At 46.6% G+C, this 56,590-nt stretch overlaps 2 protein-coding genes and 1 long non-coding RNA gene across 3 annotated transcripts; 2 read left to right on the plus strand and 1 right to left on the minus strand.

Moving 5' to 3' along the window:
- The first annotated feature begins 1,744 nt into the window (after nt 1–1,744).
- FOXQ1 (forkhead box Q1) lies at nt 1,745–5,520 on the plus strand. Its single transcript, XM_038175420.2, has one exon. The coding sequence runs from the start codon at nt 2,395–2,397 to the stop codon at nt 3,625–3,627; it is 1,233 nt and encodes a 410-aa protein (XP_038031348.2). The 5' UTR covers nt 1,745–2,394; the 3' UTR covers nt 3,628–5,520.
- Nucleotides 5,521–17,464: 11,944 nt separating this feature from the next.
- Nucleotides 17,465–22,535, minus strand: LOC110353318 (uncharacterized). The gene is made up of 3 exons (XR_002403650.4): nt 22,397–22,535; nt 21,759–21,884; nt 17,465–18,979 (listed from the first exon to the last, which is right to left on the minus strand). It is a non-coding gene; the product is annotated as an uncharacterized lncRNA (long non-coding RNA).
- A 14,722-nt stretch (nt 22,536–37,257) lies between these two features.
- Nucleotides 37,258–42,832, plus strand: FOXF2 (forkhead box F2). The gene is made up of 2 exons (XM_027451692.3): nt 37,258–38,330; nt 41,909–42,832. Exons 1-2 carry the CDS (start codon nt 37,313–37,315, stop codon nt 42,073–42,075), a joined length of 1,185 nt encoding a protein of 394 aa, XP_027307493.3. The 5' UTR covers nt 37,258–37,312; the 3' UTR covers nt 42,076–42,832.
- The last annotated feature ends 13,758 nt before the right edge of the window (nt 42,833–56,590 follow it).

The following is a 56,590-nucleotide window of genomic DNA, read 5'->3' on the forward strand; positions in this document are numbered from 1 at the left end:
ACTTCACTGCTATTTACAACAAAAGCAGGAAGAGGAAAAACCTACCCTCGCCATTGGCATCATCTTAGAAAATACAAGTTTTGGAAGGAATGATGGCTTTTTCCCATACCCTTAAACACAAACATTGGCACCTACAGCTAATGCAGTGAAAGATCTGTTTACATTACAGAGAGACAACAACAAGAAACCAAGAGAGGTCTCCCTCCTCTTATTTTTGTCATTCAATTACCCATTTTTCTGAACTAGTACAGCTTTAGTGGGAACAGGAAGACATCAAATCCATTATTAAAGTTAGAGTACAACCAAATGGACAGAACGACCTCTCATTGTTCAGTATTTAAGACCCACACAAACCGAAAAAAAAAAAATGTCAAAGCTTTGAAACACTTTGCAGGTGTGTGTGGGAATGTATATATTCTATTCAAGAGAGATGGGGAAAGAAAAGTAGGACTGTTTTTTTCTTCTGTTAGCCTTTCAAATTCGACTTCTTTTAAGTTCCTCCCCAACACACCTTGACAGCCAGACCGCAGGAGCACAGTCCTAGGTAGAGTGACTCTGCAATTTTAAGCATTTATTCTAAAACAAAGTCTGATTTAGAAAAACTGCTTTGGGAAAATATGGAGCAATCTAACACTTACTCTAGGACACAAAATTCAAAGTATACATATGAGAAATAAAATGTAAGCATCACGCTAGATTTCTGCTGATATTTTTGTTTTGTTATAGTTTTGTAGATGCTAGCACTACTGCTGTAGGAAGTCAAATGGGGTTTTGCAACTGACTTTGAATGAAGAGCAGGGCAGGACTGAACTGAGTTTACAGAGAAGTTACTGCTGTCTTGCTCTCTTCATTGAGCTGTTCTGTCCAACAGACAAGGAGGATCGAACTTCTGACTGCTGAAGGAGCCTAAGACCCTGGCAAGTGCAAAGCTACAATTAAGCAGAAAAGTCATGGTCACTTTTTCTAGCAAGAAAAGTATCTAGATAAAATTACAGAACACTTTTGTGCCAGGCATTACAGAAAATTTATAGAGCCACGATGTTAAATATATATATATATATTACAGCAAATCGCTTTAAAAATAAATAAATAAATAAAGATTTTATTGGAGAGCAACAGTTATAACATTACAAACATCCGGACGAGATCAAGCAACGCTACTATATGCACAGTAGCATACCTAAAACTGAAGTTAAGGTTTTGACTACTTCTCTCCCGCAGCAAAAGCACACAGTATTGCCTACCTGTTCACATCTTACCCCTATACAGGGCGTGCTTACGACAGAAGGAAAGAGGGGCCAGGACTGAAACGACTTTGTCGGGCTACATAAATCATGAGGAATTCCCAGCTGCGGAGCAGCGTGTTATTTTCCAACACGTTGTTGAGCTGTCACATTACAACTTGTTGCTCTATGCAGCGCTATTAAAATAAATCACGGCGCGTACCAGGTTCTGCTCTGCCACCTATAAGTCGCTCCGCATTTTACACCTGGGAGGCGGGCCCGGCGATGCGGAGTCACGCCGAGCGGCCGCTTCGTTCGAAATGCCCGGGAAGGGGAGGAACCTGGCAAGGGAAAATGCAAACAAGTTTCGTAAAGTAACTTTCCAACAAGACCTCGCTGTCATCTCGGCTAATTACGGCTCTGATACGGCTTATTAGTGCGTACCCACCTTTGCTACCTTGCTTCTCCACCCACCACCCTTTCAGATCTTTGTCCTAGCTCCGCCTCTCGCCGGCGTTATAATGGGCTGGTCTGAAAGTGGTGGAGAGACACAGAACCACAGGGGAAGAGAGAGATAATGACAATAACACTAATAACCCTAATAACCCGGCTGCTCCCCGCGCCGCAGCGAGGAGCCGGCCCGGCTGCCCGGCGCTGACGGGGACCCGCAGCGGCGAGGGGGAAGCCGGAGAGAGCGGAGCGAGTGACCCCGGCGGCCCTCCGGAGCATCGCCCCGCCACCGGGGAGCGCCCGACGGGACCGGCGGCAGCGCCCCGAGGACCACCGGGCTCGGGGGGGCGCGGAGAGGAGCCCCGGCAGCCGGCCCTCCGCGGGGACCCGCTCTCCTCCGGCCCCATGGAGCAAGCCGCGTAAGCGACAAGGGGGACGGAGAGCGAGCGGCAGCCTCGCAGGGCGACGAGGACGCGGAGGGGGAAGCCTTCGGAAACACCCCGGTGCTAATCCCGGTGTCGGTGCCGGTGCCTGTGCCCGCTTAGCTGTCCGGGGCGCGGAGCCCCGGTGCCCGTCCGGTCTCCGCGGAGCTGTCCAAGGCGGTGCGGGGCCAGAGCCGCCCCCTCCGGCCTCGCCCGGCCCCGCCGCCTCCCCCCCGGCCTCGCCGTCGGGGCCGCGCCGAGGGGCGGGGGTCGCCCCCTCGGCCGATCGGCGGGGCGCCATGAAGCTGGAGGTGTTCTCGCAGCACTACGAGGACAAGCTGAGCGCCGGCAGCGACCAGGAAGGCAGCGGCTCCCTCTCCCCGGCGCCGGCAGACAGCGAGCTGGGCTCCGACGGCGACTGCGCCGCCAACAGCCCCGGCGGCGGGGCCGGGAGGACGGGGCGCCCCCCGCAGCAGCCCCCCCCGGCCCCGCAGCAGCCCCCGCCGCCGCCACCCCCGCCGCCGCCGCCGCCCGAGAGCGCCAAGGGGAAGCCCTACACGCGGCGCCCCAAGCCGCCCTACTCCTACATCGCGCTGATCGCCATGGCCATCCGGGACTCGGCCGGGGGCCGCCTGACCCTGGCCGAGATCAACGACTACCTGATGAGCCGCTTCCCCTTCTTCCGCGGCGCCTACACGGGCTGGCGCAACTCGGTGCGCCACAACCTCTCGCTCAACGACTGCTTCGTCAAGGTGCTGCGCGACCCGGCGCGGCCCTGGGGCAAGGACAACTACTGGATGCTCAACCCCAGCAGCGAGTACACCTTCGCCGACGGCGTCTTCCGACGGCGCCGCAAGCGCCTGAGCCGCGCCGCCCCGCCGCCCGCCCGCCCCGTCGCCGCCCCGCCGCCACCGCCGCCGCCGCCGCCGCCGCCGCCAGCACCGGGGGAGGCGACCGGAGCGGGCTCCGCGTCCCCCGGCGGCTCCCCGCGGTGCTGCTGCGCCTCCTCGCCCTGCAACTGCGCGCCGGGCCCCGGCGCTAAGAAGGAGGCGGCGACAGCGGGCGGCGCCGCCAAGTTCTCCAGCTCCTTCGCCATCGAGAGCCTCCTCCGGAGGCCGCCGGCGCCCCGCGCCCCCCCGCAGCCTCCCCCGCAGCCCCACGGCCGCCTCGTGTGGCCGGCGCCCCCCGCGCCCCCGCCGCACCTGCTGGCCGGTCCCTACCCGCTGCTGCCCTACCCGGGGGCCGCGCAGCATCCCCCCGCCGCCCTCTACGGGGGGGGTCTCCTGCAGCTCTGCGCCTACGGGCTGCCCGAGCCGCCGCCGCTGCTGCTGCCCGGCGGGCGGCAGGCGCTGCCCCGCGGGGAGCCGTCGGGGGAGCGGCCGCCGGAGCCGCTCTTCCCCGCCGGCCTCCACAAAGGGGGCCGGGGGGGGCCGCAGACGGGGTCCCCGCTCTACGCCCCCCTCCGGGTGCAGCCGGCCGCCGGGGGCTCGGCCCCCTTCCAGCCGTACGCCGTGGAGACCCCCCTGGCTTAATGGACCCCCCCCCTCCGTCTGCCCCGCGAGGGGAGGCGGGGAAGGGGGCGAGGAGGAGGCTCTGGATCCCGCACTTTAGCCCCAGAAGCGCCCAAAGCCTCCAAGCGAAAGCCTTCGGTGACTGTGCCTTAGAGAAATGACAGCGGGTTCGCGTCAACCCAACCCAAAACCGGCCCCAAACGTGCCGTTTCGGACGTAGCCATGATCCTCAAGTGCTTCTTACTGTTCGTCGAGACTACTTGACTTCAGCCATTCCCTCGCCTTCCCCTCCGGACCCCCCTTTTTTTTTTTTTAATCCCCGCACCTCCCGCCACCGACGCCTTCGGTGACAGCAGGGGCTGTCCCCGCGGTGGCGGCAGCCGGGGGTCGCGCTGTGCACTCGGGAAGGCGGGGAAGGGGTGGTGGGAGGGTGGGAAAAGGGGGGTGGGGGGGCTGCTGCGGAGCCGTAGGGTCTGTACTGCAAAGCATCACTGTGCCAAAAGAAGCCTTTTCTCCTGTCCGGCAACTAGCATTTCGTGGGAAGGGAGGACATTAAATTATTTATAAAAGTAGTGTTTATTTTTTGTTTTTTTCACACGAGGAGAGTGCGGCTTTTTTAATTAATTAATTATTGCTCGGGGGAAGGGGGGGACAGGGAAACGCCAGGCGTTGGCACTCCTGCTGGCTGGCGCCCTACACTTAAGGCCACGACCCCTGCTACTGGAAAGAGTGATGTTTTTCGCATTTTATTTTCGTGTTTGTATATAATAGATGTGCGTGTGCATTTTACTGATGCTCGGCCACGATGTTCCTTCTTCTTTTTTCCCTCCTCCTCCCTAATAAAAGCCTCCCCCAGGTAAAGCCTGCGCTAAGGAGAAGCGCACGATGTCTGTGCTGGGGAGGGAGGCTGCGGGGGGCACCCGTGCGGGACCCCCGCGCTATTTGGACCGCAGGAGCTGGCTGGAGTCCCCCCGGCTCAGGGACTGCCTCCAGCTTTGGAAGTCCTTAAATTCCTGGCATCAAATCGCCTTGCCCCGCTACTCGTCAGCCCTGCGAAAAAAACAAGGGCTGGCTGCCCGAACCGGGGGAGGCTTGCAGCGTGCGGAAGTCCAGCGCATCTGCCTGCCGGTTTTTATCATTATTATAATTATTGTTTCACGAAGGACAGCAGGCGAAAGGCAGTCTTGTTGTCATCTCCCGGTGCAAAGCAAACCCGCCGCAGGAAGGTCGTTAGCACGACCGCTGCTGGCGGAGCCAACCTGTCATTCTACAGGGGGCAAAAACGCAGCAGCCCGAGCTCTATTGGAGTATTTGCCGGTAATAAAAAAAAAAAAAAAAAAAAAAAAGTTTTCACACCTTGCCTCCTCCCGAAGCGTGTTGTGTTAAGGCTGTTTCGTATCGTCAGATTTGAGCAGGGAAAGCCTCAGAGAGACCGAGCCGGAAAAAGGGAAGGATTGGTTTTTAACTGCCCGTGGTACTGAATTAGAGGTTACCTGCGTCCCCGAACTCACATGGTTGGGGTTTTTGTTTAGTTTCGTGTTTTTTTGTTTGTTTTGTTTTTTTTACAAGCTCTGAAATGGTCATCTGGGGTTTGTTTGCTTTAATAATAATAAAAAGGGATGAAAACCGGCGGGCTATTTTCCCCCCGAGTCTTCTGTAACCATAGATCCCCGAAACAAACGATGGCAAACAGGATTTCGGGTGCTGGTTGTTTTCTAAGAACCCTTTTTTTTTGGACCCTGGGCTTTTTCCCCACTTCCTCTTCCCTCAGCGCCGGGGTTCAGCCCTGGCATAGCTCCTCTCCTACCCGCAAAAAACTTTGCAAAATAGCAAAGGTGGGCTCGGAAAGGAAAGCTTCAAACGGAACGATCTGCAGGCGAAAACCCCGACTTGTTTCAATAAAGCTCAAGCAGATTTCACGGTGTGTTTAGCTCAGACCATAACATTCATCAGAACACTGCGAGAGATTAGTGACTAATGTATTAAGTAATCCAACCCTTGAAGGAATTGGTTTTTATGTACACACACATGCACACATACACACACGTAGCATTTCGACATCATTTTTGCCTTCCAGGCTCTGTGCAAATATTAATCTGCTCTTCTATAATCTACCCTTTCCTCGAGCAGGCGTTGTAACATCTCTTCCTTTATAGGAGCCCGTACGAGTCGGCAGCAGGCAACTGCTAGCAGCTTTTGGTGTTGTCGACCTGCAGCGGCCAGGTTTCAGGATGTGTTAAAAGCACCTTGGCGGAGCGGGGAATTTCGTCTTACAGCCACAAGCGCGGATTTAATCGGATGTGTGCAGGCGCGAGTAGCGATATGTAGCAAGAGGATGGCATTCGGCTTTTTCCGTTGAGAAAAGCACCCTTTTTAGTAAAAAGTAGTTAAAAAGGGAACGAAAAAAAAAAAAAAAAAAAAAAAAAAAAAAAAAGAAGAAGAAAAAAAAAAGCCCACAGAGCTTGTTAGATATTTGAGGGGTTTGGATGCTCCAGGAAGCGCAGGTCCCGGCACAGTGCAGGGGGTTTTGCCTTCCCCTTTCCCCCCCTCAGCATCCCGCAGCGGAGCGGCAGAAGAGTTGGGGAGTATCGTTTCCTCTCCCCAGCCCTAAAAAGGAAGACGAGGGGCGAATTTCCCCCGTTGGGTGGAAATCTCCTCCCTCGTGAGGCTGCTTAAAACCATGCCGCGTTTCTCAGCAAGGGAGTTGGAGGGGCTGGTTCACAAGCAAGTGAATTTACAGGGAGGGATGGGGGGGACGAAGAAGAAGCGGGGTGGGTCTCGGCTGCCGCCCTGGGCCGATCCCGCAGCCCTCGGGGGCGCCCCACTGCGGGGACCCCTGGCCGGAGCGGAGCCGGGAGGCCGGGGCTGGTGCCCGGCCATAAATCCGTGCTGTCAGCTGTGACAGACGGCTGGTGAAACGCAGCACCTGTCCAAACACTTTCCAGCAGCAGGTAATCAGAGAACCGACACTTTACATTTTTGTGTGGAACAAGCAAATTAACCATTTCGCAGACCTTTCCAAAACAGCGAGGTTTGTATGTCTGAGCACTTTGTCTTTCTTAACGTCTAATAAATCAGGATGACAGAACAGAGAAAAAGCCTTTCTCCTTTTGATATTTGACATGTCAGCAGTAAACCAATACTTCTAAGCCATGTTCTTCCAGCCCCATGAAGGTCTGCATCACCCAGAGTGTGAGACCTGGTTGGGTGGGTACAGTCTGGGATACAGGAGAGGATTTTACACACTGCACAGGCACAGCTGGTGTCAGTGGGACAGAAAACCCTACTAGAAGAGGAAGGGAGCATAAAAATTTTATCTGTGTGTGAGAGGCTCTGCAAAAAAAAAACCATGCTGACAGCTCCAAACTCCCCAGTCTGTGTGCGCATTCAGTGGAAGCCCCAGCCCGAGCAGAACTGCCTGTGAATTCCAGTCCAGACCGGGCCCCGGTTTTAACTGGATTTTTTTTAAGAGATCTGTATTATCAAACAAATATATCACGTTTGAGACTTTGTTTCACAACAAGCTCATCCCTCGCAGTTCCTGAATGCCTTACTGTGTTTTAAAGAGGAAAAAAAGGATACCTGACAGCCAAAACATTTTCAACAAAGATTTCAGGGCGTTTCCCCCTCCTCCTGAAACCCCGAATTAGGTAGCCGTTAAAACCAGCTACTTGAATAATGTCGGTCCTAACTACTTTCTTAAATCTCCTAGAATTTTAACCTACTGAGCAGCAGAACTACATAATTTCCTCCTTCATGGATTAAACCTAATTACAAAGGAAAGATTTGAGAACTTCATGTGCTTCAAGAATTAACAGATGCCAAACACAAACTCATTGAAAAAAAAAATCTTGCAAAAGTTATCTGTGAATAACAGCTCATATATATTGCATAGAACCCACACGGCAGGGAGATATAATAATATACCTTTGTATCCTCTTTTGTGGTGGAGGCCAAAAGTTTTATTCCTTTACCTTACTTGGGAGATGTCAGTTGGGCAGCCTTTTGTGTTGTTTTCCTATCAGATTATCTAACCCCATTCACCAGCTACATCTGATGAAGCCTGAAACTTGCTTTCGCCTTTACACCCAATGACCCATAAAATGGGATAAATCGCCTGTTAGTATCCCTAATCCTCATTCAGGAAGAAGTCCATTCAAAGCAGCCACTTTATTCAAGAGCCATCTCAGCACAGCAGCACTAGCTAGACTCAGTTCAATGCAGATCTCTGGTGATGGCCTCTAAGCAGAAGCGCAGCCTTGGTACCAGCTTAATTTCACGCTGCTTACTGAGTAGACTGATACAAGATGGACATCAATTTGCTTCAGGATCCTGTCCAGTTCTTCTGACCCAAACTTTTTCAAAAGGGGGATTCCTAGTGGCAGGGTGCATCAGGCACAGAAGACCCTTAACAAGGAAGTTTTAGAAGCAGAAAAGACCTGGATTTACAGGTCCCCCATCACTTACACCACAACATAAGTAGTCCAAGGTGAAACTTCCTACACAAAAGCAAGGAGCATGTCCACATACGGAAGGGTAGAGCTTCTCAACCAAAGCCCAGATTTTGCACAATTCTTCATGGAGCTGGGGGAGGTGTTTTGTTTAATAACAGACAAGAGAGTTCATTTATTGTGGCAGGCTTTTTGCCTTTTAAGTCTGAAGTAGACATAAAACCAAAGGTGAAATCCACCTCCAGCCAAATTCAACATGCTACAGCTGTGATTTTGGCAAGGGTGATTGTATCCTGTTGCAACTTTGCTGAGTACTGCAATAGCACTTTAATAATGGGATGAATATGGCTCCATCTTTCATTTATGTTCTGGAAAGGAAATATTTTCTTCTTGAATAAACTGTCCTGACTTCACGGACACTCTCAGAAGTCTTGAAACCAACTTCAGAAAAGACATCTATGAAGACCAAATACCCTGTCATAAAATCAGTCAGAGGGCTAGTGAGAGCCTGGCCTTTCCTAGACATTCAAGCCAACGTTAATGCATCATTATTTAAGTTAGATAGATTGCCAGTTTCAAAAACTAGTAATTTACATAGTCTCCAGCCTTGCATAGGAGCTAAACATTGTTATTGCCTTCAGGAAGTTTAACCTCCATACATGTGGATGGACTAGGCCTTTGTCCTCTTTTCCAGAGCCAGAGGGGGTGTGTATAAGGAAGGACTGAGAGTACACACTGTCATAATATTTGTGCTCTTGCACCATGGTATTGTTTTCTTTGTTATGACATGTTTCAAAATTTCTGAGCTCTTTCAAGCAGAATGGCATACTAATAGCCTCCTTTGCTATGAGGAAAAGCAATGCTTCTGCGGGTTCTTTCCTCTCCTTAATAGGAGAGCAGAGAATATTCAAGCTGGAAGAGTACAATTCTCCTCTTGAGTATGATGTCTTCAAGAGAGTACATGGCACTATTAGATAAAAATGAATCAAGGACCATTAGATACAAAAGTACACAAAAGAAAAATAGGTTGACACCTCATTTTCCAAATTCCACTGTAGTTGTTTCCTGATCATGGCTATTTATTGAGTACATTTATAAGCGGTATGTAAGGGTTCTTTTTTTTTTTTTTTACAAGTATAATTTATCTGGTTTAGGGTACAGTAGGTTTATTTTAGCTGTGTTTGAACTATAGTTAAAGGCAGTATTTTGGCATTGGAGTAATCCTCCAATAGCATCTGATAAACAACTTGTAACCATTCCTAAGTAGTGTTTTGCTTGTTACCCTTATTACTACTAAAGGATTTAGTCTGCTGTGTAGAAGCAATGTTAATCAATATCATGCCAGACCCAAGCTGCCCTTAACTACTGGTATTCTGCGATTCCATGAAGTATCCCAGGCTACTGCACTGGATAGAAATTTCTTAAGCAAGATTTCTGTGACATTCATTTTACAGAATTTTCCCAAGTTGATCTAGAGACCTTAAAGTTTCAGCAGAAACCCGGGCGTCTGATCTCCTAACCTTGTATTTTTATCAGTAGCTGTTACAACTAGCCAGAGTAACTTCCGTACTTTAAATAGAAGTTGCAACAGTCTTACTTCAAGGCTTTGAAAACGTTTATTTCCTTTTTTTTTTTTTTGTAAGATATCAGAAGTTACCTATGGCCTTTCAAAACAGATGCATGACCAAATGTTTATTTCAATTCCTTCCACAACATTTGCTGTTAAAAATTGTGTTCTCTTATTAAAGAAAATATTTTCTCTAGATTTCTAACAGGAATCTATGAAAACAGAGGCATGATTCACTTTTTTCCAGTTTATTTTTAATAACTTAGGAGCAAGACAGTATCCAGTATCTCAAGCTATGAGGGGATGAAATGGTTTTCTTTGTGAGAAAAGTTAATATGCATCACCATGTAATAACAGATTTTTAGTACTGTTTGGTATTCCTAAACCAAGTATATCATGCAATTCTCTTTCACCATCAAACAACTGCTGTTCTGGGTACATCATACAGCCATCTTCAGGACAGTAGCATGTGTTCATTACTCATCCTCCTCACACAACACAGAACTAATTCCTCTCTTTGGCATATACAAGCCTCAATTAGTTGTATGTTATCATCACATTCCCCATTAATCACTTAGCAGAACTGTACAGATGCACAGCAGCTTTCTTGCCTTTTCCTCATAAGTCAGTCCAGGAAGCCCCCTAGTCATTTCTGTTTTTCTCTGAACTTCTCTGTAGTATCATCTCTTTCTGACTAATCAGAAGACACAGCGAAGGCATAGCTTTCTGTGTCATAATACCTGGAGTCATGTCAGGTTCTTCCCACGCCCCCCAGTTCCAGAAGCAGCAGGTTAAAGAAGGACAAAAGTTATCTTCCCAAGCAGCCAGACTAACACAGGACAGAGTACACAGACTCCAATTACCCAACCATATCAGCAGTAGCAACTAAAAAAAAAAAAAAAAACCTTCAGTGTAGTATTTCAGCAGTCTTGTTCAGAGGAACGTCCTTCCCCTTTCACCTCCCTCTGCTCCCTTATCTTGTCCTTTTCCAAGGCCATTCCTGAGGAAGCAAAGGCACTTTATCCCTTAGGTCTAGTCTACAAAACACAGAGCACAGAAAGACTGAACTTGGCGTATATAGGCACTAGACTCTTGATGCCAGCATCCTTTGCTAAGACAATTGGCCCAAGTCTTGCAGACACCACCTCTGAATGGGGAAGAAAAAGCAAGCGTATGAACTTCTGGGTCAGAGCTCCTAACCCAGCTAGCACACCCAGGCTGAGACAAAGTCTCTGCAGACACTTCAGTCAAACCAAAATAAGCATATGTCACTATTAGTGCCAGTCCCAGGAAAGCATGGGCAACCTCTGGGTCTTATATAGAGGAGAAAGTGAAACAATTGTCAGAGCTCCACCAGAGCAATCAGATTTGAATTTTCCTATTCAAAAGGAAAATCATAGATTGGTTTTTCCCTTTGCTGTAAAAGTTTCCCCCACATCATACTGCTCACAGTGACTTACTACAAGGGAGAATTACCTCCATGTTATCACTTCTGTCTCCACAGACAACAGGTTGAAACCTGACCAGTTGACTTGACAAGCTCAGCATGTTACCTTATTTCTTTCTCTCTAGCCAGCCCACCAGAGCAAGGAGCAGTAAGGCTACTTGAATTGTTTCAAATTAATGCTTGCATCAGTACCATTGGAATTAGATACAAGCTGTACATAATTCCCCGAAGACCAAGAAGTCCTGTAACTAGCTTAAGAAGTGAAAGACAGCTATTTGCATAGTTTGATTTAAACGTTGGGGAATTATGCTGGGTTTTCCTGCAGGGTGGAGATGACTCCTCAGACTGGAAAACTTTCTGAAACAGCCAGAAATCAATCAGTTGACATTGTTTTGTGAGACACTGGAACAGTGCCGAGAGCCTGTTAGTTGGACAAGTAAGCTGGTCTGGCACAGGATAAATAATTCTAGGGGTAGTGCTTGCACCAATTAACAGATTTTGAAGCTTATCTAGTTCTGAGGTACGACACATGACTTTTTATTTTCAAGTCAGTGTGGTATCAGCAATTGGTAACTAAAACAGTTTCACGTAGCGCTGCATTTAAAAAAAAAATCTGCAGTTTAATATGCAGACAAGTGAGTACCACACAGCCACCTGTTCATTCCCTCTCCTCCCAGCAGGATGGTGGAGAGAATTAGAAGTGATAAAAGTGCAAGAACTCAGTTGATATCAAGACAGTTTAATAAGAAAGAAAAAAAAAAAAAGGTTTAATAAGGAAAAAAGGGGAAAAATATTCGAGTGCTGCACAAGGCAACTGCTCACCACAACAACCCCCAAGACCAACAACAAATTTCCCCTTTTTTTTTTTCTTTTTTTTTTAAACTGAGCACACCATATGGTACGTTCTAGGTCAGCTGTTCTGGCTGTGTCCCCTCTTAGCTTCTTGTGCAGCCCCAGCCTCCTCCTTGCAGTGCAGTGTGAGAAGCTGAAAAGTCCTTCATTTAGTGTAAGCACTGCTCTGCAGCAATTAAAACAATGTTTTATCAGCAGTATTCTCATCTTAAACCCAAAACACAGTATTGTACCAGCTACTAGGAGGAAAATTAACTCTATCCCAGCCAAAACCAGTACACACACCTTAAACTTAATTATTCAAAAATAAAAATAGGACTATTGTGCTCAGACATCCATATTTTACGTGCATATACCACTAAAACATGCTGCTTAAATTACAGGATCAAACTATTTGTCTTTCTATAGGATTCCTGCATCATCCAATAACAAGTTGTGGGAAGGAATCAACCTTGTGCAACTAAAAAGAATATTGTTTGCAGGGCCCTGACTCAACCTCAGCTCAGGTGGTTTATTTCAAGTGAGGAAAAAATGAAAAGAAAAGATGTTCCAGCATTTAGATTGTAGGGTTGTAAATATGGAGGTACATAGGAAAACAAGCTAAAGTCATTTTTTCTGCCAGCTTAATACTTGTATATATAGAAACGTGTTACAAATTAAGCTGTATTTTTTTCATTTGGGGGTACTTCTTGTAGCTAGCTATATTAGTGATACATGCAGTCATTACTTTACCACAATTTGTTCTAATATAGGGGACACAAATCAAAAGGTAAGCTCCTTATGATATCAAGCACAATCTGTCACAGTATCCTTTTAGAAATGATGTTTTGCAATTTCTGAACAGTCACATGCACCGAGAGTCAAGTCTAGCTCAGATAGTAATCTGAGCCATGGGATCCTTCCCTTTAGCACAGTTCTGCTCTTCCTCACCAGGAAAAGAAGCCTGACTTAGCACACTGGTGCCTATAGGTCTCCCTGACCTGATGAGGTCTGACAAAACTGTACCCCCACCCTCAAATTCACTCTTATTAAACTGCTTGCAAAACAGGATTGAACACTGCTCAATTTATTTTGGCTGGTTGCTCTCATAAGCACGATCCATCCGTCTCTGATGCAAGGCCTATGAGCAGCATCCTACAAATGGAGACAGTCCTCATAGCCCAGATCAATCAGCCAGCACTATGCAAAGTACAGCACAGGAGCACTGCTGATATTTATGATACTAAAAGGAGGACTTGATATCCATAAACTTGTTAATAATGTCCATTCCTCAAAATGGTATATACTGTTCTTGGACCATGCTTGTTCAATGCACGCTGTTTCTACTGATACCAATTACTTCTCAGACCATATACACAACCCTTAAAAGCTGGAAGCCAAGAACATCACAAATAGATCATTGTACTTTACTGTTTCATAGCTGGTATAAGACACTTGAATTGTATCAATAACATACACCCTAAAAAGGATTAGTAGGAGTAGATGCGAGTAATGATGAATTCTTTTATTTGAAAGATTTCCTATTCATTAACATGAATAGACAACTTTTGAAAAATTATATTTTTTTTGAAAAATTATATTTCCATATATTAACCGGGAAGTATGTTGCCTATCTAGCTCCAGCTTCACAATTTCATGCCATAGCAGAAAAAAGTTAATGATACAAAAAAAAATAAACATTTAAAGGTACACACATCTACATGATAGATAGCTACAGCTGATTTCAGCAGGAGTTCTCATGGACACTAAATACCTCAGTCATTCAGGTCTTGTTGGGAGTGGCTCAAAACCCAGTAGAGCCAGGAACTAAATGTGAGCAGCTATACATTAATCTTAATTGCTATTCTATAAATAGTCTGGGAAAGAAGCTAATGGGAAACCCCAGCCAAATTGAGCAACTGGAGTCATGATGGGGGTATTTTTTTGTCCCCTGCATTATTAAAAGGCCAAATGAATGTTCAAATTAGAAGGCTCGAATACTGACATGAAACTTTGTTTTGAGCAAGAGGCTCACTTTGGCATAAAGCCAAAAAAATAAGTCATTTTAATCTGATAAATTGCTCCATGTTTTCATCTCTTGCTGCCTTGTTTCTTTAAGCTCTCCTATGTAAGACCCATATTTGAAATCTTAAGATGCTGAAAATGTTGATTACTTACATAACATTTGTGTTGTTTTTTTTTTTTTTTTTCTGTATCTTAAGTTGATTACAAAGAACTTTAAGGCCACAACAAGAAACTGTGAGGGGCCAATATGATTTCAGGGTGCTGAGTTTACCACAAGCAAGGCCACATCCAGTTTTTCCAAGGCATGTAACAAATAGGTTGAAGAAAAAAGTGTGCCTGCTTTCTTGCATTAAAAGCTCACAAACTGCGTAAGGTTCTGCCCCTGACAGGCAGGAAAAGTGTCACTTCAAGGATATCACACGATAACACCCAAAAGCTCTGCAATGCCATCTTTACCGATAACAGAAGGAAACTGGTGGGAAATGAAAGCAAAGAGCAACACTTGGATGCCAAAAGATCTGCCAGACCAGGCCTCCCTCAAATATTCTAGATGGGCATAAAAAACACTAAAGCTTTAAAACACTCTTATCCACCAGGGTGGTTCACAATAGGCAGTAGTTAGAAAGCTGTGGACAATGGCTCCTCATTCTGTACCACAATAGAGGAAAGCTGCTCCCTCATGTATGAGGGCCCAGACTCTGCAGCCAACCCTGACATCTAGAGTGATTCATTCTCCTCTTACCAGAGCTGATCTCCACAGGCTGTCTGAAGGCATAGTAGCTTTGCTCAAGTCCTACCAACCACTGCTGCCTCTTGGAATGATCAGCTGTCATCTACAGCAGCAACTGGAAGGAGCCTGAGAAAGAAGGGAATAACAGAGGGAATAACAGGATCCCCTGAAGGTAATGCTGCAGCTCTGACAGCACAGTCACAAGTCAACAGGTGTGTAAGTTTCCAGTTTAAACACTTATCACTCTGCAGCTCTGAGCACACCGCCCCGAGGGTTCCCTTCTGCCCCACTGATACAGATACGTTATCATTTTCTATCATGTAAACTTAACTACTGTTCAAGTTCCATTGATATGTGATAACCATCCATATCAGGTTGGAAACAGACCTGAGCTCCAAGATGTTTACATGTACCGACTGGTAGAGAAGTTTGACTGGTGGTCTTTTTTGTATAAGGCTCTTTCTACTCTGTTCTAAAGACTGTACATAATTATTTGATAGTATTTACATAGTATTTACATATATTTATTGAACAAGAATATAGTGAGGACAAAGCCAAAAGATAACTTTCCATTAGGAAAAACTGTCCTATTTGAAATCATTCATGTCTCAAAGAGCTTTTGAGGTATCAAAATATAGATATCAACAAATCAACAACTCAAAAGTGTTTTTATTCGGAGAGACTTGAAAAGCAGTGGCATGTATGCCAATGTCTGACATTTTGTTCTCTTCAGTAGCAGTTTTATTTACCACCTTCCTGCAAAATATATGGGAAAAATATGAAAAATAATTTTTAGGTCTGCCATTTAATAAACATAATTTCAATAGAGTTCACATCAAGGCATTCAACACATGATTTGAAAAATACATCCATACTGTTTTACAAATAGAAGTTTCAATTATTTGGCAAGTTGCCATTTACATTAACATGACAAAAATGACTGCACTTCATTTCTGGCTGCACAAACATGTATTCCAATTCACTTAAATAACTTAAATAGCTTATCTTGGTAAAAACCTGTATGCTATTATAGAGAAGGGTAGGTTACGCTTGGTCACATCTGAACTATGAACACAGGGCCCATAGACAAAAAAATAAATAAAAACTTAAACCTGCAAGTACTGTTTCACTGATGTAAATTGTACCGTGAAAAATTTTGCATGAAAAAAGGTTTAGAGATCCAGTTTCTTGCTGTGCAACCAGAGAAGGGCCCACAGGCTACAAAGAGGAGGGAATCCAGCCCTCTGACATGAGAAAGAAAGGAGTGAGTCTCCTTTCTGTACAGCAGCGTGTACCTGCACTGAGGATGGTGGAGGTGACCACACTGTTCATCACCCCATAGATTTCATTTTAACCTAAGAGGCAATGCTGTCTCTTCCTGTGCCCACAAATGATGTGGAAAAACCTCAGCAGGGCAGGTAGCTTGTCAGATACCACCAGCACACCATGTCAGGTAGGCAACCTCTTCCCCAGCTGCTCTGTCCAAGAGAACTCCACTGTATGCCATGCAGCTCACACATTTTACTTAAAGCCCAAGTTTATTTCTGACCTAAGTGAATCCATCATAGAGATCTATAACTGGTAATAAAACACTACAGGAAACACCAAACTGGATTGTGAGAAGAGTTGTTGAGAAGAGTTGTACATCTTTTCATAGGAATCCATGCAATTACCAAATCCCTTCAGACACATCCAATTTTAAAGACCTATCTTATATCAAAGCAAGGGTTTATTTAGGCCAGACTCCCATCTGAGGCAGCTATGCTCCTTAGGTTAAAGAATGTACAACAGCAGGTTAACATTCCCAAAGCATTTCCTAAGCCTACATGAAGCTTACAATAAACATAAGTCAAAACAGGACCCTTGCATTCCCTAGCCCTTGAAGAACTTTTCCTTCAGGAATATCCCATCACTTTGAGCCCATACCATTTTTTTTTTCAGTTCAAATCCACAGGTAGTCTTGTCTTATAATGAAGCATCTTCTGCTTCATCACACTGAATGTGCCACATAACAAAGCTCAGGATAAACAACAGTCAGCTGAGAGAAATTAGCAACCATTTTTCTAAGCACTTTTCTCCTCTCACAAGAGACCTCTATCACATTCCCTTTCTGAGGCATCCCTTGAAGAGTCACAGTACACTCATTCCTTATCTTGACCATATTTGTGAAACTCTACCTTTACTATGGCACTTTCAGATGCAGAAGTGGTGGCAACTGCACGGGGTTGGGAGGCCTGGAACCACATTTGAGAGCTGGGTATACCATGGATCCATACAATCCAAGTACATATGATGCAATAATAGCCATCAATAAATAATATTTACTTGGTGCTATTGTTTTTGTTTGTTTGTTTTTTGGTTTTTGTTTTTCTAGCTACAACTAACTACAGACCTTTAGTTTTCATTAGAAAAATCAAAGCCTCTCTCCTGTGGTAATTGCTGTTTCAGAGCCCCACCTGCTGCTGCTTTTTTTTTCCTTTAAAGTTTGAGCTGCTCTACATGAAAAATCCAGGCACACCCCACCCAGCTTTGGCAGGTCATCTTGGACCTACGTATGCCATCAGTACTAGGTGTGTGGCTCTGTCCCTTCATCTTTATACTACATGAGATTTTATAGATCTTGCAACACACCATGTGAGTTCCCTTTGAAGACTAAAAGCTTGTGGAAGCCAGATGAAGTTAGTCATGCTTGAAAACCCTATAGGCAATCATCCAACCCACCACCACACCGGGGACATCTATAGTTGCATATACCATTCCTGAAGCCTTGTCTACCACCTGAGCAGGCAGCGGAAGCACCAGCCCAGTCAAAGACCAAATCTAATTATACACAAATTGGATATTAATTAAACCACAGATCTGTTCTTCTGACCCTAAATAGCAGCTATAGATATCTTAAGTAACTGTTTTGTTGTTTTTTTAATTGGAGCAGGCAGAGAAAGTTTTCATGGCATAACAGGACTGGACAGAGGCAGCAGGAACAAGAGCTATCTTGTCCACCTTGTTTTATAACAAAGAGTGGCTGAATTATTTTGTCCATTTCTGCAGGCCTGGCTACTTTCTGTAGTCAGAAGACTTCCTGATTTTAATAGGTTTTGGCTAGATTTTAGTCTTATTCACCAAAAAACATCTCTAAGTCACTTGGATTTTGTACGAAATTATTCTTCAGGGCAAGCCTGCATGCCCACCATTACCCTATCCGCTGTGAAGAGCAAGGCTGTCTTTCTGCTTATCCAGAGAGGCACAGAAGGAAGGCTTTGGAAGAGATTCCTATTTCATTTGTACTTGTGAATCAGCCAAAAGCTATTAAAGCAAGGAAAAGCACCTTCAGGAGAATATAACATCCATCATACCTTTTCCCCTTTCCCCCAACAACTTCTTTTGTTTAATATTAGCTTCAGTAACAAAAAAGTCATTACAATTTACCCAAGCTACAAGATAGCTTAAATATTAACAAGCTTGTAAAGCCACTGGGGGTAAGAGCCTGGAGCTGTATAATAATAAAGTGAGGCTCAGCAAGATTCCATAATTATTTGTTACACAACCCAAGAAACTAGCTAGAGCATTTCTAAGATTATACACCTCTCATATATGATGTCTAACCATGCCAGAAATTACATAAGGCTTTTTATAACAATCATTAGTCATTAAAAAGGCAGAACAAAGGGCTATTATGACCAGAGGTGACGATCCAAGAATTAGTTTACTCAGGACCTGATCCAAAGCCCATCATAGTGATTTTTGTGTATTTCAATGTGCTTTGGATCAGACATTCAGTATTTTCCATGTTGCAGAGTTTCCTTTCAGAGTTTGTGGATCAAGACAATGAGATGCAGAGGACTGTAGAGGAAATAAAAACAGGCATTTATCCCTGTCAGAGCTGAGAACTCAAAACTGGCACCTGTTTTGGTGGCAGTCGCATTTGCTTTACATCCTTCCAAAAAGTTGTTGGCCATCAATCCAGATTCCCAAATATGGGTTCAGATGTTTTCTAAGTGTTTTAGGTCTGGAGACACTGACCTATGCAACCAGTCACGGAAGGGGCTGTAGACTGTGCCTGGAACTGTTCAGATGTAGGTGAATATATCTATCCCTGTGCACTTTTATGTCAAGACAAATGCAAAACACATGACTGGTTGTATTGTTTTAACAGAAAGTTAACATCTGCAACATGCAAATACAGCTCTTAACTGTATTTGCATCCACCAGGAAGCCCCTTTGAATAAGAACATATAGCCTAGGGAGACAGTTCATCTGTAAGCTTGCAGGTGATGATTTTTTCCTTCCTTCACACATGTTGAGGGCTCTGGAGAAGATGTGTGCTATGGCCAGGAAGAAAAATAGCATTGTGGAATATACAATTTTACAAATTGACCTGGAAAACACAAGACTTCAGGAAAAAAAAAGAAAAACTAGTTCAAATTGATTTGGCAGGGAGCAATCTGCAGGATATGGTTCAAAGATCTCACATTTGAAGCACTGCTCTGTAGCAGTTATCCTAAGCTTAGAGTTAACATCTTTCACAGGGAAAGAGAGTGAGAAAATTCACCTCATAATCAGAAATCAATAGAACCTTGAATACCATAAGGTGGAAAGGGGACACCTTTTAATTGTTTTTCTAATAACCTAAAGGATATTTGATAAAGCTGATAGAATCCAGGTGGTTTGTTCCATCCCAGAAAAATAAAGTTTTATAGCGCCATTCTGAGAGGTCTCACCACAACTGAGTAGGGCATGCCTGCTAGGCAGATACCTATGCATCTGCCTAGCAGACCATGGTGGGGTTTCTGGACCCCCTGATTTTGTTGCCACATCTACACCTGCATCCCCAGGTCTGACAGTCAAGCCACAATGTCACTCAGGACTGAGAGAGCATTCTTGGTCCATCCAGCTTCATAAATTCTGTTAGCCCACAATCCCTCAATATATGTCATAAACCCTAAACCTGGCCTCATCTAAGGCCTGCAGGCACATTACTTCAACATACACTTCCACAGTCTTTCCAGACACAAATTATCTGTAGCCTCACAGAAGGAACCAGTTTTCAGCTGGCAAATTCATCATGACAGCAGTAATAGGGGACAAAATATACTAGTGAAGAATCATTTTGTCTTGTTCAGCTGCCTTCTAGATATCTATCATCTAGATATCATAATCCACTGAAGGTGCCCCATCTTCTGATGCCGTGATTTCTAAATCTGACCCAGCAAAGGCAGTACTCTCACCAGGCAGAGTCACACTGCCATCAAAGATCATGAGGAGAACAAAAACCCACACCCACCCATCACTTAAAAGGACCTTCTTTTCTTCCCACTTCCCAAAAGACTAATCCATCAAATTGCTTTTTGCTGGGATACTCAATCTTTCTTGTTCTTCAGCAACCATCTCTGGACGTGTTAACCATTTTCCACACAGACCAGGAGGCTCAGTCTTTTCCACTATTCACCCTTACAAAAGGAGGACCTATTCCCGTAGAAGACACTTGGCCCTCATTCTGTTCTTTAGGCACTATATATCCTGACAAATCAAAGTATTAGAGAATTTGATATCATTTCTCCAGCATTCCTAGACAAAAATGAACACCTTTTCAATCAAAAGAATTTTTTAGATGCTCGTAGGAAAAGAATTTAAGCCAAAAGGGGTTTGCTTTCCAATAGAAATGTCACCAGCCTTTACACACCTTGTGACTTTTAAGCCTTTATCATATTAGCAAACACACTATTATATCTGGCAAGAAAAAAAAAAAAAATCTTCTTCCCCCATTAGCTTGAAAAACACCGACTGAAGTGTGTAACTACTAGTCTACTTAGTTTTAATTTAACCATTTGCTGAACTCCTTGCTCTATTGGCACACCCATTAAGAAAAAACAAGCAACGTGTTTGTAGAGGTGTGCAGATAATCAAGGCAACACTGCAGCCTGCAGGTACCTTTTAAGATAACACCAGGACACACCTGGATACTCCTGTTCTCCACTCCCACAGAGCACACCAGCAGTGACAGACTGGAAGATCTTTTGAAGTCACTTTAGAGGGCTGACAGCGTGAAGCAGAACAAAATTAATTATTCAGGGTGGGCTTGTAAGCACGAGGAAATGCTGCCTTACCTTTTTTTCCCCCCTTTCTAAGTAAGAGAATGTATTTGTGAAGGTTATTTGTACAGTTCTTTGTTTTACCTTTAATGCTTATATCTTATTTATATGGGAAATGCTAAAAACCTCAAAAACATAAATCATGCAGTTGTACACAGAACTGGGAACATACAAAGAAAATGGAGAGACTCAGAACTGAAAACGATCACAGAAGATAGGGACCAAATGAGTTAACTCTTCCATTGCCTTCTTTGATTTAGACACTAGATCTCAAAACAGTCCACCTACTCTGTTGAAGGTTTCTTTTTTCAAGTCTATTGTCCTATCCTCAGAGGTCAGGTACTCTACCAGTACCCTTTTCAAAACACTATGTCACCCTCTTCACATAAACTACCTCAGCACTTCAGATGCTTTGTCAGTTCCTCCAAGCAATAACAGCCAGAAATATAATAGCATCTTTTTACAGCTTTCTCCACATTCTTACACAGTTAAGCATTCTCAGCACATTCCAAGATTTTGATTAATTTTGTCCTCATATTTTATTGAAATTCCTCCATGGCCTGCCTTTTAAATCCTCCTGGTAGCTACTCAAAACAAGATTCTGCTTTACCTCCTACACTCTATTATGTGACCTCCAGGAGACTTCTGTATCTTTTCTTTTACTACCCAGAAGCATTCAATAACTTGCTGTTCATCATTTTACTCTGTAGACAGTATGTGTATTCTTGGCATCCAGAGCAATTCTTTCCTGCTCTTTTCCTGTCTCTCTTCCAAGAGATGTTATTCTGACGTAGCAGTCACGCGATCTATCAGCCAGGTCTTTGTGGGACTTGTTATATCATAGCCTTGGCTGTGATCTAAGACTTTGAACTCTTTTTTATTGTCCTTTTCTCAGGGCTAGAGATATCCCAAATTCTCAGCTCACCACAATGTTAGTCTCAGTCCTATTTCTCTACAGGCCTTCTAATATCTCCCCATTCTCCCCTCCACTGGTGGCAGGATACTCACTTACCTGTGGATTCTCATCATTGCCCTTTCAAACCTAGTTCAGCCTTCTTTGGTCTAGAAATGCTCCTCCCCTGCTTTGTTTTCATTTTGCCTTCGTCTTCTGTTTCTTCTTTCTCAAAGCCCTGGTTCACTGCCAACAGATATAGAACAACTCCATGAGGACCCTTTGCTCATCTACACTTTCCCTCTGGCACCTGCCTGGCTTTCTGTTTGGCTTAAGCAACTGTTCTAGTACCCTGGACAACAGGAGAAACAGTCTGAGGACTATTTCTGTGCCCTTAAAAAACAGTATGAGATCACCAACAGCCCCTCTTATCTCAGCCTTTTGGACTGTACAGTCATGACACTTTCTCCTCCTCTGCTGCACTAAATCCCTCAGAGGCTTACATATAAGATCGCAGCTTGCCTTACCCACACCCTCTGCTTTAACTACATTTAAACAGCAGTACACTGAAAAAGAATCACTCCACTTTAACTCTACTGCTTCCAAGAACTAGCCTATGCACTGCCAAATCTAAACAGCAGCCAAGCTCAGACATCCAACGCATCATTTCCCGCTACAGAAGGCAATTCCTTTCCTTTCACTATTTGTGGATTACCCAGTGGAAATGACTACAACTCATACAGCATCTATTTACCCACCACTTGATAGCACTAAATGCCTCACACAAGGGCTATAGCAACCCCTCTGCTTGCAAACCAGAGAAAATCTACGGGTCCCAAAACCCTCACTCTTCTAGCTGCCTTAATCAGCAGTGCATTGGAAAGAGCTGTGCTGCTTAGTCTCCTGAGCCCTTTGTATCCACCCCTCCTAGCTTTATGTTCCCTCAGGCCAATCTCTTCAATACAGCAGTCAGATGTTGGTCATTTAGGTAGTTTCCCTCGTTTATACAAACGTGGTTTGGAATTGATGCTCTTTCCTTTGTCCATAGTGTAGTTTTCAATGTCATAGTGTCTTTCATGCACCGTTCTGAAACAGGAATAATTAAAAGGGTTCTAATGGGTATCAGCTATGGAAATGGCTTTTGCTATACTATGTAATTCTTCTGTATGTACATGAATTCCTTGCAATACCCAGTGATCACCACAGTGATCCTGGATAGTTCCTAGCTTTGTTCCAGGCAAGCACAGGAAGAGGGAAAGAGCATGAAGCAATGACAAAAAGACAGAAAAATAGGAATCTCATAAGTTCAAGTAATCATACATTTCCCAGTATTTCAGCAAGAGTTTCTTAATTTTCTATACCTTTGATGGAAACAGAAAAGTTATGAAAATCCCTGTGATTTTTCAGCATCTCCAAAACAAAACCCTCATGACTTTTCTGCCCTGAAATTTCCCCAGGCACACACAGAGTCTTTCTTACATAAATGGGTCAAAATCTGCAAGTGAATTTGTAACGTGAGATTTCTGATGTTATCCTTATGGCACAAATGGGCAAGAAGACATATTAGGAATATTATGTGCTCAGGCTATGCTGTACTTTCAAGATGAAAGAGGAGCCAAAGTTAAGATTGAGTTTGAATATTGAATTTAAGAAGAGCACAAAGCCATAGAAATGTCACTCCCTGTAACTATGGCTTTTTTATGGTTATTACAATTTTAGAAGTTAAAAATTATTTTGGGGAGTAGGTTCTTTCTTGTTTCTAGTACTCATTCCAAAGCCATTGACATTAGTGGAAAGTTTCCAGATTAGAATATGAATCGGGCCAATCTTTCAAGGGTATATTTTTATTGAGAAACTATGGAAGGGAAAAAACTGTGAAACCAGTGATTTTCTTTCAGTGAGAATACACGGGGGATGAGAGGGGTAAAGGAGTTCTTAATTGAGCCTCATAAGTGAGCTCTGACAGGGGCTCTTTTGCAGGTCTAGGAAGAAGAGTGTTACGTACCACCTGCTCCTGCGCTTCCTGCACTTGATAATAAAGCCACAGGGTAGCAGAAGAGGACAGAAATATTGCTTGGTTTCTGATGGTGTAAAGGTAGCACCTTAAACAACCAACCGAATGAGTAGTGACAGCTAGTTAAGGAAGGCTCTGTGCAGGGCACTCATAGTCCAAATAGGTAAGATGGAAAATAAATGACAAGCAATCTTATTAAACCTATTTTATGGGTAGGAAATGGAGCCCTGAAGAAATTAAGTGCCTCGCTCAAAGCCATTCAGGAAATCAGTGTCAGAGGAAACAAAGTCAAACCTGAGTGTCACTGTAGTTCCTTCCTCTCGATACCATTTTGACCATCAGGGCTGCTTTCAATTAAGACTTTTATTGAGGACATCTCTTTCTAACTCTGCACTTTTATTGAATGTCCCACATGGTGGACCTGGGGAACCTGTAGAATTACGAGTGTCTCCAGCCAGCTTCTTTACTGTGTTTTATGAACCTTAATGAGCCCCCACAGAAAGCTGCAATACCTACATCAAGGGGGAAGGGAGAGGAGAAGCAGAAATAGCAGCATTGTGTGCAGTTTTTAGTGTGCAGTCCAGGTTCATGGAGTGGTATGTAAACAATCTGATTTGCTACTTTTAAGGACAGGCACAATTTTAGGAAATTCAAGTAACCTGTTAGCCTAGTGACCTCTAGATAACCTATTCAACAACAATGAAACTTACAGTATGCTGGGGAGGCGGAGGGGCAACACTGGGAAGATGCTTTGTTGCCGTAGGAAAAGGGCCAAACAAAACTCTCTCATCATTTTTGATGTTCACTTGATGAGTCTGTAAAAGGAGAAGAGTATCAGCTTGCTAGAAAAAACATTTCCTGACAGATTCACAGTGAATTTGGCTGCCCCATTGGCGCCCGGTCACTAGCGCTGAGACCTGGGGCTGCATACGCTTGTCTCAATCCTCTCGTCCAAGAGTTCTGCTTTTCCACAGACTTGGGTAAGATAGAGTCCAAAAAGAAAGTGGTTCCACATTGTCCACAGCTTTTTATCCCAAAGGCACAAAGGGAGTGTGCAAATCAAGCCCTTTTGCCTTAAAATACACACTCTCAGCACGGGATAGGGAAATTCAGACAAGGGAGACTCAGAAACATAGAAGTATATACAGACTGGAAATGAAAGAAAAAGTGTTAAAAACAGAAGAAAAGTTTTTCTACAAGGCTTCTTGACAATACCTTATATTGTACATTTAGTAAGCAGCTGTCTGTGTAAATACCTTATCAGGCAAAAAAAAAGGAACAACATTGTTCACCCTGACTAGGTTTCTTATTCTAGTAGACAGTAAAGTGTCCTTTGTTCCGAGTTGTGAGGAGAGCTTACATGGCAAGCATGTGCTACCCTTTTCCTTTTTCACCTAGTCTACTTTAGAAAACACATAAAGTCTTTGATTAGAAACTAACATATGCATTGCTTGACTAATACAAGCATCCCCATCACCTTAGCTAGTCTACAGTCTGGAAATCTGTACTGAAGCGACTTGCCCACTGGCAATGCAGAGGGCTTGACAACATCCTTTTGTTTTCTCCTTTTGCTCTCACTTCTGTCTGCCAGGAACTGCACTAGTGATTGGAAGCCAACCACATGTAAACACATTGTTTTATCCAGCTCAATATTTGTGTATTTCTCAAAGGCTGGGCTTGCTGTACTGCACACTGCAGGAATGCAGCGGAGAGAGAATGCAGCTGCATCATTTTTGTACTGTTTTATGTAAGAACCTGGAGCAGCACTGTGAGGTGGGCTGGCAGCAACAGTAGGCAAAAAGAAACACAGAGAGGAACAGTTTCATTGCAAGTCTATCTCTGCCTGTATCTTTAGAAAGGTCTTTTTGACTCCTTGTCCTCCCAGTCCTCGATGATAACATCCTGGAGCTTCATTACTCTTGGATAAATAAAATCAACACGTAGGAATGGCAAGAGTCACCGGTACAGTGTTGCAAGAGCAAGAAACCTTGTTCTTTATCACCTTGTTATGTTGGTCCTGCAAGCCTAGCCATAAAAAATGCCTTGTAACAATACCTAATATCCAATATGTCTGCAACAAAACACACTTTCCGTGTAATCTGACTGTATCAAATTCGTATACTCTACAGAAAGAATGACTTGGAACGGGAAGAAAGGAGGAACTCTGCGCGCTAGGAAAACTCAAAGGAACATTTTATAGTAACATTTATAATAGAAAGTTGGGGGGTTTAGTTTCGCCTCAAGGTGTAACTTGCTAATAAAAGTTCTGGAAAACCTGCTGTGTGTAAGAGCCCTGGCCTATGATGTCAGAATTCATTATGCACACAGGGGCTATTTACAGCCTTGTAAAGTTGTAGACAAGGAAATTGTTGCTGAAATATGGTTTCAAAAGTTTAAAGGTAATCATTCTACTGGTGTATACACCTCAGCTATTGAACAGATCTTTTAAACGGTTCCGTGTAAACCAAGAAAAAATCATATGGCTTAAGTAGTAAATATCCACCCATGTTTCTTCATATGTGTTGGGTCTTGAGTTATATATGTGCACAGGGACAAGTGTAGTGTCTTTAGTTTTATTCAAGAGTTATCTGGGCAAACCTATAAATAAAACATATACATAAGGTGTTCAGAGGACAAACTGGAAACAATTTTCACTGCCCTATTATCATTTCCCATTTAGCCCAAGATCAAGAAAAAGGCAGGGGGTGAAGAACTAAAAGTGAAAACAAACAAATATATTTCCAGCTGTATAAATCTAAAGATGTTTTGTCAAAAATGGTGAAATATTTATTGAAATGTAATTTTTTCTATTGTTTTTTCTTTTTTTTATCAGAGGAATTGTGGAGACATGATGCTTTATCCAGGTCCAGCCAACAATTGAGACAAAAACGCTGCTGACTTTGCTGGGTCAGGATAGGTCTACAGGAACTCCCTAAGAAAGCAGTTACTCCAGTCCACACCACTGAGACTGGCACTTTTTATTTAAAATTGGGGAAAATTCTGTTCAGTGCGGTGTGCTCTGTTTCCCTCAGTTGCTGCATGCTGTTTTATTCTTCAGCTGTAAGCATTTTAATTGCTGCTATAGTGATTTTTCCATCATTCTGGAAAGCTTTTGTGGCCAGGTGTTGTTTGTCATTTGTCCCACAGTAGCTGGAAATAATATAATTACAAAAATGTAGGAAAATGTGCTCAGCGTTGGGGATTCCTAGCCAATCCAAGCATTTTCCTACTGAATCATTTTCTCAAATATTCCTTCTTACAGCAGCCCGAATGATTTTCTAGCTCCGACTGAGTTAACTTCCCAAGCATTCCAGTTTTATTTATTTTTTCTAATGCACTTGTCAGCTACTTCAAACTCCACCCCAGCTCCTGACAGCAAGGCCAATCGAACACCCTCTCATTGTGGTTTCATGGGGAACCAGCTCACGGCCGCAGAAATGGACTGCGCCCAATGGCACAAGACCAAAAATAACTGCACCACTTCCACTTTTTTCAATGCGTCTGCATTGTTCCAATAGCACTGAGATATTACTACTGATTAATTCTGCTATATAAATAATGTGCAAAATGGGGGATAGCTTTAAGCCTTTTTCCTGCTTTTACTCATGTTCACACTAAAAGTTCCATTGCCTTCAATAAGCTCTGTACACCAGACTTACACTGACATAATTTCATTAACTTAGCTGAATTACTCCTTGTTTATAGCAGCAGAAGTGAGTGGAAAATCAAGGCCAACAGGATAAGAAATAATCCTATTATCCTGCCCAGCAAGATTGCTCTGGATTTAGAACTGAGATTTAGGTTTAACGTGGGCTTCTTTTGTCACATAAGTTCTTACACCTTTCCTTACTCTCTCTACAGCCACTTTGGTGAGCTTACTCAGCTCAGTCTTTCAGGTTCTCCTCCTTCCTTCCTCTTCTGTGTGTGCTTCCTCACCAGATCTAACTGGGCAGCAGTAAGTAACTCACCAGCAGTATAGCGTGCGTAGAGATACACTCAGACAGCAGCAAATAATAAATATCAAGTCAGCAGAAATCCTCCAAAACTGGAAATTCCCCTGTGCCCATCACAATACACATTAGAAATTCCAAAAGGCAGCAGTATGCATGGGTAACGTGACCACAAAACACAGTTAGGTTCCTCTCACATGCCTCTGACCCTGTAAACCATAGGCTTTACATGAGTGCTCCTTACACTGCCACATCCTTTCTACCTGTAACAGAAATCACCAATGCGTCCATTCTGCCAATACAAATGTAGTTATATTAGACCTATCTCAGGCCTAACTACCATTTTCAAAATGGGTTGGCAGAGATTTCATCTGTGTTTTTCACCCTGTGGCCCTCGGGATACTGAAAATGCAGCTTGACCGCCACTGATAGAAATACAACATGTATGGACTCTGCTAGACCCCAAGAAACCTCAGGTGAGGAAACACTAGGGCAAGAAAAATCATTTTATGTGGCACAAGTTTATACAAATATTTTACATATGTGTTGCACACGTGTTTGTTACATATGTGAATATGTAAATAGACATAAATAAAGGATGTATGTGTGCATAAACATATATATCTGTACCTATATGTATAAAAAAGCCTACTATTTCTGATTTAGAATCTAAGTAGCTGGAAATAACCCCGTTTTTCCTAACTTTTGGCTCAACATACACCACTTTGCCAGGCTGGGTCCAATCTCAGAGAAGAAATAACTTTGGGATAAAACTGGAGACAGGTTGAAAAGAAAGATAGCCACTGGGACATAATCCAGACGTACAAATAATCTGGATATCGCTGCTGGTCAGTTTTACACTCGGACATCTCACAGAGATGAATGGTCCAGAGAACTACAAGGGCTCAGACTTCTAAAGGCCTCCACCCCCAGCATCAGATTCATATTTTTTGTGTGGAGCTCAGAGGCTGAACATGCTACTTCCTTTGAGCCAGATTTCCCCTTGGATTCATGCTGCAGATTTCAGGAGTTGGAATAAGTTATCCATTGGAGAATAAATTAGTTATTGGCAGGACAACTTTGGCAGCAGCTTAATCTTCCAATCAGTTGCTCCACTAGCATTCTTCTATCCTGGAGAAAAGGGCACGTCCTCCTGGGTCTAGCATTTCTCAGGGTAAGTTTGCAATCAGACTCAATTTGGAGGCGAAAAGATGTGACATTTTCTCTTAAAATGATAAGCTCCTTCTCAATTAAGGCCCAAGTGATTTTTTTTTTTCTTTTTCTTAGGAGAACAGGAAGAGGAGGAGAGAAAAAAGCCTAATGAAAGTAACAGTAGGATTTGTGTGACTACATGCAGGACATGATATCCTATGCACCACATGCCCCATGGGAAGCCCCTGCCTCTTACCCACTCCATGGCTGTTGTTTCATTTCTTTTTCTGCTCTCTCTCAGGTGTCTTTAGAGCCTCCAAGCCACAGCACCTGATCGTAATCAGATGCATGATTAGCCATTAGGCTGATACCACATTGTCCCACCCATTAGATAGGACTCTGACCCTTTAGATAATGTCTTACCAGACATCACCTCCACCCCGTGAAAGTACACAGCACAGTTCCCATGCAGATCCTCTGGGAAAGGGGCAGCAGGACGGAGGTGGCTGGCTCGCAGACTCTGCACTATATCCCTCACTGGTTATTTCTTGTACTGCAAGAGCATCTGCAGATCCCTGCTGCACATTCCAGCCTCACTGTTCCGTAGCTGGACGTACACCTAGCAGGAAAGGCATCCTTCTATGCAGAAATTACAGAGCGTTTGTCTTGGTTTGTCTTTGTCTTAGACACAGCTTGGGAAGCGCTGTGACAAGATCCAAAGAGCTGTAAGCTCCCGTAACATTAAAGTGCTGACTCAGCATCTTTCATGCATATTACTGGATTTCAGAGCCATGTCTGGGGTGACAGCTGTCAATGGAGCCAGGACTGCCCATGAGAGCAATCCCCCCACCCTGGGGTCTGCTGGCCACTCAGCCTGATGCATTCCTCAACCAGCACACCTAAGGATGTCCTCCTTGACACCTGTCTGAATCCACAGCAGCTCACTTCTGACACAGACCCTGCTTTGCTTCTGGGAGGGTCCATCTTCATCCTCTGCAGTCTCCACCAGCAACCCTCAAACAGTAATAAGGGGAGAAACTTGCAGAGAGGAGCCCACAACTATCGCAGCTCCACACACTAGGCATTCTCTCTCTCATCATCACTCCCCACTTATCATCACTCCCCACTTCAGCAACTGTATCTTGCCCTTGCAGGGCTCCACTCCTTCTTTCTGGACCCCTTTCTTACCTAGCAGCCAAAAATCCCAGCCCACAGGCAGTGCCACCGTGGTGCCTGCTTACCCAGATCACTCCCCCTTTAACCAACATTGCTGCAAGGTGGGGCACGGACAGGGCTGAGAAAAAGTGCTCAATGCAGCCACCTGCTAAATTGTGAGCTAGCAGGGTGCCGTCTTGTCCTGCATGCACTGGCTCAAGGAAAGGCAAACATCTTCATGTGTAATAGCAAAGACAGGATAGTGTTCTCTGGGTGGGAAGAAGATGGTAATATTTTTTGCATGGAGAAGGACATGGGGGAGCAAGGGGCAGCACAAGGATTTGCTTGAAAGGAGAAAGGAGAAGGAAAGGAGAATGGAGAATAAGGAGAGAAGAGATAAGAATTAAAGGAAGAAAGAAGAAAAGGCAAAAGTGAAAAGGAAAGGGAAAGGGAAAGGGAAAGGGAAAGGGAAAGGGAAAGGGAAAGGGAAAGGGAAAGGGAAAGGGAAAGGGAAAGGGAAAGGGAAAGGGAAAGGGAAAGGGAAAGGGAAAGGGAAAGGGAAACCTCTGTCTCTAAACCATTTTATTCTGCTGTTTTCATTTTTATTTTTCTGGCAATTGAAAATGAGAAAGTGGAAAGGATATAACATTATCTAGTGCTCGAAGAGATTCCGTGCTTTGCATCTGTAACACAGCCGTATCGGTGGGCTGTTTCTGCGGGAGAGGAGGAGCAAAACGCCTTCGTCCCCGTGCCGGCCACTTCTTTGGCTCTTCCCCGGTGCCCCTAAAGAGGCTGCTCCGGGGGGCTCCGAGGTTGCCGGCACCGGGGGGCTCCGGGGGTCAGACCATCTCCTAAGGGGATGTCCGCACTGTATTTTTGGCCCCCAGAGGGTTCCCCTTGGGAGAAGGATAAATCCAGGCGCTGCTCTCCAGCCCCCAGCCTGAGAACAGCGGGGTTATTTAGGGCCACGCGGCCTGGATCCTGGAACAACTCTCAGCCTTCCTCTCCTCCTCCAAACAATAAAAGCTTTCCTCCAAGTATTTAATAAATACGAACTCGTAACCTAAGTGTGGTGTCAACCTCGTGTTCCAAAGGCATCGCGGGTCTCTGGAAGCAGAGGCTGTTACCCTGCCCTGGGACAAATCCCAGGCGAGAGTTTTTGCTTAGGGATGCTCAGTCCCTGCCTGGCCCCTGTCTGCCGGGGGATTTATTTCCGTGTAAAGAAGCGAGAGACAAACAAGGGGGCCTTGAAAATCATCGAGGTCGGGGAGGGGGGGGTCCTTCTTCCTTTCCAAGAGCGAAAAACCAACCCCAGAGGGTTTACAAGCGAGCGGCTCCCGGCCCGTGGCAGCAAGGTGCGCGCCGGGGTCGAAGCCGAGAGCCCGGGGAGGGGTCGCTGCGGGGGTGCCGGGGCCGTGCTGTCCCGGCAGGTGGGGCCGTGCCGGGGCCCCCATTTCCAGGAGCCCAGCGCCACCCAGCGGAGAGGCCGGGCCGGCGGCACGGGGGGCTCCCCGCCGCGGGGAGGGGGTCCCGGCGGCCCCGGTCCCCCCCTGCCGCCCGGAGGCACTGTGGCTCCCAGAGCCACCCCCACCGAGGGGGCAGCCTGCGAGGGGCTTCGTTAAGAAACCTCTCCCTCTACATACATATATATATATATATGAATGGATTTGGGTATGGATTTGAGTCCTTTTATTTTTTTTTTTGGTGTTCCCCTCCCTCTCTGCTGTAGAGGAAGAGATGGATCTGCTGTTCCGCAATGTCCTAATGAGTTTGGGAAAGCAAGCAATAACGGTGTGTATACACTCTGTCAGTGGAAGTTTAAAAAAAATAATAGTAATAATTAAAAAAAAAAAAAAAAGTTAATCATTCGGAGGGTTTTTTGGCCCGGAGTCCGTGTTTCCGAAAGGTCAGTGCTATCATTTTGACGTTGATTATGTAGCTGTTCTGGTCCCAAGTATGCTCCCCTCCCCTCCTAGCGTGGTGTGCGAGGATTGTATTTGAAAGGGAGGAAGCAGATACCGAAAGTGATGGCTGATGAATTGTCTAAACCCTTCAGGGACATTTCGTGCGGGGGCTCGGAGGCAGCTCATCAATAAAAGCCTCCCGGATGGAGGAGAGAGAAAAAGGGCGCTGGGACTCTGTGCGGGGGGGACCCCGGAGGCACCATCACCCCCCCCTTCCCCTTTGATCTGGTGGGGGACCCTAGCAGACCCAAGGCTTTGGAGACACCGGTGTAAAGAGGTGTGTGCGGGGGGGGGGGAGAAGGGGACACATCGATCCCATAAAAGCATACACACCGAAAAAAAAAAAAAAAAAAAAAAAGGATGTAAAAGGGGCTTTAGGGTTTTCTGCCCCCGCCACCTCGAAGTGGCCCTAATGAGTGAGGAGGTGGCCGCAGAGTCCGTGCCCGCGCTTGGCAGGCTCGGTCCTTAGGTGCGAGCTCGGATTATTACTTTTTTCCAACCTCTGTTCGTAAATCATGTCATAATCCGGCACTCGGTAACCCGGCCCTACCTTTGAGTGGGTCGTTATGTTTTACGGGCTTTACTTAGAAATTAATGAAAACCTCTCACGAAAGAGGGGGGCTGGGGTGGAGGGAAGGCGGGGAGCGGGAGCGAGCAGGGAAACCTGCTCCTGATTAGGGCCTTCCCCGAAATTCATAGGCGAGCACCCTCCGATGCTGGATCCTTTTTCCCAGCCATCCCCCCCCCCGCTCTGGCACGGACCGGCACGGCGGCTCCCCCGGGTTCCTGCAGGATGGGGACGTGGGGACGGAATGGGGACGTTTCTGGGGCTGGGGTCCGCGACAGAGCGGGAAGGGGGATGTAGGGAGGGATGCAGGGGGCTGGGGGCACCGCTGGCTCGCTCGCCGCGGCCAAACAGTTTGCTCCAAATGGTATGGAAAGTAATTAAGGTCGGAGCACGCATGAAAATTATTGACAATGTGTAAAGTCAGAAATCTCATTTGATCGGAATGTAAACCCGGGCGGGTGAGAAGCCAGGCAAAAAAAAAAAAAAAAAAAAAAAAAGGGTACCGCGCGTTCAGATCTCGGGCCAAACCCTGTTTTGCCCTTACTCGCGGCTGTCAGTGGGGTATGTGGAGCGGGATCCTACAGCTTTCCCTACAGCCTGCAGGAACGCGGATACCTGCGCCGGTCTCCAAACTTTCCGCTTCTTATTTTACCCCGCGCCCGTCACGTTTTATTTACACCCGCAGAGGATGCTCGGAGACAAAAGAGTTTTGTTTTGCTTTTTTTTTTTTTTCTTTTTTCCACGTCAAAGATGTTTTGTATTTTTGGAAGGGTTGTGTTTCCTTTTAAAGAGGTGACCTATATCCTGACCACTGTAGGGGGTTTATTTTGATGCTCCGGGAAGTTCAGTGGGAGCTGTGCAGAGCTGGGAGGGGATAAAATCTTTACCGTTCTCATCTGGCATAGGAAAAGCCAAGCCTCCCCACACAAACACTTGGTGGAAGTACTCGGGGGTGACACTTGCAAACCCGATGCTGTTCTTGCGGGACGGTGGAGCGGAGCTCTCCCTTGCAACACCCTCGTTACCTGCCTCCTCTGTCCCTCGTGCCATACTAATTCACGACCACTACTTTCACGGAGGTGTCCCTACCTGGCCTTAGATCCCCTCACACCCAGGCACTGCTAAAAAAATTCCTAAGGTATCTTAATGGGAAGCCAGCCAAAGCTAGGTGGTGATCCCCCAGGTAACCCCTGCAAAATGCTACGAGAGCGGTGCCCGCTCTGGGCACTGAGCACTTGGGCTGATGCTATTAGGGCTATGCTGGTTTTGTGGTTAATTTGCTCTTTTCTATTTATATTTATTTTATTTTATTATTATTTTCTCTCGCAAGGAGAGGTAGGCCCCCGCTCTTTGCTCCTCGCCTGCCCTGGGGACGGGAGGTGCTCTCCCGACCTGGGATGCTTCAACCCCAACCACGGGATGCCGAGACCCTCTCCCTTTTCCTCCAGCCTCCGGAAAGGAGAGAGACCCCAGCTCTTCAGCGAGAGCTGGGAAAAAGGGTCCCGACGGCAGCCTGCGGGGAGCCATCTATAAAAAGAGTCACGCCTGCTCCTCTTTGCGTACGCAAAGAAGGGGAGGGGGGTGGAGAAAAACAAGGAAAAAAAAAAAAAAACTCTCCAAACAAACACTGGGATCGCACGGCTACTGCCAGAGGTCCCGAGAAGTCAAGAGGTCCCGGGAGCAGCACAAAGGACGGGGCAGGACCGCTGCCAGCCCCTTCCCATCCCGGCCTTTCTGTCCCCTCCGCCCGGCGTCCTCCCGCCGCCTCGGGGCTGGTCCCGTCCCGGGAGGGCTCCCAGTGCCTCCGGGACCGGATCCCGGTTCCCGGAGCTCGGCTGCGGTCGGTGGGCTCGTCCCGCTCGGGAAAAAATGCCCGCACGTCCCCCATGCGGCAGCGCATCGCCGTCAGCCGCCGTGGATCGAGAGCTGAGCCCAGGCACCCTGAAACTGACAGTGGGAGGAAAATCCTCCGGGGCTTAAGGAAAGGCACTTTTACAATACTGCGGGGATTTGTTTAAGTTTCAGTCTCGGGTTTAATTGGAAAAACGCTTCTCATCTGCAGGACCTCAGAGCAAGGGAAAGAGCCTCAAGCACACAGTTAAAAAAAAAAAAAAAAATGGAGAAATTGGAGGGGGGGGGCAGAAGAAGAAGAAGAAAAAAACAAAAAGCAAGGACTCCAAGATAACCGTAAACATTTATCTTTCATATTTGTCTCCCATTTTCTTAACTGGTTTAGTCTACGTTATTTCATTTAGCCCACGAAGCAGAGGGGACAGTGTTATGAACATGAAACTGAAACCGCAATAATGAAGAGATTTCCTAGAATAAAAACGATGATTATAGAACAACATCTGAGTAACCAAATCTGCCAAAAAGTTTAATTTCCGTATACTCTGGTAAAACAAACCAGTTGTGCTCCAAAGCTGGGATCAGCTCAGAAATGGATACACCAACCAAAATAAACATCTCCACCAAACAGCAAATGCACTTCTGTTTAATCAGAGGCACTTCAAACCATCTTTTAAAGCCTCAGTACCATGTCTTGGAGACTTCTTAATGCTATGTTTAAAACAATCGTCTGCGGAGAAGAGGACGTTTCTAGCAGGTAGGAGGGAGATGACCCAGCTTGTGAGCCCCGATTCCCTCATCAGGGCTGCTTTGAGATGACCGCAGACATCGGCTCTCTTCCCTCGAGTTTTGGTACATTGTCCGAGCCGGTCTGCCCCGTGGCAAAACACCGACATCCCCCTAAACCGTGACATCTGCCTGGGAATTAAATGCCCCTTGCCACCCCGCCGCTATAGCACGGAGCAAGGCGAGCTGTCTGAGAGGTGGCCAGGTCAGAGCCATCTTCAGCCCTCTTCCCCCCGGCACCGGCTTCTATTTAATGCCTTCAGCCTCCCGATGCTGGCCGCAGTGGCTCGGGGATGTCAGCCACGCGTGGCCCGGGGATGCCACCCGCGAGTGGGACAGCCGTGATTTGCAGCCGGACGGCCCGCCGCGGAAGGCGACAAAGGACGCTCGCCCGCCGACCTACAGCAGGGAAGGATGTTTACGCACAAAAGCACGGATTTTCTTAAAATATTCCCCATCGGTCGTTGCAACGAGATCGGGAATCGCACGTCGGCCTCCTCCCCGCCCCGCCGAGAAAAATAAAAGATACGTGTTTTTTGTGGGGGGGTTTGGTCTTAATTTACACCGGGAACAATTTAAACCGATGCCTCAGGAAAGGTGAGCACGATCTATTGACAGAGAAGTCTTTTTTTTTTTTTTTTTCCTATTAAAAATGTGTAGAAAACCTTGCCGGACTTCGCAGTGTTTTTCTTAGCTGATTCTCAGGTACAATCAAGCCCTTTTCGGACACATTCCCATGTACGTAGCAGTGGTGATCTGGAGGAAGCTGTCGACGCCTGTTCAGTTAATTTAGGTTTTCTTTGTCTAATTACTGGGGAGCTTAGGGAAAAGGAGCCGGGCTCAGGGCAGTAAACTGACACTTGGGCTCTGTGTGTGGTATCCAGGCAGAGTTTGATGGAAAAAGCCTGCTTCCACTCAACTGCAGGTCACTGTCTGGGACCAGCCCCACCCCCTCCCTGCCCGTACCCACCAGCGAGCTCCCAGCACGGAGCTGCGCTGGAGACAGACGGACACACGGACACACACACACACATACAGACAGAAGGCTGCAGGCACGGCGTCCCCCTCTGCCCAGGTCCTTCCCACCGCCGTGCCTTTGCTGCAGCATCCCTCCCCGCCGCCGTCCTCCTCCCGTCTCCAGCTTGATGCTGGAGTCTCCCAAGGCAACTGGGAGCAGCCCTGTGCCTCCGACGGCCCCTCTCCTCCCTGCCCCGTTTCCTCCGGCAAACGGAGGCTCCCAGCAGGGGGTAAGCCCCCCCCCCCCCCCCCAATTGAGGTTGCACCGGGAGAAAATCTCCGAGGAGAGGAAGGAGAGAGGGAGGGAAGGAGGGCGCATCCTTGGTGCTCCGACACGACCCCTGGGTTGCTCCTCATTTCGTTTTATATGCGGAGGGATGGGGGTGTCAAGGGGTACCGAGAAGCTGTCCCCATCCTAAAGGAAAAAAAAAAAAGAAAAAGAAAAAGGAAAATCGGAGGTCTGGTAGGCTTGAGGAGCGGAGGCAGCAGCAGCAGCAGCAGCAGCGCCTCCTGCCCAGATGAAGAGTGGCCACAGGCCAGCTGGAAAGGGGGTGGTCTCTCGCTCCCGCTCGCTCCCCCTCTATCTCTGCCGCCCGGCTGATTTCTCAGCCGGATTCAAGGGGGGTCTGCAGGGAAAGAAATAAAATCATCATAATAATATATTAAAAAAAAAAAAAAAAGCGAGCGAAATTGAAGAACCCGATAGGCGGCCGAGCCTCTAAGGCAGGAAAAAAGTGCCTGTGAAGGGCTGAGGGTGCGGAAAGGGGCCGGGGGCGTGCGGGGGGGCTCCTGCTTTTCCTCCCGGTGCCGGTTTAGGCAGCGGGACGGTGCCCAGGTGGGGGGCAGAGGAGGAAGCGGAGCGGCGCTGAGCGGAGCCTCGGCGGGCGGCACGGGGAGGGAGGGCGGGGGCCGAGCCGGGGCCGAGCCGGGGCCGTGCCGGGGCCGTGCCGGGGCCGTGCCGGTCCATCCCGCCCCGGCGGAAAGCAGAGGAGCCGTGGCGCAAGGGGCCGGCCGGGAGGGATGCGCAGGGCGCCGCCGCCGCGCTGAGGAGGTGCCCGCAGGACAGCGGCTCCCGGAGCCCCCCCCCCCCGCTCTCCCCAACCTCCCCCCTCCTCCTCCTCCTCCGCGGGGCACCCCCCGCCCCGGTACCCACCCCGCCCGGCTCCCCCCCTTCCCTCCCCGCCTCACCCCAGCCGGCCCCATTCCCCTCCCTCCGCCAGATGACCACCGCCAGCGGCCAGCAGCGGCTGGAGCCCCCCGTCCCTCTCCGCTCCTGCAGCCCGGCTCCCGGAGCTCTCCAGATGAGCCGGCCGCCCTCCTCCGCCCTGGAGACCTCCACCTCCTCTTCCTCCACCTCCACCTCCTCCTCCTCCTCCTCCTCCTCGGCGGCGGCGGCGACCTCCAAGAGCAAGAAGGCCAGCTCGGGGCTGCGGCGGCCGGAGAAGCCCCCTTACTCCTACATCGCCCTGATCGTCATGGCCATCCAGAGCTCGCCCTCCAAGCGGCTGACCCTCAGCGAGATCTACCAGTTCCTGCAGGCCCGCTTCCCTTTCTTCCGCGGCTCCTACCAGGGCTGGAAGAACTCGGTGCGCCACAACCTCTCGCTCAACGAGTGCTTCATCAAGCTGCCCAAGGGGCTGGGCCGCCCGGGCAAGGGCCACTACTGGACCATCGACCCGGCCAGCGAGTTCATGTTCGAGGAGGGCTCCTTCCGACGGCGGCCCCGCGGCTTCAGGAGGAAGTGCCAGGCGCTCAAGCCCATGTACCGCATGATGAACGGGCTGGGCTTCGGCGCCTCCATCCTCCCGCAGGGCTTCGACTTCCAGGCGCCCCCCGCCTCCCTCGCCTGCCACTCCAACGGCTACAACCTCGACATGATGCCCAACGCCATGGCCAGCGGCTACGAGGGACTCAGCGGCGGCCACCACGTCCCGCACATGTCGCCCAACCCCGGCTCGACCTACATGGCCAGCTGCCCGGTGACTGCCAACGGGGACTACGGCCCCGACAGCAGCAGCAGCCCCGTGCCCTCCTCGCCGGCCATGGCGAGCGCCATCGAGTGCCACTCGCCCTACACGAGCCCTTCGGCTCACTGGACAGCCTCGGGGGCCTCGCCCTACCTCAAGCAGCAGGGCCTCCCCGCCGCCAACGCCGCCTCCTCGGGCATCCACTCCAGCGTGCCCTCCTACTCCCTGGAGCAGGGCTACCTGCACCAGAGCCCCCGCGACGACCTCTCAGGTACGGGGGGCTGCGGGGAGGCCCCGGACCCGGCCCCCCCGCCAAGGGTCTCCGCCGGTAGCGGGGGGCTTCGGCGGGGACCCCCCGGCAGCGGTGGGGCAGGGGGGAAAGAGGGGCACGGTCTGCCAGAGGGACAGGGTGGCAAGGGGATCGGAGCCGGTCTGTTTCGGGATCGGGGGGGATGGCCGGGGGCGTAGGGCATCGCTCCGTCCCGGCTTTAGCTCGTTCCCCCCCCCCCGGGACGCCTCGGTAAACCGCGGTCCGTGGGGACTCGTAGGGGGAGGCATCGGAAAAGGCGTTAAATATTATCCCCAAAGCCCTGCGGGCTGCGGGGGAAAAGGAAAAAAAAAAATAGGAAAAAAAAAAAAAAAAAAAAAAAACACGAAAGAAAAAAACCGCTAATCTCGAGAAATGCGAAGGAGATTAAAGCAGATCCAGTGCATTTCTGCAAGCGGAGGGAAAAAGGGTTTCTTCTGCTCTCTTTCTCACCCCCTCCCTGCCCGGCCGGTGATTACAGACAATGTCTGCTCAGAAAAAAATCCTAGCACAAAAATGGGTAAAAGATGTTGGGCTCTTACGGGGAAATTTTCCAAATAGCCCTTTTAAACGTGGGTCCCGGAGGTTAAGCAAACAAAGACAGTCTGGGCTGGACCACACCGAAGAGGATTTTAGCCTGACTTAACCCCTATGAGAGCGGGGTCTTGTTCAATTTTATGGGAATTTCAACAAGTAACAAATACAGGCGACCCTCAGCGCTGGGTCCCCTCCTGCCCCCGCCTTGGGCTCCTGTCAATCACCCCCCGGTCCCCCTCCGAGCCCCGCACCCTGCCCCGGCCTCCCCGCGGGGCGGGCGTGCGGGGAGCCCCGCAGCGGGCAGCCGGGGGGGCTCGGAGGGGATGCCCGGCACAGCAGCGAGCCGCCTTCCCTCTGTTTAAATAACCACAATCATCATCATCATCATCAAAAATTAAAGGTGACAAAACACTAATCAGCCCTGCAGTGGCTGCAGGGGAGAGGAGCGGTTCCCTGTGCCTTACCCGCCGGGCTGCGCGTCCTCCGCAGGGCTGCTCCGTGCCCACGGGGCTCTGCTGCTCTGCTTTCAATCCGTTTTTCGGAGATGCAGCCGCTCCTTCCACGGGGTTTGGTGGCCGGGAGGGGTTCTCCAGGGCATGCCCCGCCGAAATGCCTCCCTTCACCGCTAGCCACTTCGGCTTGGCTTTGTTGCTGTCGCTGTTGTTGCTTGGATTGATTTTTTTTTTTTTTTAATCTGTTTGTTTGTTTGCTTTTCTTTCGGATTTTTCTTTTGGTTTGTTTTTATTTTTCTTTGTTTGTTTTACTTCTGGCGGTGGCCCGGCCGCCCCGCGGGGACACGCGTGGCGAGGGAGAGGGGCTGCGTGGCGGCTGCCCCCTCCTCCTGCCAGGCACCCGAGGTGCCAAAGGCGATTCCTGGAAGAGAAACGTTCATTGTGGGGCAGCTCACGAGCAGCTTCTGAAAACAACAAGCAGAGAGAGAGAGGGAAATAGAGAGAGGGGAAGGGTTCTGGTTCCCCCGAAGCCTCCCACCACGGTTTCCGAGGCTGGGGCGGTTTAAATGCGGCTCTTTTCTGTTGGAGGACGGATGTACAGACAGACCGAGGGACGCTTTTTTAATGCCGACGAAGAGCGTCCGCTTCCAGCAGCTCAGATTTAGTGCCTCCGCTTTGCAAAGCGGAGTTTCTCCGGCTATTTTGCACAGCCTCTGCTCTGGAGTAGGGATCCGGGCCCTGGACTTTGGGAGCAAACCATCCCCATTGGGAGCAAACCGTCCCCACTCCTCGATTAGATTAATAATAATAATAATCTTATTATTATTATAAAGATCTTTATTATTATTATTATTATTATTATTATTATTATTATTATTATTATTATTATTATTATTATTTACGCGGATCCACTCCTCGTTCGTGTGTGATCCGCAAAATCTCTGCGGTGCAATTGTTTCAGTAGAATTAAAGGAGATAGGGAAAAACGATCCGAGCTCTTTCGTTCGTAATTATTTCCAGCAATAATCTATCCCCTCCTCTCCCCACAAAAGCAGCAGCAAGTGAATTCCGCCTTTCCCTTTCTTTTAATTAAATGCAAAAGCAAATTCGGTGGCAATCGCTGCGGATCGGTCAATAACCTCCTGCTCGTGACAGCGACGGGGAGGACTTGAAACCTTGAATTTGCATCAGACCCAAGAATAAGAGAGGAAAAAAATTGGAAACAGGAGGCTCGGTTCTGCTAAAAGGATTTTGAAGCTGGGGAGGTGGGGGTGGTACGGATTTTTTTCGCACACTATTAAATCCTGCTAAATGATTGAATCAGGATTGTAATAAAGTGCCCTGGTTTATGGTGAGCATACCAGCAGGGTTATTAGAAAGCCGAGGAAATCCAGCGAAATAATCACTTTTATAAAGTGAGCTCTGCGGGGTGAAGGAGGGGACAGTGCTGGAGGAGCCGGGCTGTGCGCGCCGCCGCCGGGGCTCGCTGCACAAATCGCGAAAGGTGCCGGCTCCGTGACGCTGGGGAAAACCGTGCACGTCTCCCTCTTTTTTTCCCCTATCCCTTCTATTTCTTTCCATGCTGCTTTCTTTCTTTTTTCCTTTTTTTTTTTTTTTTTTTTTTTTTTGACCCTCGGTCAGATTTGACAGGGTCCCACCAGCCGAGCCTGACATCCCCACGGCAAAGCAAAGCAAAGCAAAGCAAAGCAAATCCCTTTCTGGCTCCGTCCCGCAGGCCTTGCCCAGGCGATCTCCCCCCTCCCCACTGGTCCTGTAGGATCCCTGCCAGGCTAAAGATCCCCTCGCGGCGCGGGCTGGAGGGCGATCTCCCACGGGGCCTCTTGCGCTCCGTCCCCCCAAGGGTTTCCTTAGGCTGTGGGAAATTAAAATCGGAATTTGAAAGGTCATTTACATGTCGGGGCCGCGGATGTACTTCTCTCGCTGCTGTTGACGAGGCGTGGGGTGTCCTTGCCCTGTATCCGAGGCTCACGAGAACACACACGTGTGCAGGGGCGCAGCTCGCACCCCCCCCCCAAAAAAAAAAAAAAAAATCATACACATCATCAGCACACAAACGAATGACCACAAATGAATGGTGGCAATTCAACCTGCAGCCCCCCAGTCAAAAGCAACCCCCCCGTTCCACCCGACCACCCCCACCTTTCCCGCGAGAGTGGGATTTGGGCACGAGGGAGGGGAAGTCAACGAGGATCAGGACCCGAGTGCCATGTCCCCAGCGCACCCAGAAAACCACGCAAGTGGCATCCTCTGCTCACATCCCCAGTCTCACCTGACCCCGGGCACGACCGAGGGACACTCAGGGGGCAGATGCCCGGCTGTGCCCGTGTTGCCGCACGTAGGGATGCGCCCAGGGCGCGCTCAAGCGTGTGCCCATGGCTCTGCGGCTTGTGGTGCGCCCTACAAGCGGGACAGGGGACAGGCTTCCCCGGGAAGGGGAGCTCCATCACAGAGCAGGGACAGGGGGAAGCCTCTCCTCCGTGCGGGTGAGCTACCTGGTTTCTGAACAGCTCTTCTTCTCTCCTTCTCTTGCAGTGGGATTGCCTCGCTACCAGCATCACCCGTCCCCGGTGTGCGACAGGAAGGATTTTGTCCTCAATTTTAACGGCATTTCTTCCTTTCACCCTTCGGCTAGCGGCTCTTACTACCACCACCACCACCATCAAAGCGTCTGCCAGGACATCAAGCCCTGCGTGATGTGAAGGCAGCGCCCCAACAGAGACAATCAGGTGGCGTCGAGCAGCGCCGACGTATAGACGGACCCACGCAGACGAAATATAATGTGCACTCTGATAGCATTGATAGTACACGAGTCACTTAGCAAAAATTACCTAAGGAAGCAGTTTTCGGGCCCCTCCACTCCTTGAAGGACACGACACGTACAGCCGGTGTAACTCCGAAGCGCTCCCCAAAATCGCGCATCGCTAGGTGAGGCTGAGTGTCCCTGAGCGCGCCGGTGGTAAAACGCCTTTCCGTCGTCTCCTAAAGAGCCGAGCTTTGGGAAAGTGAACGAGCCGAAATATTTTTGTACGAGAAAGTCTCTTTGAATAGGAAAAACCAGTCTCCCAGCTCAGCACCTGCGAGGACACCCCCCTCCGTTTTCCTTTTTTTTTTTTTTTTCTCTCCCCGAGCCCCACCGAGGACACTTTTTATGGACTCCAGCACCGACCGATCGATATTATTAAAACAGTATTGTTTAGCCCTTTCGTGTATAGACTTTAAGAAAAGTTCATTTTGTTTCCAGTATTGCAGCAAGACAACGTTTTGTTTTTTATTTTTACAAAAGTTGTTTTTCTACCACAATATTTTTAAAGAAATATTTTAAATAAATCTCGTGTATACTCACACACTATTGCTTTAAAAGGAGAATATATTTGCACTTATGTATACTTTTTACAGTTTGCCAAAATATTTTGATGTACAAATTTTTTTTTTTTTTTCCAATAAAATGTATATAAACGACAATGTGCTGGGCAGGCACTTCTTTCCCCTCGGCCCCTTTCCGATACATTTCCTCTCCCTTTGCATCCCCCGTTGTTAAAGCTGCAACCCCAAATCCTGAAGGCTCTGGGGGACGAGAGCGAAGAAGGAAAGGGGGGGGACCTGTGCCCGAGGGTCGGGGGCTGCTCTGCCTGATCCCAGGCTGTTCTCGTGGGCAGACTCGAAGATAACGAGGGCAGCGGACACACAAGCAGCAGGGACCAGGTTTCCTGCTTCTCCCCCCGAGGGCTCCTTGCCCCTCGAAATGTTCAGGGCTGTTTGCAGGTGCCCCCCTCCCCACGGCCATGCAGCCCCCCTGCACCCCGGAGAGGCTTCGCCAGGGGGCTGCAGGCAGGAGGGGGCGTAGTGGGGAGCAGGGGTGGGGGGGGGCGAGAAGGATCCTTGATAAAACCGTGGCTTGATAAGCATCGAGGGGCTGGGCGGGGGGAGAACCGAGAATAGAGTGGCCAGGAAAAGTAAAAATAAAAATAAAAAAAAAAAAGGGGGGGAAAAAAAAAGGAAAAAAAAAAGAAACCCGGTGGGGATAGAAGCACCCTCTCTGCGCCCCCCGACCCGGGGCACCCCCGGCGGTCCAACCCCTCACCATAGTGCCCGAAGAGGCTGAAGAGAGAGTGAATTTTGGCAAAATAGGTAGCTGTGCAGGTAGACGCCCGCATGCAGATATACGCACATGCCTATCGATTATATACATGCACTTATACATGCGTAATGGCATATAGGCGCGCACACATATATAATTCTTCATCTTTTCAAATATATATTTATGCTCAAACATGCCCTTTTCTTCCCTGAGCTTCTCAGGGCCTGTGATAAATTATAAAGTCAGTTTCAGAGTTTGCTCCGACCACAGTGCTGTGTTTACATTCTTTCCGAGGCAAGCCTGCATGGTCGTAATTTATATCCTAAACACTCGAACGTAACTTGTTTATACAGGAATGACAGGACCTCAAAGAGAAAAAAACTGCCTTTGCCTCACCGGCGGCCTCGCGTGGGGTGCCAGTGCCCTCCAGCGGCACGACGCCGGCATCGGCCTCCCGCAAGCCCCGGCCTCTTCCCCAGCCTCCGCGGCGGAGGCTCGCAGACTCGCGGATTATCTGAATTTGGGCATTGTGGTCCCCCCCCGCCCCCTCCATCCCGCCCCGGCTCCTGAACGTGATTACAGGGCAGAGAAGGGGACTGAGTCCTCCTAAGAAAGGGGAAGGATCTGCTGGGGCATCCTGCGGGTTGGGGCTTCTGGGCTCGCCCGTAAGGATTTCTCTCCTCTAACAGACTAAGGTTCCCTTTTCACCCGTAAAGCTTCCCAGACAAAGGACATTTCAGAAGCAGTACTCTTCTAGACACCGGTATGTTTCTGGGTGCTGTCTGTAAAATGAACCCAGCCTCTTTTCTTTTTTTTTTTTCTTTTTAATTTTATTTTTTCCCCTCAATTTAAGGCTGACCAGCAAATGCTGAGGAAGGAAACAAAAAAAAAAAAAAAAAAAAAAAAAGGCCAGATTTTTAAGTTAATTTGATCTGATTTTGTTTTGATATTTGATTTTATTATAGTACTCTCTAGCCTAGAAACCCGGTTTTTGTTTAGTCTAAAGAACTCCAGTGGCTGCAGAGCCCATGAGAGCCAAGACCAAGAGCTACGCCATGGAGAGGACAAGGTATTTATGTTTTAGCCATGCAGTTAAAAACTTTTTGCATCTTTTTACATTTGTAAATGATCACTGAACATGCATGAGTGCTAACTCTCCTAGAAAAAGAAAACCTTTGTTAGAGATCCAGCACCTTGAGCCTTCTAATCACAGTACTAAAGGTGCAGAGGTCTATAACACCAAAGAAAAATGGAATTTCTAGTGTTAACACAAACCCAGAAATCTAGATGTGTAGATGTAGTCTGAGTATCGTGAGAGAGCCCAAGAGGACACATCCGACTTTGAGTGTGTATTTGCCAGCCACAGTGTGAAGAAACCTCTAGCTGATATGCTAAAATCAGCATCAGCTGGTGCACAGCATGGGAAGGTCTGCATCCCTGCAGTTTTCTGAGTTGTTGCTTTTTTTTATGAGAAGAGTATTTTCTCGTCCTCTTTATCATTCATTATCTTCTCATTCTTTGCCAGCTGATGTCTCTAGTTGCTTTGTCCTCTATACGTGGATTGCCAGATACCTAAGTACCACCTTTTGTTTCTTTACAGTGTTTTCATCCAAGTAGCACCCAACAAGCACCCAACTCTGTTGACAGAGTCATTGGTCACCTCTGTTCACCTCTGGCTTCCAGCCTAGGGCTACAGCCTCTACAAACCCTTTCTCCTTACAGGTGAGCACAGAGGAGGATAAGATATTATCTCTAGGTATGCTTCTAGTCTCTCCTGAGGAATAGATTAGAATAGGATAGACTTTTAGATTGCACATCTACAAGTCTGCGTTATGTTTTCCAGCAAGATTGGTTGGTCTAATGCTTCAGTAACGCGTCTCCCGCAAACCTTGCCTCGCTAATGACCTCAGTCCATCCCGGCTACAAGAAAGCTACAACTAAATTACAAATAGTTAGTCATCTCGACTGATCGCCTAGCTCCCATTTGGTGAGGCACTGAGGCAAATGGACTGAGTGTAGGCTAATCCAAACATTTCCATTATTAGAGCACACCAGCCAGAGTTTCCGCAGGATGGGAATGAAATCACGCTGGAGCGCCTCAAACAGTTTGCATGTGATCTGCTATAATCTTATATATATATTTTCTCCATTCTCTGGTTTCATCACAGTCTTACTGCCTCAGTGGAGGGATTTTGCTTGTGAGGGTGTTTATGTTACACAGAAAAAACCACTCAACCACTCCAAAGCTGGGATCATTTGAACAATCAATTTAACGTTGACAAAATTAGCCAAATGCAGAGATATCTTATGCGGAACATCAAATTTCTTGCTGACATTTGACCAAAGTGTTTTTTTAAAACAGTCAGTTTATTAATCCCATTAAATCCCTTTGCCTATTATTCTATTAAGACCAACACAAGATTAATATCTTGCTGCATTTTGTCCCAGCTGGCAAAGTGCTTTGAGCAACACAAAATTTTCAGTTTAGTGTGAGAATTTTAGTCTGATTTGGAGGCAAAGAAAATACTTTTTTTTTTTTAAACTCAGTAACAATATGAGTGATTTTATTGAAGTAGAAAGACTTGCTCGTAACATATGCATGAGGTAATATTTAAATAAGCCTGGTCAGAGAAATGGTAGGTATTTCAGTTAGGCCCTGAGAAAGCCAGGTACTGCTTTCAATTATAATTTTAATATACCTGAGCATGTGAGTAGTCCCATTAAATTCAATGGGACTGAGCAGCTGCTTGGAGTTAGAAGTGCTTTGCTGAGGAAGGACGATGGGATCAGAATCAAACAGTACAGGTTCTTCTGATGTGCTGCAGCTGCGCACTCTATAAGAACTGGAGTAGAATATACCTGGTTCATATACAGAACGAAAATTAATTCAAAACATACTCTGGCTTTGAATAGAGATGTATTTTACAAAACCTGCTGGCATTAATCTGCATGAAATACTGCCTTAGCTAATAAGAACACCCGGGCTTTATTTATATATTGAGCCATTTGATAGATACAAATGAAGAAAGAGGTAAATAGAAGCCAACATATTTTTGAATAAAAGCCCAGAGGTTCTCTCAGAGTTCAATGATCTTTGTGTCTAGATTATAAAGAATTCAGAGCAGCTTCATCTGACTTGCCAACTACTGAATAGAGCTCCAAAACATCTGTAATATTAAACAACTTCAAGCCTCCTTTTTATGCTTGTTTTTATCCAATGGTGATTTATAGAAATCTATTGGCTTCTCCATTGGTCATTTCTAAAAAGAAACATTCTGGGAGGTGGAGGAGGTTTTAAAATTTGTTGGGACACCACTACCAAACTGCAGCTGGAATTAGAGGTATTTGACAGTGGATTTAGATTTATTTGAGAGATTATGGAGAAATGTTAACTGCATCACATTGGTTATTTTAACCACTGCAAAATGAATTTGCAGTGTTGTGCAAAGAACCGTTGGGCTCTCAGGTAATTTGATGTTTTCAGAGTACATCGAAAAGACTGAGCTGCTTTTGAGGAACAGATAACGGATGGATTCCTTGGACTGGATCTCCACTGGTAACATTTTCCTTGCAGTAGAGTTGCAGCCCATTAATTCTCACTGTCCAAATATATGTAGCATTAGTTTAAATAGAAGTTTTATAACTGATTCATCTGAGCTACTGAAATCCTTCATATACGCAATCTAATCTCATTTTCAGAGATCCTCTTTGGATTGGTTTATACCTGTCCTGATTAACATACATCAAACACATTTTACTTTATGAGAACTCTTTTTTTCTTTTTTTTTTTTTTTTTAACAGTTCAAAGTAGATTAAAATTATTCTTTGAGACTTAGTCTCAGGCACAGCAGTTTTCTGATATGATGAAAGGTGTGATTTAGTTCAAACTGCATAACGGGTGTTTATGGGCACTCCATCACCGTAATCCCTCGTTTATACAAGTACAGCTGCAAGCTATGCCAATACAACCAAATTTAAAGTGGTATCAACTCCCTAAGGCTTATTGAAATTAAACAGCACGATGTCTGTGACTGTGCAATCCTTACATTAAAGGGCTGCAACTTTTCTTCACAAGAAAACTAAATATTAGAAACTGGATCTTAAACATGAGCATAGTGGGAACTTCTGGACAATTTTACTTTTGGAATCAAGGCTTTAAAGTCAGCTTCTGGCCTTTCTTGCACTGACGTTTTTTTTTTTTGTTTGTTTCTTAAACTGGAGGTTTCCTCCTCAGAGATTTGTTGACCACTGGTGGTTTGCAGAGCATTTGCTGGTGGCTTAGAGTCAGCTCTTTGGTTACAGGACAGTGCTTCTCATCCTTTGCGGTGGGTGAATAGGAACAAATGGGAGTGGGAAGATGCAGTGAAGATGAGAGTCAGCAGCATGATTCACTCTATTAAAAAAAGGATAAAATACTTTTGACTTTAGAACTGCTGAAGCACATAAATGTTTCCAGCCTCTGCCACGTCTCCTCTGGGACATGGTCTTAGTGCTGGTAAGGTTGGGTGGTCACCTGGCCATTAAGGAAGGGAGAACAGAGTTGTCACTGGACAAGGAGCAGCAGAAAAGCACTGGAGGAAGTGTACTTTGATCCCAGGTGACTGAACAGGCAGAGCTGTAGTAAAGAGGGTGAGCAATATGAATGTTATCAGACCTGAGTAATAATTGATAAAATGCATGCAAGAAAGGGTAACTAGTGCAGACATCGTGGGAAGCTCCACCGTGTAGCTATGAAAGACAGAATTACATTGCTTAAAATAACCATCAAGTTCCACTTCTCACATCATGCACTAACCCCTGTTTTCACACATGAAAATCCCCCCTTTCTGCAGTGCACCCCTTTTTCTCTCCTGAGGCAGGACAGAGCTGCTCTGCAATGACTCACAAATACTCCCGCGTTGATCTGGGAAATGGGATGCTTGAATGCATTAATGTATTGGTTTTGCTTAGTGTGAGGTGGCAAGGAGAAGTGGACAGGAAAAAGGCAATAGCTCAAGATAAGCGACCTCCAGTAAACAAACAGAGGCTTGTGCAGGACAGCGGAGGAGCAGGGGGTCGGAGGAATCTGGCTCGATTTCCCATTGAAAGTATCCAAAGTAGCCTGAATAAGCAGAACCAGGGCCCAGGACTCAGCCAAGTTACTCAGCAGGCTCAGAGGCTCTGTCAGGAAAGCAGTAGGAGCTGTTTGGGGAAATCTGTCTGAGAAACTGGCATGTCTGAAGCAGCCCAGCCTTACTCAAGCTCCTAAGAGTTGGCAGTATGGACATGTACAGACCAGGTAGCTTTTTTTTCAAGTATCTTTTCTTTTTAAAAGCAATTTTTCTTCTGTGAAAATCAATCAACTGCCTGTATTTCATATGACTACTCTACCCCTGGATATTCCCAATTGTAGGTTTGCCAAAAGATGATGAATGCTCAGCCCCATGGACAACACTGGCTGATGAAGCCTGAACCTCCACACAGGAGAGGAAAGGACCACAGCCCTGTGCTTGCTCTCAGCGAGAGCATAAGGAGGACAAAGGTGGAGCTCAGCTGGAGCAGTGGTGCCTGATGTCAGCATGGTTGTGAGGATAACAGTGGTGAACATCCAGGAAGGTGATGACAGCAGCAAGAGCCTAATCTGGCCAACAGAGTGCAGAGTGGTATTCCCCTGGTATGCATTAGTCTTAGTCCTCCAGTATTTTCATCCTTCTTTTACTGTCCCCTCCCACCTTTCCATGCCTGTTGATTGCCCCAGCAGATTTCTCCCTCTGCCAAGTGAATTTTCTTTGAATTCTGGGATACAAGCCTTGCTCCTGTACTGCTTCAGACAATGGCCTTTGTTACCAAAACCATGAGGGCAAGGAGTGGCCACGAATGATTCATACATCACTGTTTCTCTTCTAATATAATAAAAGCAGATACACAGATCTCTGCAAGCTCTTGACATTTCCTCTACATATTCTCACTAATTTCCTCCTTATTGTTAGAGATGAATTACTCACACTGCAGCCCTACTACATGACCAGGGTTTAAAACACCCCTCAGCAAAAGAAAAGATATTCATATATGCTCATTTCTCAACTCCAAAGAGAAAGAGTCCTGAAACTTCCTCTTTTTACTGCAGTGTGTTGATTCTCTCCTCCAAAGTTCCCACTGCCCAAAGGAAATAACATGGGCTCTCCAACTTGGTTGCTGAAGGAAGAGGTCAAAAGAAAAGACAGCCAGAAGAGATGAGGGCAGGCTCATAGTAACTCAGCAATTCAGGCCCAGAGGAGGCACTGGGAAGAGCAAAAGGAGCACAAACCAGGTACTCAGTCCAGTAGAGATGAGCAAGTTCTTCTACCAGCCAGAAGTATATTTGTTGATTACCTTCTCGGCTTCATTCTTGGATCCATCCTTTGGCATCAGAAGGAAATGTGATTAAAAGGCCATGCTCTCATTGAGTAGAAAACCACTGGCAGTAAGCAGCTGACATTTGCCTGTCCCAGGAGAGCCCTGCCTTCTTCCTCAGCCACCACTGTCCCTCACCTGGGGGCTGGCTGCCTCCCCAGGGACGTCCCTGAGAGCAGTGCAGAAGGGCATTAGACATCAAAGCAGTTTCCACCTGCCCATAGTCAGTTCTGGATGTAAGTGCCCCCAGGGTCCCCAGGCAGGAACCACACTCCGAGGGTGAAAAACAGAAAACAGATGCGCATATGAAACAGACCATCCCATCCAGGGGCATCTCAGGACATATTTATTAGTCAGGAGCATGCTCCACAGCAAATCATGGCTTTCCTTCTGTATGGAAAAGCTTTTGATGGTTGGCTACTAATGGCTAACAATGAGGCAAATCTATAGTCCAGACAGGCTTTAGATATGCCAAAAAGATCCGTGTGCTGGCAAACACACCGTTCAGCTTGTTCATTTCCTGTGCACTGTTTGAAACAGCCAGAACCCTTTCTCACTATTTAATTCTTTGAATGCAAAGTAAAGTAAAAACAGAAGAAACATCGAGTTAGAAAAAAAATCCCAAGCTCAGTACCTCAGGAGGGACTTGTGCACAGGGAGAGCAGACAGAGGAGCTGGGAAAGCCCCCAGTTAAAGCATACGTTCTGCATAGCCTGCTCTGTGGAGACAATAATAAATTCCTCTCTTGCCTGCACAGCTGGCATTGACAAAGTCACTTCCTTCCTCCAGAAAGAGGACCCAATGCAGCTTTTCCACATCCTTACAGACACAGACAGCAGGTAGAGGTCTAGAAAAACACTATCGGCCCCATAAAAAGCACATGTGTTCATGTTCTCCTAGGTGGACTCATGTCACTAAGAAATGTAGCAAGCTCCTCATCAGTCTGGACTCAAAGTTCACATGGTCCAGGAGCCGGTGCTTGAGGGAAGGGGTGCAGAAAATCGGTGGACTTAAAAAAAAGTGGTAAGGGGTTTAGCACCCCCTGCTTGCTCATGGTGGAGTGTCACCAGAGGGAGTGATCTACATCCCAAATGTCAGTCACTGTTTTAGGAAGACCAACTGTTGCTTAAATTTTTTTCCAAATCATCCATTTCCCAAAATACTCACTTGGCAGTCGAAGAACTGCTTACCCAATTCAGCATGAATTTCTTTTCCAAGCCCACAGGTGAGTGCTGCACCCAAATAAGATATTATTTCCACCTGTTCATCCCATTTCACCTGCACTAGAAGCTTCAGAAGATGTAAGAAAATTTGTTGTAGACAAGTATGAGATAACTTGCATCCACACCAACCACTCTGACGGTGAAGACTGCACTCAGCTTTCAACTTAGCTCTTGGTCTGTGGCATCCTGTGCTGGAGGGTGCCAGAGGCTGCTTAGAAGACACATAAAAGACTGGTTTCTTTCTGTCCATTATGTTTTTTTCTGACTGTAATGCCAAGGCAAGGGAGAACAGAAGCTCCTCTTTCATCTTAACTATTTTTAATTCATTTTAAAGTGGTTTTATCACATCTCATCCTGTCTTCTTCCTGAGGCAGCTAACCACCATCTTCAGACTTTTTGGCCCCTACAGTCTTACAGTGATTCCACCCCCACTTCACAAGAAGCAAAACCTGCTCAAGCAGACCACAGTTTTCTGTAACACAGACATCAAAGCTCATTGTAAAAGCTCCTTTTGCAGGAAAAAAAAAAAAAAAAAAAAAGTCAAAATTGGCATCAGAGGAAAAGCAATCTGACCTCTTAGAGATCTTTGCTTTAGGGAAACATGAATCTTAAGCTCAGCATGTGTATTTCTCTCCATTGACTATGTTCAGGTGATGGGCTCATGGGAAAATATAGTCAGATAAACTGTATGTGCACTGGCTGGGATGCCAGGTCCTGTACAACATGTGATAGACAAAAGTGCTCCGCTGGCTTCTAGCATAATGCTGTATAGTCCCCAGCACTCTCCAACTGCAGCTGACAGCTGCACGGAGAGCAGAAGTTTCTCTTAAGCTGCCTTCAATAAGCCCTAAATCTTTTTCCGGAACAAGTTTCAAATGCTCCCAGTCACACAAATATTTTGCCTTCCTCTCCAGTATGCCTTATTCTGCATGTGCCACCAATTTAGCTCTATTTGCCATTGCACTGGTCCTTTGCCTGCTTTGGCTAAGTCCCACTTGCATGCCTCCCCCACTGAAGCACCAGGGTTTGACTGACATAAATAACTTTGTTTGTATTTAGACAGCTCAATTCCCCTTTCCAGGCTGCCAATATCTATGTTAAACAATACCAGACTTTGGCACTCCTCTGCCAGCCTTTTTTCAGGGACAGAAATTAGCCATTTATTCTTGTTTATTACCTCCAATCTCTTAGCCAGCTTTTGGTTCATGGCATCTCATCATGTGATAAACTTATTCTCTTCAGGTCTTTCTTCAAACTTAAACAGGACCTTGTCAAAAGCTTTTAATGTAAGGATGGTGGATGCTAGAGTTCAGATAATTACTTCAGATATTTATTTCAGGTTGGAAATATTTAGATGCAACTGGAAGCTTGGTGCCCAGAGTGGATGTAGTGCATTTCAAGCCCATGAATAAACATCTTCTCGTCTTAGTTACACTGCTGCAAACATGGAAAAGCTTTATTACTTTTGGTTGATTACTTGATGAGAGTTGGCATAAGTGCAAGAAAAACCTGTTACAAAAGTTCTGAGTTTACAGTCTGATCAGATACTGTATTGTAAATACACTGAGCTGTTGTTATCTGTAGCAATCTTATTTATAATATCACCCCGTCCAATGCACTGGGAAGACTATGTACTTACAGGTATCAGTATTTTGTTATTAAATGCACCTGTTAATCATAGTGAGAGTTAATGGTGTTGTGGAGAGCATGATAAGAAGAGAGAAGAATAAGAAAGAAAACCAGCAAATACAAAGACCCCATAGAAAACACACCAAAAAAAATGTTGGTATGAGAATTGTCACTGCACCTTGATTTGCTTTGTGACTGTACAGAGGAAAACAGAAGAGGCAGCTGGGAGGAAACATGCAGGAAGTGAAATAAGGATGGTTGTGAGACGTCTCCACAAATGAGAGAGTGACCAATGCCTGGAGGAGTGGGAAGCAGCTATCCATCCAGGCACTGGCTGGTTTGGAGAGCCAGCTGGTCTGTCACCAACCCTGTCTGGACCTGAGCTGATGGGCACCACTGTCTAAAACCATTCCCAGCAGAACGGCAGCGAGCGGTGCCTTGTCTCTCCCAGCCAGAGAGTGGGAGTGCCGAGAAGAACTTGCACAAAATTTGAGAGGAAAGAATGAAGTTTAAGTCATACTCACGCATGCGGGCCTGCCTTTGTTATTTTAACCCAGTTATCGGAGCACCGTGTTCCTGTTGATTCTTGAGTAGCTGCTTTGTGTTGGAAAGGCCAAACGGCGTCACTGAATGCATTGTCTGGTTGCAGAGCTCCCGAGAGGGGGACTTCCAGCAGAGATCCAAGGCAAACCAGGCCAGATAAACCCATACACAGGCTCTGGAGGTACGCAGAGGGCGGCAGGCACATTGGCCATGGTGGGACCATGCTGACATGGACAGACGGGTACAGGCTCCTTCCACAGCTCTGTGCCGTGACATCCTAACGTACCAAGCCAATCCTGGCTAACAGAGTGCCTTTGGATGTGGGTTTACAGTCTGCAAACCCAGTATTGCCTGGGGACCTGGAAAGCATGACATCCACTTGGTGCTGTGGGCTGACACCCAGGGGATGAGTCACAGATGGTGTGTCCTGGAAGCAGGAGAGCCCAAAGAAATGACTGGAGAAGGATGTTAGTAAGAAGGCTTCACAAAAAGTGAGCCTACAAGTAAAAGGCTTTGAGTTACAGGTGGGGAAACCATGTGGGGCCAGGGTTCAGAAATAGATATGAATAAAAAGTACATAAAAAAGGACAAAAAAAAGAGCTGGTTGGGAAGACTCCAGTGAGAAAATGGGGTAGGAAACCTGAGGAAAGGAAAAGACTTAGGCAAAGCGTAGGCTAAGACAAAGAGAAGTTGAGGAGGATGAAGGGGGTGAATGAAACTATAATGCTGGGAAAGCCTTTTATGAATGGAAGAAGGAAGCTAACATGTCTAACCTTCAAGATGGGAAGTCCTTTCCTTTTGGTACACATGTAAGAGGAGAACAGCCATCACCTTTCCTTGTGAGCTCAGTTCAGAAAAGGAAATGCAGAAATGCATAAAATGAAAGGGCAGTAGGGGATGGGAGAAAAGAGAAATCTGAATGGAGATGAAAATGATCCTTCCTTTATTCTGGAGGAGGAGGATATATATCTACAAGTATGGTATCATATATATGAACATACACTTCCTGTTTTTTATTTTTCCTCTGGTCTTTTTTTATTCTCTTTTATTCTCTCTAAAATATTTCTAGGTAGCTAAAAGGGTTGCTGCAAACATTAGAATGCTACTGAAATTCACATGGTTTCTCTGCGCAGAGAGGACAGGGACATTGCAATGTATAGTATCTCCTCTCAAAAGCATTTTTAGCTACCAGATGAAAGTGAATTTAGCTCACACGTGGGTAACATTTGCAGATTCCTACAAAGATGAGTTTTAGCTCTTCTAGCTGCTTCAGTATTCCTGTTTCCCTTATACCTGTAGTCTTCCTGCAGAGATAAAATCACAGAGAAAGAATATAGATTTGCTCCTTCAGAAAAGCCTTTTTTTTTTTTTTTTGGTCTTATCAGTGAAATAAGTACATCCTGTGCACAGAAACTTAAAAAAAAAATAAAAAATCAAAGTTCTCTGGAACCTCACCATTAGACTAGGCTGCCAGAATATTATAAAATGGCTTAAGTAAATAAATAACATTGCATTGTCCAAAAACTCCTTTCTTGGAAAGCTTTGTATGCAAGCTCTTTATGCAGTAAAGGTAACATCAACATCTTCCTGGTCGTTTAAAATGTAGTCTATTACATTGCTATAAAAAATGCAGGGAAAAGATATTCCAAAATTATTCCAAATAAGGTAAATCTGAAGTATAATTTATTACAGTCATAAATCCTCATGTAAATGTCAGCAGCCAGTAGATCCTGGACTTCAGTGATGGCAGCTCTCCTAGTAGGAAAGAGGCAGTGTTTAGTTTGAGGCTGTAAAAATCCTCATCTGTGGCCTCTGGACAGCCAAAACTCAGAGCCCGCCTCCCAGCTGTATGAAGAGGCTCAGATGTGCAAGATCCCTATTAGGATTTAGCGCCAGGGTAAAAGCTATCAGCAGCACAAGCAGTGGCACGGAGGGGTAGTCAGAGCAAGACAGACCTCTGCTTTCATTTAGGACATCAAAGACACCTTTGCTATGGGAATTGTGTGCTGCATCAGCAAGATACTCCAGCTCTGGGGCCAGAAGCCTCTTGCCTTAAACTTGGAGGTTGCTTGTTACACATCACTCACAGGGTTTTAGGGATGAGGAAAACCTCGGGGTACCCAGCCGTTGAGTTTGGAGGAGACCAATGGGTTGGAGTAGAGCCACCAAGCTTGGCTGCTGTTGCAGGAGGGATGGCCACAGAGCAAGGAGCCAGCTTCTGCCCTCAGGCTGACTCCTTGTGTGCTTTCCAGTGGGCCACGCCAACTTTTTCCACTCGTGTTCCCTCCAGCCCAGGTGAGCTGAGTCTTCGTGCCCATGGCCACTTGCATGCCTTTCTCCCTAGCTCTGCTCTGCCTGTTGCCTGGCATGCCTGAAGCAGCCCTCGTCTCTGCACTGGGGTGATTCAGATGCAGGATGGGAGGTGATTTATGGCATAAAACAACACCAAAGCTGGTACTTGGGGCTTTTACTGTGTTCAATTTTAATACAGGCAGCCAAAAAGTCTACCTTGACTGACTCATACATGCACATCTATGAAGGAAGACCATGACGTTATGTCACTAAGAGCTGCTCAAGGTTTTGCTAAGGCAAAAGCCTACAGACATGTCACAGTAAGAGATGCTGTTTATGTTTAAAAATAAAAATAGTTTATTTACAGAATGACCACATTCTCAAGGTGAAAAAAAAATGGAGCATATAACCAGTGGGAGTATAATTTCTGAAGATGGCTGGAATGAGAAACAGGAATGTTATTCTTGTCCTCTTTTTCTCCTTTTTCATCTCTTTTACTTCATTCTTCTCTTTCTTTCTCCACCTCACTCTCAGCCATATCTGAAATGCCTCTCTCATGCCTGCCCTCTCTTCCCTCCCTCTGCAAGCACCCAGTCCCAACATCACAGCTTCGTGGCAGTGGTGGAAATGGGCAAACTGTGGAGGCACTGTAAAAGTAGATGATGCAAGGAACACCCTTTGGAAGGTTCTCCTCAGACTTGGATGGGGGTTGAATGACATTTGGCACTCAGTGAAAAAAAGTCTTGTCTGAATCAGCCCGTTACTCATGTCAATGGCTTTCTCATCACATCAGCCTTGGGCCTTGCTGGGCTTCTGGGGTTCATATAGGCAGAACAGCTGAGCCCCAGAGTTCTCCTATTGGAAAGCAAATGCACAGGTGCAACTTCAGGGAAGAATTGTTCCCTCAACTCTAGAGGGGTGATTGAGTACTTACAAACAGATCTTGTCGTTGCCTTTCAGATTCAGCCTTCCAATTTAAAAGTAGTACAGTTCCAAGGGAAAACTTAAAAAAGAAGGATGCTTTGTTTTAATGCTCATTCTAATTTTATATATATGTGTATATATATATATATATTT

The sequence above is a fragment of the Anas platyrhynchos genome, chromosome 2 (assembly GCF_047663525.1).
Source record: "Anas platyrhynchos isolate ZD024472 breed Pekin duck chromosome 2, IASCAAS_PekinDuck_T2T, whole genome shotgun sequence".
NCBI classification, from domain to species: domain Eukaryota; kingdom Metazoa; phylum Chordata; class Aves; order Anseriformes; family Anatidae; genus Anas; species Anas platyrhynchos.

Excerpts from the sequence above, each read along its gene's own strand:
- FOXQ1 (XM_038175420.2), top strand. The coding sequence starts at position 2,395 with ATGAAGCTGGAGGTGTTCTCGCAGCACTACGAGGACAAGCTGAGCGCC.
- FOXF2 (XM_027451692.3), top strand. The coding sequence starts at position 37,313 with ATGACCACCGCCAGCGGCCAGCAGCGGCTGGAGCCCCCCGTCCCTCTC. Across the intron at positions 38,331-41,908 it reads CCCCCGCGACGACCTCTCAG|TGGGATTGCCTCGCTACCAG; the intron begins GTACGGGGGGCT and ends CTTCTCTTGCAG.